This window comes from Pinus tabuliformis, chromosome X (assembly GCF_031772625.1).
Source record: "Pinus tabuliformis cultivar Carrire ecotype Pingquan chromosome X, CPIR1, whole genome shotgun sequence".
In the NCBI taxonomy this organism is placed as follows: Eukaryota; Viridiplantae; Streptophyta; class Pinopsida; order Pinales; family Pinaceae; genus Pinus; species Pinus tabuliformis.
The window spans coordinates 1,037,178,380-1,037,250,468 of record NC_142308.1 but is presented as its reverse complement, the minus strand read 5'-3'; the positions used below and the strand labels follow the sequence as shown (position 1 = coordinate 1,037,250,468).

At 39.0% G+C, this 72,089-nt stretch overlaps 1 protein-coding gene and 2 long non-coding RNA genes across 3 annotated transcripts; all 3 read left to right on the top strand.

Annotated features, from left to right (window-relative positions):
• Positions 1-42,880: 42,880 nt before the first annotated feature.
• LOC149143312 (uncharacterized) lies at positions 42,881-43,760 on the top strand. The gene is made up of 3 exons (XR_016265150.1): positions 42,881-43,109; positions 43,208-43,285; positions 43,370-43,760. It is a non-coding gene; the product is annotated as an uncharacterized LOC149143312 (long non-coding RNA).
• Positions 43,761-47,759: 3,999 nt separating this feature from the next.
• On the top strand, positions 47,760-55,324 carry LOC149143311 (uncharacterized). Its single transcript, XM_089451767.1, has 3 exons — positions 47,760-48,879; positions 53,564-53,659; positions 54,363-55,324. The coding sequence occupies exons 1-3, from the start codon at positions 47,760-47,762 to the stop codon at positions 55,322-55,324; spliced, it is 2,178 nt and encodes a 725-aa protein (XP_089307893.1).
• Positions 55,325-57,345: 2,021 nt separating this feature from the next.
• Positions 57,346-58,173, top strand: LOC149143310 (uncharacterized). Its single transcript, XR_016264605.1, has 3 exons — positions 57,346-57,488; positions 57,585-57,662; positions 57,747-58,173. It is a non-coding gene; the product is annotated as an uncharacterized LOC149143310 (long non-coding RNA).
• The last annotated feature ends 13,916 nt before the right edge of the window (positions 58,174-72,089 follow it).

Here is a 72,089-nt window from a genome sequence, read left to right as displayed (position 1 = left end):
GTCGTCATACCATATGGGACTCCTACACCAAACGGTGTGAGGTCTAGTTTGGACTTCATATCGAGAGATCCCCTGAATGTTGGCAGGTCCAACACCGTTAACACCTACCAATTTTGAATAAATCATTAGTACAATCACAAAATTGGTATCTAAAGAAGCCAATGAAGATTTAACTAAGACAATGGAAGAAGAAAAATTGCAGTGGGTGATTGGAGCCTAATCCAGACAAAGTGTCATTGCTGGATGGATTTACCATAGCTTTCTATCGTTCTTACTAGGATCTCATCAAAAAATATATCCTTAATATGATTCAATTGGCTCAGCAGAAGCACAAAATAGGAGGTAAAACCAACTCAACCTTCTTAGCTTTAATTTCCAAAGAAAGTAGGCCAACCACTTTCAATAGATTTCGACTCATTTCTTTTTGCAATTATTCATACAAAATTCTAACAAGATATATAGCAAATTGGCTCAAAATTCTGTTGCCTCATCTAATGTCTGAAAATCATGGTTTCATCCAGAAAATATAGATTGTTGACAATATTCTCCTAGTACGGGAAGCTATCTGTTCTAGCCTCTCCCAAGAAGAACAAGGATTCATTCTCAATCTGAACATGGTGAGTTCCTTCGATAGAGTAAGGCACTCATTCCTTTATGTTTTTTTAGAAAAAATTGGTTTCACTAATGATTTTTTTGATCTTATCAAAGGTTGCATCCATAAGCCTTAGATAACCCCCCTTGTAAACAGAAGGCCAAGGCAAATCTTTTAGAGCACTTGAGGATTAAGCCAAGGGTTCCCCCTATCACCCTTCCTTTACATCATTATGGCAGAAGCGCTCAACGAGAGACATTAGCATGATAGAAAAAATGGGTTGATTATAGGAATACACTATCGCAGAGGATTCAAAATCATAAATCATACCCAGTTCACTAATGATATGCTATTAATAGGTGGAGCTTATATCATTATGGATAGAAGGTTCAACTACACTCTGGATTAGTTCCTAGAATCATTGGGAGGCGTACTCAACAAGATAAAGAGAAATATATATCACTGGAATATATCTCCAATAATCCTTAGGTGCATCTCACAAATCTTCTAGATCCCCTAAAAATCGGAATGGACTCATTTCAAATATTTAGGAATGCTAAATTTTAAGAAAAATGTGAAGGTAAAGGTCTAGTCAGAGACCATAGATAAAATGAAGAGGAAACTCCAACAATGCGGAACACAATGGTTAAACTTGGATGGAAAGGTCATTTTAATCAAATCCATCTAGTCATCTCTCCCCATATATTAGTATGCAATTTTGCAAGCACCAGCTAGAACTCAAAAACAAAGTAATATTATCTTAAGAAAAAATTTTGTAGCAGGGAGGCAGGATAGATTCCAAAAAATTTCATCTCCTTAGTTGGAAAAAGGTATTAGCCCCATATGAAAAATGGGGTATAGCCATAAAGAAAATTGATCTCATGAACTTAGCTTTGGGAGAAAAAATAGTATGGAGATTCATCACCGAAAATCTTGCTTGGTGGAAGAAAGTCATTGAGGGGAAAATCTGAACAATTGTTGTCAGCAAATCCTCCAAACTCAAATCCCAATCAGGCCTTATTTTCCAATTTGAAAATTGTGTAAAAATCCCTTCCCTTCATCCAACTTCATACACCTAGAATTTATAGAGGTGAGCATGAAATCAACTTTTGGTAAGACAATATATTGATAAACCCAAATTATTCTCTATCCTGGAAATGCAGCACCTCAAGAGCTAGTGTGAAAGAAAAAACATTACCAGGTTGGCACAAATCTTAGCATGGGATGAAAACAATTAATACTGGAAGGAATGGAAACCCCCGCTTATTCCACTTGATCTCTTACATCAATGGAGTCTTCTTATCAAGCATTTAAAAGGTGTAACACCTCTTCAACTCAAGAAAAAAGACAAATTCAAATGGAACTTGGCTACAAAAGATTAATCAGTCAAAAGTGGTTATAATGCACTTCAAGGAGATCAAGAACAACAACCCATTTTTCCTTATTAAAAGGTTGTTTGTAGAGTAGAAATTCTGCCAAGGTCAAGCTTTTTATATGGACCCTCCTAAGGGGGTGAATTCTAACAACTTGAAATCTTAGAAAATGAAAAATATAGGGCCCTTCAAGATGCACCTTCTACATGAGCATTGAGGAAACAATCCATCACATGTTCCTCTCCTGTCCCCATTCTCAAAAGTGATGGACGACTTTGGTCCATCCCCTCGCTCTGAATCTAAATTTTGAAGTGAATATCACTGAATTATTTACACAGTGGAACTCAAGTTATCCTTACTCCCTTAACAAGGATATTCTTTTTGAAGAGATTATGGCTAAGCCTTCTAGCTTTTCCTTACTGATAGCTCTAGTTAGCAAGAGATAAAAGCACATTTCATTACAAAAATCCAAAGAAAACAAAGATCCTAGCCAAGGTGTTGGGTCTCACAATTGAAACCATTTTTTCAAAAGGCAACAACAAATTTGATCAACAGAGCTTGCAAGTGGAAGAATCAATATGGTTTCAATTTGTTCTATATAAAATTCTCCATATCGCAAATAATCCCTCTAGATGTATTCCCATTATCCTTAACTAGAAAATTAGATTGAACTTCATGGCTGTTAAGAATTGGTTAGAAGAACAAAATCGAGCCTATCTCTTCTTTGATGGCACATTGAAGAATAATCCAACTAAATTAGGGGCAGGGGGAGTCATAATTGATGTTTAAGGGAAATAAAAGGCACACTATGAATGGGGCGTTGACTATGAATCAAATAAAAAAGCATAAGTGTATAGTCTTATTTTGGGAATTAACTATGTGTGATATTCGCATTTAGAATCCAATTATGATATGGGAATTTGCACTGTTCATTCAACATTTTTTCAAAGACTCTCAGCCCAAAAAGGTAGTTATTTGTCAAATCCTAGCTCATGTTTGACAACACTTAGCACACATGGGCAATTTTTCTTTCTTCCATGTAGTAAGATAAAACAATGCAGCAGCAAACCACAATGCAAATCAAGCTTTCCATCGATCTCAAGGAGAGGCCCAAATAAATAATGACCTTAGGTATATTAAAATCCCCTGATCATGCATTTTGATCACATTTTCCTTGTGAAAACAATCTCGGCCTCCTCTGAACCCGAGACACACTCTCACATCAATGCTGACACCCATAAAAAATCTAATAATACAAGAGTCCTTCAGTGTCAAATCACATCCCTTTGTTGCAGATATGAGCCTCCTCACACAATGATTCACTTATAAGACAATCCCTTTTGTATCATCTTCCTTGATACGATGTAGAGATCTCAATCTCTTGGATATCATGTTTCCCAATGAAATTTTCCATTTAAACTCATCCGCACAATCATACCTCACATCCAATTTCCCAAGTGATCTCTCATTCTTCTTACTCCTCTACTACCTTACACTCCTTTATCCCCCCTGATAGTATCATCAAGGCATCCAATACCACTTGCCCCCATTGTGCCTCCCTCAAAGATGAGTTGGAAGAAGTTAAGGAGTTACAAAAAAAATGGAATGAAAAATTTCAAACAAAGATTACGTATTTTCGTGTTGGAGGAATCTCACTCAGAGAGGTGATAAAAAACAAACCAGCGATGCCTCCACATTGAGAAGGCTTTATATGCCCTGCTCGAAGTCATTTATGCACTTCACAGTCATATTTCATGGTTGGAACAATGCATCGTGATTAAGGAAAGGAGGGTGTAACAATCCTGGTCAAAATTCCATGTAAATAAAGTTAATAAACCAAAATTAATGACCAAGGTCATGGGAAACATATTCCACGCTGAATGTTCAGAAAAACATCCTAGTATGGGTGTTCATTTGGTTTATTATGGCTAAGGAAATTAGCAAAGGAAATGGGAAAGGATTTGGAAAGGAAAAGTGGCATTTATTGGCATTTTATTTATGAAAATAATGGAAACTAGGAGAAAAGGAAGGTGAAAGGTCACAGGTTGCATGTGAGCAGGAAAATGAAGGAAAATAATGGAAAATTAAGAAATTAGAGGCCTCATTGATAAAAAGGCTTCTAAGGATCAGTTGGTAGCTTTTGTTTGTGTAAGCTTTTGACAGTTTAGTTTTGGATCTCTCTCTCTATTCTCTCTCTCTCTCAAACTCTTGGACACTTAGATTTTTCTTGGACCACTTCAGCATTGGATCATGAAAAGAAAAGAAGGAAAAGAGAAAGAAAATATCAAGTAAGGAAGAGCATGATCAAGCAACTACAACGGGATTACTTGTAGGTATCAATTTGCATGTATGGTTTCCTTGCTAGTTTTGGCATGCATGGTTATTCATGTGTGTTCTTGGTTCTCTTTGTTAAGAAATTTACCATAGAGAGATAAATTATTACTGAGATTTCCTGAGAGGAATAATAAAATAACTAGAAACAATACAAATAAACACATAAACACACATTTTTATCCGGGAAAACCCCAAATCCGGGGAAAAACCCAAACCCAATGAAATTTCATTAGCATTGGCCAAAATTCTGGCCAATCCAGCCAAGTGAGCCTTCACTGCTCACCTCCAAGCCTTGCCTTACAATGAAGTATTCCCAGCCTTTTATGGGCTCCATTACATGTAATACCATGGGTACATTATACCATGTGCCCAAACCATTGTTGTTTAACCAGGTCAACCTTGACTTAAACCCCGAGACAATTTTACCTAACAATTCCCCCCTTAAACTTGGCTTGGGGTTCCTTGACTAACTCCAGCCACACATGCTAAGTGAGACAACCCCGCTCACTCTAGCCCTTACCCCCCTCAATGTTTCGACCTAGGGTATTGTTAACCTGACATCCCCCTATCACCTAGGTCTAACCCAGACTTTGTCGGTAATTACCCAGGGGTATGCATGCCTTACCAAGTCTTACAACAGTATGCCCATTTACATGCAATGAAATTTGACTCCATTATAATAATATTTTTTTGTTTACCCTTGTTGTTGTCTTTGTACATATGACATCAATGTCCATATAAAAATAACCCATCTACTGGATTACATGGGTCACCAGCAACTGTAACCGTCAGTTATGTAGGTGTTCTTTTTAGGTACATGGTTCATCAATTAATTAATCCTCCTCATCCACTGAATCTCTCATGATCCAATAGTGTATAGCTTTGCTTCATAATCTATGGATTTTGATCCATATCTGCAAGAAAAACTTAATTATCTCTCTATCTACCAGGCCAATACAAACCCTTGGCAACAAAAAATGTCCTTCTGAAGCCAACTTAGCTCTGATACCAATTGTTAAGAAATTTACTGTGAAGAGATAAATTATTACTGAGATTTTTCGAGAGGAATAATAAAATAACTAGCAACAATACACATAAACACATAAACACACATTTATATCCGAGAAAACCCCAAATCTGGGGAAAAACCCAACCCAATAAAATTTCATTAGCATTGGCCAAAATCCTGGCCAATCCAGCCAAGTGGGCCTTCACCGCTCACCTCCAGGCCTTTCCTTACAATGAAGTCTTCCCAACCTTTTATGGGTTCCATTACATGTAATACCATGGGCAATAATACCATGGGTACACTATACCATGTGCCCAAACCATTTTTGTTTAACCAGGTCAACCTTGACTCAAACCCCAAGACAATTTTACCTAACACTCTTGTTGTCATTAGCATGGGTTTTGTCAGGCATGACAATGTTTTTCAGCCTTGCCTTGCCATTTCTGGATAGCCATGGTGTCATAGGTGCTCTTGTATTTGGTTGAGATGGATTTCTACATGGACTTGAAGCTGAGTAAGGTGGTCTCAGGATTATTCACAAGGCCTAGGAATCATGGGATGGGATACCAAGTAAATATTGGATGTGAACACCTCGATTGAGCCTAGGAATCCCTTGATCAGTGAATGGCAGGATACACGGTAAATATTAGTGGTGAGTACCCTTTGATTGGGCCTAGGAATCCCAGGATGGGATACATGGTAAAGCTCAGTGGTGAGTACCCTTGATTCGGCCTAGGAATCCCAGGATGGGATACATGTTAAAGCCCAAAGGGTGGAGACCTCATAGGCCTAGGAATCCCTTAACCAGTAATGGAGGGATACATGATAAATCCAATAGGTTAAGACATACAAATTCCTCATGGTTTAGGTGGATATATTTGGAGGCATCCATGCTTTTTTAAGGCCTAGTGATCAGGTGTGGATTGCGGTAAAGCCTGGTTCTATTAATGAGGGTGAGGTGGTGTAGCCTCGGGAAGCCCTAGTTGATATTTTGGTTATGAGTCCCACATTCATGCTTGGAATATGTCATGGGGGTGATTGGTGGAAAGGAATATTTGGTTTAGCCAGTCCATGGTCAGGTAGTATGTGGAAGTCCCAAACCTGGTTAGCTTTTGCATTCCTTAATAAGAGTTTCTTCTCCTTGATATTTTATGTGCAAATGTATTGTTTTATATCTGAATTTTATGGTTGTCATATCCATGCTATTTTTGTTGTTTATATGTTGGTTAAGAGTATGTTTTATGACAATGATGATGTATTTCTCTCATCAATTTTTGATTCATAAATGAATGAATACTGAATATATGACCTAATATAAGATAATGCAACTAACGTGATTGATGTGGATGGTTACCAAAATTGATGTGGTAGTCTAGAATTAGACTAATGGTTCACTTAAAAACCAATCAGCTACGCGTTAATAAGATTATGTACGTGTATTTCCTCCCGAGGGTCCCGCTAAGATGACCAATTACCGTCAGTCCCACTTTGACTTCTTACTCCTTGAGTGCTTCAATTTCCACCATTGATCTGGCTTCTTCAGATCCAACAAATATCGCGTCATATCACGCGCCAACTAGCCTGGATGATCTCCACCGTCGATCTGTCCCATTCAATCCAATGGTTATCGCACAATCTTGCGTGAATTCTTGCACGACCGATATCAGGTTGAGAACGCAGAGAAAAGTGGTTTTCCTATGCTACGTGTCACCAACTTAGGTTAATCGCGCAAATTAGAGAAATACAATTTCCCACTTATTTTTCACACGATATACCACTTACTGCTTTTTAATCTCGCTCACGTGCTCAATGCATAACTTTAAGAACCATAGTTTAATAAAAGGTTTAGCTTAATCTTGAAATAGATCCTTAACGCTAATTGGCTGTAATTATAAATGAAACACAAAAATGGGAAATAATACCCGGTTAGGTTACAGAACGTCGATACACAAATTCAAGAGAATTTCACACCAGAAATAATACACAACGCCAAACTTAATCAATTTATTCAATAAAATAGAAATTACAGATTCTTGGCCCTCTCGGCTCGATTACAATAATTTGTCTGACCTCTGTTTCACTTGTAAACCCTATCTCTCTCTCTCAACCTCTCGCTTCCTCACTCTTCTATTCCATCCGATCTCTATCATTACATTCTTTTTCCTTTCTTTTATGGATCAAATCCTATCCTAACAACATTGACAACTCAATCTCTATTTTTATCAACTCAACTATTAAATCCCTATTCTCGAGCTCTGATACACACCTATCCTAACAACTTATCTCCTATTCTAAAAATAACACAATTGTTTAATTATTACAATAATTGAAATAAATATCAATTCAAGAGATCCAACCTTCTCTACTAGAACTGATTTTGACCACTCAGGTCAATGAAATTCATCTCATGTTAGCCACAACATGTGAACATACAATCGCATTGCTGGCTAATTCTGGATGCTCCTGCATCAAACTCCCCTGGAAGAAAAGAATCATTCATCAAACTTTCAGGGTTTACCCCATACTTCTGCAAATCTGCTGTTGTCAACCAACTGGCATCCTCTATTGGTTGTTGTTATAGACATTTTTGTGCCTTACAGCATGGAGCATGAAATGTCAATAATCTGAGAGATCCAAAGTCCCTAAACATGTTGTTCTTACCCTTAGAGGAACAAGGTCAGCAAACCACAGCACTGCAAATCAGTTCTCCACTGAAAAACACTCAAAAACAGGTCAATTTTGGATCAAAGCAGCTGCTCCAAAGGCTACCTGCGTTGCATAGCAAGTGCAACAAAGGCTACCTGCGTTGCATAGCAGGTACAACAAAGGCTACCTGCGCTGGGCGTACTTTGACATGTGGAGGAATCTTTTTCTCAATGTGCCAGTGCCCAGGAAGCTTCTAAAAAGGCACTTGATCATAAGATTCGCCTAATGATGAGTTAAGAGCTTCTAAAACTCCAAGTGGAAGACAGAAACTCCGAGTGAAGAACTGAAGAACAACTGGAGTTGAAGAGGACAACAAGTCACACATCAAGCTGACTTATCTTCACTCCAAAACTCTATATAAGGATCTCATCCCATGGGATCTAGGAGGGCGGAATTCAGTGCAAAGAATCGCTGTTGGTTTACAGTTGTGAAGTATTGGGTGATTGCTTGAGGGAGGTGAAGAAGAGATTTCTCTCCGTAGGGAAGTTGATGCTGGATTGGACCTCTCATGGTTGTATCACCGCCTGAACCTTACTTCCATATATTAATAAAGCATTTGAGGTTCTTCTATTCGCATGTGTTTCAATGGTGAATTGTCTTACTTGCGTTTTTGATTTATGCTAATCCTTGAATCATTTATGAATGCATGCTTCTTGTAGTTTCCTTTTCTTGTCTTATTTGCAGGATCTCGTGTAGCTGGGCCTGTGAAAAGACTTGGAGCTGGGAGCAAGCGGAAAACAAAGGAGATTGGATCGACCATTTGCGCAAGACATCGGTAAGTGGATCTCTCCCTTTTATCTCTTGCATGTCATAAAGAAGAAACTTTAGATAGCTTTGCTTTCAGCTGTTGCTAAGGAACTGTCACCCTTAGAGTGGGTTAGGGTCATTCCGAGTTGGATACATTCCCCTACAACAGACTGGTGACTCCGCTGGGGATCGTGTCTTATTGGTAGCTTGTGTTTCTTGCCATTCATTTCTTAAACAAAAGAGTACCGAATCGAACTGCATTCGAGTCCTTCGAATGCAAAGTAGAGGGCAGTTACTCTAGCCCAATGTTGGGCATGTTTATGATTTGAAGATCTGATCCACAAGGACTCTTTTTAGCTCTTTGTGATAGTGTTCATCTTCCTTTAATCATCCTCTAGAGTATACTTGACTGATAGCAACTGATTTGGCCAAAAACCGTTGATTTTTTAGCAAACTGTGAGCCGGAATCCGAGAGAGACGAGAGTTGTCTCATCAGTGTAGCTGCAACAAAGGCTACCTGCACTGCAACGCAGGTCCCGAAGGGGCTACCTGCACTGCATCTCAGATTGACAGTGCAGAACCTGCGCTGATCCAATTTTGCCTTGTGCAGCTGGGATTCCCCACTGTCTGTTGCCCAGTTTTCAGTATTGTTTTTGCAGCCTGTTGTCAACCTGTATACCCAGCTGAAACCACTTCTCTTTGCCCTCATTCCGCCTCAGTTGTGTGAAGAAACCGTGATTGTTCTTATTGTATTTCTTGCTGTCATTCACAGTTTCCCATAGCGAAAGTGAACTAGTCTTGCTATGACCTCTTGGATCTAGACCTGTGAGAAAGTGTCGTTGTGGTTCTAAGAGTTAGTTTATTGTTGTTCATAGCTACTTGAGCATTTGCTTTCGTTATATGGTTCGAATTTCAGTATTTCTTGTGTTGAAACGAGTGAATCTTAAGGTGTTCTTTTGATTATTGGACAACACTTGTTTGCTTTAGCTTGAAATTGAATTCGAAATCGTACAACAGCTTTCTTTTTGTCATACATCAACATTAAGGAAGAAGAAAAGAAATACTTGCATTGTGGATGTGCATTTTGACAGTTTGCATGTCGATTTAGGAAAGTGCATCAGTGTGTGCTCTATGATCTGTTTGAAAAGATGATGTCTTTCTTTTCCTTCATTAGTTAAGGTTTTCATAAGTTGAAAGAATTGAAAAAGCTTGCTTATCATTCTTAGACTGCATTTAGGAGTTGTATCATACATCACGTGGTGATCCATAAAGGAAAACTGCTAAGCAAGATCAACCTAAAAAGAACTGAATTTATCTAACAACGCTTTGAAACATAACGAAACACAGTAGAGGTCTAGGTAGAGACGTGAACCGGCGTCGTTAAACATAGTGACTGTTGATCTCTAAGAAGGTGGGTGATTGCTCCTGAGGGACGATAGCACTAATACGGACTTGTGCCCCCGCGTACCATCGTGTATATTGGGGGACCCCTATAGGAACAAAGCCTTTATCCATAGGAAGCCGTGTCGGCCGCCCTACTGATCGCGATGCAGTGAACACAGCATTCATGAAGATCGACCACTCGTACCGTAAAACGTATTCTGTGGTTTCGCGAAAGGTTTGGCACACCCTTGCCTAGAACTCCAGAGTAGTTTCTTTTGGCCTTTTTCAAACTCTATAACTGAAAAAGTCCATCTGAGCATTTGTCACTTCGTGCTCGTTAATACATCGAAGGAGACTAGAGTCATCTTTAGCTTTTTCTCGACTCTTAAAACATGAAAAAGCAAGTTGTGTCTTAAAAGTGTCTAAAATTAATTCAATTCGAAAACACATTTTACCCTGTGCATTGTTGGTTGATCAAGTAATCCACAATCGTGGAAGAAAGTCAATCGATGAACCGTCGTTCGCGGAGGAATACGAGACAAACGTCTTTGTCCCCGGAATCGAAAACAACCCGGGCAAAGCGACCTCGTTCAACTAGTTCCAAATCTCCTGTCAAAGTTAGAACGAGCGTTCCAACGACATCTGAGGTTCTGGTTACTCCAAAAATTTCTGGAAACCCTGCCCCTATTGAAGAAGTTCAACAGCCCCAGAAGGACAATAACACTGATCCTAGTCTGAGAGCAAGTACTTGTATTACTGAATCGGTTCCATCAGTGATCGTTTCAGAGAGTCTTGCTCCTCAAACAACTGTCGCTGTCGAAACAACCCCTTCTTCGGCACTAGAAATATTCTACGGACCTGACGGTCTTCCTCTTCCACCCGGTCTGATCGCAATAGAAGATATTGTAGAAGATCCGCAAGCAACTACTCCAACACATTTTGGAGCAGGGATCACTCTACTTCCTACTGCATCAGAAGCTAGCCTATCACCCAGAGAAGTTCCTGAAGAATCACTAGGCAATCTACTGGATAGACTAAAAATTTCTGAACAACCGTTGACATCCAGGACTGTGCCAAATGACACAGCGACCGCAGAACTCCCTGTGGTCATTCCGACAATGTTCGCCGGCATACCATCTGTCCCTAACTCTCAACAGCTTGAGGGGGTCCCTTCAGGGGCCATGACGACAGTATGGTCTATTCCTGTTTGTTCTCCCAGGATAATACCCGGTAACTCCTATGTTGGAACTCAACAGATTGATCCTTTCGGAAATCAGTTTGGGCAATCCGGTCCTCGAGGTGTAATAAATCCTCTCAGTTCCGGACCACCACCGTATGGGGGGCAATATGCTTTTTCATTACCCCCTCCTGGAGGGTACCCATACGGGAGTTCACAACCATACCCAAGTTATACTGGAATAACTACCAGTGGTTGGATACCTATGCTACCCCAGCAACCAAGAGTTGTGTATTCTATGCAACAACAGATGCCTGTGACGAACATCCCGACGACACCAGCAATTGTGACTGTGTCGCAAGTTCAAACAATACCTGTTGCATGTCAACCTCAGTTTTCTCAGGTTGTAATGCAACAACCCTTTGACCCTGCGACTCAACCACAATCGCCGAATGGCGGGGCGACACAAGCACAAACGGGTACCCTTGCCCCTCATCTTGGCCCAGTGGTAAGCATCGCACAACAACCAATGGTATCACAACCATGGTTGGTGCAGTATCAACAACCGCAGTTCCAGCAAGTGTACCAAGGTACCGAGCAGCAAATTTTTGCGAACAATGGACAACCGTACCTACAATACGGTCAAAACCAACCACTCTATGGTGGAGTAGTCCATCAACCATATCAATCATATCAGCATCAATTACATTATGCTGGTATGCAAAGACCAACTGCTCAGGCGATTCCATCGTATCCTGGGTACGCTTCACCTAACTTGAGTCAGCAGCTGCCATTCGTGGCAACTCTGGAGTTACCCGATCTACATCGGTTGACAAACGATCCTATCGCCTACGCCCATTGGTGGCCCATGATTCCTCACAAACTTCCATCGGACATTCCTAAATTCAATGGAAATCCAGGTGAAGACCCGTCGAATCACGTCATGACCTTTCATCTGTGGTGTTCATCGAACACTCTGAACGATGATTCGATAAGACTTTGCCTCTTCCAGAAGACATTGACAGGTCCGGCGGCTAAATGGTATATAGAATTGCCGAGAGCCTCTTTCGACAATTTCAGCTCCTTAGCCACGACTTTCTTAACCCATTTTCAATTACCTATCAGGTATGAAACAGGAACCAAGATACTGACCAACTTCAAACAGACGACAGCTACTCACATATCTGATCATATACATGAGTGGTGTCGTCGACGAAGGATGGTGAAAACATACGTTCCTGATCAGCTATTAGCCGAATGGTTTATAAAGTCATTACTTCCGGCTATAACGGAAGATGTGGCCAAGGGGGGAGTCGTAACGGAGGAGCAAGTCATTGCTCGTGCTCAATATTTAGACTTAGTATATACTCAGTCTGGCACGCTCTACGACAAGATACCTGACGCCCCTAGACCTGAATTTTCAATTCCTCCCCCTCCTAAATCGAATATTGACTCTCATGCCGGAGATGGCGTGATTGGCACTGCAAGCGCGAAGTCGAGAAAGGCTTCACCTCAGAAAGCCCGTAAGACTTCAGATCGAAATGCCCATGAAGAGATTCTTGCTTCGGAAGTAAATGCCATATCAGCAGATAAAGGCAAAGAAACCAATCAACCAGGAAGCAAGAAGAAGCAAAACAAAGGGAAGAAGAAGCAACAGGATGATCCGTCACCTGAAAAAACTTCTTCGAACTCTCCTGAGAAAGGGAAAAAGAAATGGACCTGTATGATATGTGACGAAGATCACAAGACAACAGATTGTCCATACAAAGCTGAGCTCAAGAGATTCTTTAAAAGTCCAAAGAACCCAGCTGTGTTGACTGACCCGTTTCCCAACCCAGGTCAAAATATGGTTGATAGTGGAAATGCTTCCCCGTCGCAAGTGCTGATGTTGTCGATCTCTAAGCAGCAAAATGATGCTTTGATTTCGACAAGGAACAAAGATTATGGGAATCCGCAACTGTCAAACGAAAAAGGTAAAGATCAACCTAGTAGTTCGACAACAACTTCGACAGAAGTTGTCCCACCCATAATGCCAGAATTAACGATAAAACCACCTAAGGGTGTAGTACACAAGTCGACTTTTAATCCTCGTGCCAGAGCGGCGCAGCATTATAACATAGTGGAAGATTTGGCTCAATCGCCATCCGCTATGTCGACTCTAGAAGTACTACAAAATTGTCCATCCCAAAGGCAGGCATTGTTATCGGCAATAGGGGGGGTTGATCCTAAGGATTCCAATCTTGTGTCCTTTGATCACAAAGGGTATGACCCTCAGTTACCAGCTCAACTAGCTTTCCTTATTCAAGTGAAGGCCCTCAACAAAACTGTTCACAGAACAATTATTGACGAGGGGGCATCGACATGTATTATGTCAATGAGCTGCTGGAAAACGCTAGGGTCACCAACCTTGTCGAGATCTTCGACAACACTAAAGGCTTTCGACGGTAGGACATATACCCCTTACGGTATCCTAAGTAACTTGAAAGTTGAACTAGGTGGAAAAACAGTAGAGATTGATGTTGAAGTCATAGATGGAAATCTAGATTACAACATCCTACTGGGAAGACCATGGATTTATGCCATGGCAGCTGTCGTGTCGACTTATTTTAGGAAGATCGCATTCCCATTTGAAGGAGGGATTACGGTCGTCGACCAACAGAACTTCCTCCTTAATGGTTCACAAGTTACGGGAAGCATTCCCATGATCCATGAAAGCGACCATTCAATTCAAGATATAGGAGTAGGACTGTTGAAAGACCCCACGATGATGGGGACTTTCTCGCTACCAAATCATATGTACATAGGAAATGTACCATTGGTGGCTACCTGCAACATGATATCTTCCACGAAGGTCGCAAAAGACAAAGTCGTCATGGATCGGGCAATGGTGTTGCACCCGAGCCCAATCGAAATATTGTAGCAATCAATGTTTCAGGCATGGGAGGCGAGCCCAAATCAACGCTCGTCAAGCATGTGGGTAGATAGGTCAGGAGAATGTGGAACCCCTTTGGATCCTTGGTCACGAGTGCATGCAAGTGACGAAGGAATCCTGCAATCAATGTGGATTGAGGGGGCACCATGGGATGATAACCACCATCGTTCCCTTCCTAAGGAAGATACTCAAGGCGACCTGTATCACCCTTCAGTATTTGAGTTCCTAACAAATACTGTAAATACGGTGGACTCCGAGAGAAACCTATCCAATATAGAAGAGACTATAGCCATAGATATCTCGACAAAAACAGACATTGTAGAGAATATTTATGTCGGCAAAGGTTGTTCCCCTTCAGAACAAGAAATATATAAAGCTCTTTTTCGCGAATTTAGAGATGTCTTTGCTTGGTCATATGATGAAATGCCAGGCATTGACTCGAGTATCATTGAACATGAAATTAAGATGTATCCTGATGTCAAACCAGTGAGACAATGGCTTCGGCAGGTGCACCCCAAGAAGGCCGCTGCTATTAAGGCAGAAGTTGAAAAACTCCTCCATGCTGGTTTCATCTACCCGGTTCCTCTAACCGATTGGGTATCGAATATTGTCCCTGTTATGAAAAAACAAGGAACAATACGAGTGTGCGTCGATTAGGGATGTAAATCAAGCCTGTCCAAAGGACAACTACCCTACACCCTTCATCGACCAGATAATTGATGAATGCGCCGGATGTGAAATCTTTTCGTTTATGGACGGATTTTCCGGGTATAATCAAATTAATATCCACCCACAGGACCAGTCAAAGACTGCATTTATTTGTCCGTGGGGCACATTCGCTTATCGAAAATTACCCTTTGGTTTAAAGAACGCAGGGGCGACGTTTCAGAGAGCAATGAATTATGCTTTCCATGACATCAAGAACATCGTTCAACCTTATCTCGACGATCTTCCGGCTCATTCGCAAAAGCGGACTGATCATCCGCATCATTTAAGAGCAATATTTCTACGTTGCCGACACTACAAGATAAGACTCAATCCACACAAATGTGTGTTTTGCGTCGGTTCTGGTCGTTTACTTGGCTTTATAGTCTCCAAGGATGGGATTCGTCTCGACCCTTGCAAGGTGCAGACAATCATTAATTTGCCTCCACCTTCGAACTTGCTTCAGATTCAGAAACTCCAAGGGAAAGCAAACTTTCTGAGGAGGTTCATTCCAAATTACGCAAAACTTGCTAAAGGTTATACCCGTCTCCTGAAAAAGGATGTACCTTTCGTTTGGGACCACGTTGCACAAGCTTCCTTTGATGCTTTGAAAGAAGCGCTAGTCAAAGCATCATTAATGTACGCCCCAAACTATCTAAGGGATTTTAACCTGTATCTGGCTACAGCAGATACGACCATAGCAATGGTTTTAGTTCACGAAGTCGATGGAATCGAACACCCTATATATTATTTAAGTAAAAACTTAAATGATACAGAAAGTAGATATTCTCATGTTGAAAAGCTGGCATTGGCAGCTGTTCAAGCGATTCAAAGATTTCGGCATTATGTCCTCTTTAGGAAGACCACCGTATTGTCAGATTGCAACCCCATGACTTATATACTGTCGCGACAGTTGCTTGGGGGCAAATATTCAAAGTGGATAGCTATCCTTCAAGAGTTTGATCTGGAATTTGTGAAATCCAAATCAAAGAAAGCTTTAGTTTTCGCAGAATTATTATGCGATCTCCCGTCATCGTACAACGATGAAACGTCCAAAGAATCGATCGTGGATGAAAGTTTGTTTCTGATATCAGCAAGTGATGAGTGGTATGGAGATATAATAGTTTATCTCCAAACCCAAAAGTTTCGGCGAGACGCCTCACACTCAGAACAAAAACGCATTCGATACCAAGCAAAAGACTACATGATCGTCGGTGATACGCTTTACCGTCGTGGTGTCGATACGGTCCTGAGAAGGTGTCTAACCCATGAGGAGGCCGAAAAAGCCCTGAATGAATGTCATTCAGGCACCTGTGGGGGGCATCAATCTGGATATGCTACAGCACAAAGAATCTTACGAGCAGGATACTTCTGGCCAACCATGTTCAAAGATTGCATAACCGCAGTTCGAAGTTGCCATGCATGTCAGATTTTTGATAGCAAAACCAGAAGACCCCCCGCTCCTTTACAGCCCATAATAGCTGTGGGGCCTTTCGCCAAGTGGGGCATCGATTTCATGCAATGTAACCCCACCTCGACCGGGGGGCATGGGTATATTATAGTCGCAGTTGACTATTTTACCAAATGGGCCGAGGCGATGCCTACATTGGATAACACTGGTGAAACAGTAGCCCTATTCTTTTTTAATCATGTAGTCGCCAGATTCGGCGTGCCACAGGCCATAGTAACAGATCATGGATCGCATTTTCGCAATCACATGATGGTTGAATTAACTGCCAAACTAGGATTGTCTCACGACATCTCTACTCCGTATTATCCGCAAGCTAACGGGCAAGTTGAAGCGATCAAAAAAGTCCTGAAGTGCATGCTGCAAAGGATGGTGGGGGTTCACAAAAGAAGATGGCATTTGATCCTGTACTCGGCCTTGTGGGCCTACCGAACATCGGTAAGGAATGCCACTGGGTTCACACCGTTTCAACTGGTGTATGGCCTGGAAGCAATCCTACCAATCCAGTGCGAAATTTCGTCCCTTAAACTCGCAATTGATCTCCTCCCCGGAACCTCAGAAGAAGAAGCTCGTTTCTTGGAGTTAATCCAGTTGGATGAAACCCGTCGTGATGTCGCCTTGGCCAACGAAACCCATAAGAAACAAGTCAAAGCGCAGTTCGACAAAAATGTCAAACCCCGTGTCTTCTCGCAAGGTGATTTGGTCTTGCTTTATGACCAAGAATCCGATAAATTGGGAGCTGGGAAATTCAAGTCCTTATGGATGGGCCCTTATATTGTTAAAAGTGTGTTAGCAAAAGGTGCCTACGAGTTGGTAGATTATGACGGAATTCCACTGGCGCATTACTATGCCTAATAGTAACCTGTATGCTTTTGTTACATTTTTGTTTTCGCTAAAGCGTTTGTTCCGGTTTAAGTAATCCACTTTTTACACTTATTGCAGATGTCAAATCCATTGGAACCATGGGTTGGATATGCTGACGGAGCGAGTCGTAGTTCGAGGAACCTATCCTCAGCAGCATGGGCCATTTTTAACCCAAGCGGCGAGTTAATGAGTTTCAGGGGGGTATGTATTGGTCAATCAACAAATAATATCGCTGAGTATAGCGCGTTGATAGAGCTCCTCTCTGATGCCATCACACGTGGCATACGCCGGCTAGTCGTCAGGCTAGACTCACAGCTCGTGGTACTAAAGCTCAATGGTACCTACTCTGTCCGAAATCTAGCTATTTATCGCAAGTTCCTAAGAGTTAAAATCTTGGAAAGACAGTTTGATTTTATCCAATATCAACACATTTCCAGAAACTTAAACACATTAACCGACTCATTAGCAAACTATGTGTTAGATAGACATTTGCAAAGTTGATAAAAAGAGAAGCATCATCGATGTTTCATACATGGATCACATAAAAAACTAGAATAAACCCCGAAAATCAAAATTATATATAACTGTTTACGGTTTACATATAATGTTCTGTAACCAAGACAAAATCGGTCATACGACCCCAAAACTCAAAAATGGTTGGGGGGCACCCTAGCCTAGTGATGCTCATGATAACATGCCACGGCCTGTGCAATCATGCGCAGAAGACGAGACCATCGTCTAGGAACACCAGCAGTATGTCGCTGCAATCGCAGAGGCAACTCGTCAATCCGTACATCTGGAATCCCGAAGGTAAGACCCTCGACCTGTTCCTGCACAGCTGCAAGAGTCTCGGCCAAGTCAAGGTCACGGAGAATAGCCCTCCCTGGAGCCTCCCCTGCTGGGGCAGCGGCCGGAACTCCCGGACGAACTGCTGGACGGACGGGGCCCACATCTGCATGCACACATGAGTTTGATTAGAGTCTTGATAGAGTAAAGCACAAGGACATTATAAATAAAAAACAGTAAACAGTGATAAGGTCAAAATATTTACCAAGATCACCCCACTGCTCGCCATCTGGTAGTACCAAATCCGGATCACCTCGGAAATCCATGCCAATATATGGATACTCGGAAAAAGCCATATCCTGTCGCTCGAACCACCTAAAGAAGGCATCAGTAAAAGTAATCTTAGATTGACCTGCATGTCTAGCCATGTGATCAACCCACCTCTGCATGCGTGGCTCAGTAGGAGATGGCAAGTCGAGGACAATGTACTGAGGTTGCATCAGGGGTATCTTCTCCAAAGCGAAGGCAGTCAAAACTGAACCGAAGCCAAAATTCTTCAGTCTCCTGTCCTTTACTTTGGTCAACTGGTTTTTCATCTGAACCAGTACTGCATCACACCAGTTAAAAACTTTCGGCTGAAGACACTCCAGGGCATGCTGCACATATGACCTGTTGGCAACATGAGGGGATGCACTACCGGCCATCCTACAAATCGTGTACAGAATAGACCTGAGAGACCTGTCAGTGACATCACAGATAGAAATCTTGTCGTCTCTGCTCGGCTGAGATCCCTCCCTGCAATACTGATGGATATAATCTTTCACGGAATCACTCCCTCGGGCCGAACCGGACAAGGAAATGGGGGCACCCCGCCTTGACAACCCAGTCAAGAAGTAAATGTCCACTATGGTCAAAGGGATGGACTTGCCCCTAATCTGGAACACTTGGTTAACAGGATCCCAAGCATCAAGCAGGTACTGCAGTAAACGTATATGTGCCCTCATGCTAGATATGCAGAAGAATTTTAGCAAGCCACAGTTCCGCAACGCGCTCACGGTAACAGGATCATGGAGGGCAATCATGTCCTCCTCTTCATGCTCTCTTTCTCGCCACGTAAGAGTCATTCTGCTCCAATAAACTCTGCAAAACAAACAAGAGGAGGAGTAAGATCCCTGACTCAGTAAAGAAAATGGCAAAATTCTCATGAAAAAATATGCAACCAAGAAGTTTTCTGCGCCCAACGCAGGTGGGGAAGGGTCTCACCTGTGTTGGGAGACAAACTGCCTTTGAAAAAGAGAACCCCCAACGCAGGTTTCGATATAGGGCACCTGCGCTGATGGCAGGGCGCCCTAGAGAAACCCCAGGGGCTCATGGGGGCAGGAAAACAAGCATAAAACTGAGAAATAAGACCATGAAAAGATAGAGCTAAGGTTTAGCTCCTACCTGGTGGAAACGGCGCTGAAAATCGTCCACAGAATCTCCCGAAATCAGTTGGTGAAAAATCGAGAGGAAGAGGCACCTCCAAAGCTCCAACAAACCAAATGCACATGAAATGGTAAAATGAGAGGTAAAAACATCTTTTAATTGCTTTTTACGTAGTTCAAAGTGAAATATTAGTATTTTTACTTCATGTTATCCATTTCTAACAAGTTTGTTGCAGCAATTGATGAAACAGTACTATCTCTGGAAAAGAAAAACTAGTCATGGTAAAATATGAATTTGACCTTATCAAACGAGCAGTTTTGGCAAAGTTCATGCTCGTTAAAAAATAAACGCAAGATCCGAGCAGTTTTAATGCGGAAATTCATGCTCGTTAAAAAATAAACATAAGCTTGTGAGCAAGCTTCCCCCAGTGTTCAAGCTCATTCAGAAAAAATGAACCGGTAAATAACCATTTGAGACCGTAAATTCATCAGCCATAAAAGCCTTGGTCGTGTTTGTGCACCGTCACCTCCACTTTTCATTTGGCCGATCATTCACATCCACTTGATTGTTTACCTATTTTGAGGAACATCTGCGAAGAGTGATCCCACCTAGCCATCCTTGTAATACTGCCGTGATTGGAAAATTCCAACCTGTACCTGGAATCTGCTGCTATCCCTGTTTATCACTCGTTCCTCAAAAGACGAGTCTTCTTTGAGCTCTTTTCACTGACTCGTAAAATATGAAAAGTTTTCCGAGTTTTGGCCTTCCAGCTCGTTAAAAGGACCGGAAGAGCTATCCCTCCTCTAGATTTTAATCTTTTTGGACCTGAGGGATTATTGCACAAAAAGATCGAGCGCTTGTCTAGTTCGGCTCGATAAAGATATCGAACATTCATCCCTTCTGTATTGTTTTATACTTTTTCGGACTTAAGGGATTAGATGACGAAAAAGGACCCCTGGAGTCTACTTTATGTACACTTTTCAGACTCTCTAAAAATGAAAAGGACCGAGTTGTCTTTGTCGCTGGACTCGTTAAAAATATTAGATAGCGACAAACTTGTCTTTAGACGAGAACGAGTTTCCCTATCGCTAGGCTTGTTAAAACATAGCGATGGGCTTGCCCGAAGGGCAGGTTATAGAACAAGCATATGTTATCCTCCTCAAGCTTGACAAAAATAAAGAGGTACTGGTCAGAAATGACTGGGGAAAAATTGGGAGAACCTCAAAGCTTAATGGTAGCAAGTCGCTCTTGAACATGACACTTTTGCCTCCGTAAATATCGGGTTGGGTTATTATCATTCACCGGTCCCTTCACCATGGTCTCGCCATACCATCCATACATGGGGTAATGCTACTGATCCATCACATCAGTGTCGTTATATGTTCAAGAGATGTCATTCAGAAAGTGTCAACCGGGTCCCATCCACTACCGTACATCATCTTTCATCCTTCCATGACCGCCACCCTAAATCATATTTCACAGATCATTTTCACCATCATCACTAGCTCCGTTCCGTGTCACTGATGTGGGATTCATTAAGGCCCTCCTTTGACGGATCGCTTCTTGTCGACATCAGCTCATTATCCAAGAAGTTGATCTAGGAACACCCCCTCAGTACTTTGAAGCTTGCATGCCTCAATTGCAAGTTTCTCACTCCCGGTGATAGGTATACATTAATGACATTCGACCAGGAGACTTTGCGTGGTGTTCAACGTCAGATCCTATATTCACACCACGTGAATTGTGCTGCAGTACCTTGAGGGTCATCATCATTATCGGTGATTCCTCTCGCGCTTGTTAACAGTTTACATTATTGACTGGTAATCAAGCGATGTATTTCCATGTTCGACTTCAAGAAATTCTCACATGGATCGACTTGTACTAGAGTGAAGATCGGACAAGTTTGAAGACCCCGGATCTAGTTTCATCCATCCGGGCTGCGATATATATTCAGGAAATAAAAACATAGACATGTGCAGCAGATGATCATCCTACTAAAAGGATGATAATTAAAAGCAGAGAATTATCAATCTATTATCAGACGATCGTATGTTTATGTACAACAAATGTATTTATAAAGCTGAGCATGGGAAATGCCCGCCTCAGCTAGATCATGAAAAGAAAGTGTGAAAAGATAATGTATTGTATTGTATTTTGTTACAGGTCACCTCCCGACGATTGAATGCACTTTGGATCCTCCTAATAAAGCATTTCACCCGATAAACGACCTCATACTTTAGGGGGCAACTGTTATAGACATTTTTGTGCCTTGCAGCATGGAGCATGAAATGTCAATAATCTGAGGGATCCAAAGTCCCTAAACATGTTGTTCTTACCCTTAGAGGAACAAGGTCAGCAAACCACAGCACTGCAAATCAGTTCTCCACTGAAAAACACTCAAAAATAGGTCAATTTTGGATCAAAGCAGCTGCTCCAAAGGCTACCTGCGTTGCATAGCAAGTGCAACAAAGGCTACCTGTGTTGCATAGCAGGTACAACAAAGGCTACTTGCGCTGGGCGTACTTTGACATGTGGAGGAATCTTTTTCTCATTGTGCCAGTGCCCAGGAAGCTTCTAAAAAGGCACTTGATCATAAGATTCGCCTAATGATGAGTTAAGAGCTTCTAAAACTCCAAGTGGAAGACAGAAACTCCGAGTGAAGAACTGAAGAACAACTGGAGTTGAAGAGGACAACAAGTCGCACATCAAGCTGACTTATCTTCACTCCAAAACTCTATATAAGGATCTCATCCCATGGGATCTAGGAGGGCGGAATTCAGTGCAAAGAATCGCTGTTGGTTTACAGTTGTGAAGTATTGGGTGATTGCTTGAGGGAGGTGAAGAAGAGATTTCTCTCCATCGGGAAGGTGATGCTAGATTGGACCTCTCATGGTTGTATCACCGCCTGAACCTTACTTCCATATATTAATAAAGCATTTGAGGTTCTTCTATTCGCATGTGTTTCAATGGTGAATTGTCTTACTTGCGTTTTTGATTTATGCTAATCCTTGAATCATTTATGAATGCATGCTTCTTGTAGTTTCCTTTTCTTGTCTTATTTGCAGGATCTCGTGTAGCTGGGCCCGTGAAAAGACTTGGAGCTGGGAGCAAGCGGAAAACAAAGGAGATTGGATCGACCATTTGCGCAAGACATCGGTAAGTGGATCTCTCCCTTTTATCTCTTGCGTGTCATAAAGAAGAAACTTTAGATAGCTTTGCTTTCAGCTGTTGCTAAGGAACTGTCACCCTTAGAGTGGGTTAGGGTCATTCCGAGTTGGATACTTTCCCCCACAATAGTTGTCTCTTCCATTTGACTAAATACTTAAAATAAACTTGTCCTCTGGTTCTTTTAGTTACTCTTTTCTCCAGAACAACTTCCAGCTCTTTCTAGATTGTTTTAGGCATTTGTTCTTCCCAATGTATAGTCCGTTCTTCATCTTCTGCAGGCTCCTTCTGTAACTCTTCCTCTATCTCCTTGTATGGATATAAATCTGCAACATTGAAGATATGTGATATTCCAATCCCTTCTGGAAACTCAATTTCATAAGCATTGGTTGAAAACTTCCTCACAATTATGCATGGCCCTATCTTTTTCATCTTTAATTTATTATAAGTCCCAACAGGAAACCTTTCTTTCCTCAAGTGTACCATCACTAGATCACCCACTTGGAATTATTTTTCCTTTCGCTTCATATCAGCTCTCTGTTTGTATTTGTCACTGCTTTCCTGCAATCTGTCTTTGACATCTTCTTGTAGTCTCTGCATCTGCTCTGCAAACTCTTTAGCCTTTGCACTTCTTGTCTCCTGTTTGCTCAAATTTTTGAGCTCATACACACCTCTTGGATTCATCCCAAAAACAATCTGAAATGGACTCATCCCAATACTTCGGTTTGGGGTGTCATTATAAGAAAACTCAGCTTGAGCAAGTGCTAAATCCCACTGCTTAGGATTTTGGTACACTAAACTTCTCAATATGTTTCTCAAGCTTATGTTTACCACTTCGGTCTGTCCATCTGTTTGAGGGTGATATGCTGAACTAAAACTAAGGTTGGTACCTAGTTTCTTCCAAAGAGTTCTCCAGAAGTGCCCAACAAACTTTGTATCCCTATCAGACACAATACTTATAGGTAATCCATGTAACCTTACAACTTCTAAAAAAAACAGATTAGCAATATGTGTTGCATCACTAGTCTTTTTACATGTAATGAAATGTGCCATTTTAGAAAATCTATCTACCACAACATAAATGGAATCATTTCCTCTTTGAGTTCTAGGTAATCCCAAAACAAAATCCATACTAACTGCATCCCATGGTCGGTCTGGTATTGGTAATGGCTGGTACAATCCTGTATTTTGGCTTCTCCCCTTAGCATGCTGACATATCCTGCACTTTTCAACAAATCTCTTAACATCGGTTTGCATCTTTGGCCAGTAGTAAAAATCATTTACCTAAACAAAGGTTTTGTCTTGTCCAAAGTGCCCAGATAACCCTCCATTGTGTTTCTCCTTAATTATGTTTTCCCTCATAGAACATTTGGGAATGCACAGTTTGTTACCTTTAAACAATAAACCTCCTTGGATAAGATAATCTAACCACTGGCTTCTATTATGAGCTATCGGATTTTGTACAACTGCATAAATATCCTTAAATTCTGCATCATCTTTATACATATCAACCATTTGTTCAATCCTACAACACCAACTTTTAATTCTTGCACAATGATATTCACCCTGCTTAGAGCATCAACAACTTTGTTCAACTTACCACTTGTATGTTTTATCACAAAAGTGAAACTCTGTAAAAATTCTACCCATTTGACATGCTTCTGGTTCAATTTTGGTTGGTTGTTTATAAACTGTAATGCATGATTGTCATAGTACAATACAAACTCTTTTGGTAGTAAATAATGTCTCCATTTTTTTAAAGCTTGCACAATAGCATAAAATTCTTTGTCATAAGAATAATATTTCTTATTAGCTTCATTTAGTTTCTCACTAAAGTATGCTATTGATCTCTTTTCCTGACTTAAAGCTGATCCAATTGCAAATTCACTAGCATCAGTTTCAACTTGAAAAACTTTTCTAAAATCAAGCAAAGCTAAAACTGGTTTTTCTGTAATTTTCTTCTTCATTAATTTAAAATTTTTGTCTGATGCTTCTATCCATTTGAATGGATGATTGGTCTCTTTGATTGTTTCAATAATTGGTGCACAAATCTGACTAAAAATTCTGATAAATTTTCTATAAAAACTTGCAAGACCATGAAAGATTCTTACCTCAAATATATTTCTTGGGATAGGCCAGTTCCAAATTACTTCGACTTTTTTAGGATCCATTTTTAGACCTTCTTTAGAAACTACAAATCCCAAATAGATTAACTCTTCTTTCATGAAACTACATTTCTTTAGATTTATCAGCAGTTTCTCTTTCTGTAGAGTTCTTAGAACCAACTTAAGAGGCTCCAGATGTTCCTTTTTGCTTCGACTAAAAACTAAAATATCATCAAGGTAAACAATGACAAACTTGCCTGCACATTCCTTCAAGACTTTTTTCATTAACCTCATGAATGTGCTGGGTGCATTAGTGAGTCCAAAAGGCATCACTAACCACTCATACAACCCACTATTTGTTTTAAATGCAGTTTTCCATTCATCTCCTTCTCTAATCCTTATTTTATGGTATCCACTCTTCAGATCTATTTTAGTAAAATACTTTGACCCACTTAAACAATCCATTAAATCATCCATTCGTGGTAAAGGAAAATGATACCTAATTGTGATTTTGTTGATGGCTCTAGAGTCTGTGCACATGCGCCACTCACCACCTTTTTTTGGGCTCAGCACTGTTGGCACAACACATGGACTAAGACTCTCTCTGATTAATCCCTTATCCATCAGTTCTTGCACTTGTCTCCCAACTTCTACATTCTCCTGAGGAGTCAATTTGTATGCTGCTTTGTTTGGCAAACTTGCTCCAGGTATCAGGTCAATGTGATGACTAATACTCCTGATTGGTGGCAATGCATTTGGCAACTCATCCACAATAATATCAACAAAATCATTCAACAGAGTTTTGATTTCTTCAGGTAAATCATCCAATTTTGTAGAAGTCAAAATTACCTTAGGTCTCCCTATGACAACAAAATTCATTTCTTCACCTTTTCCAAATTCTTGCAATAGCTCCTTTCCACTCATCAGCATAACACTATTTCCAGCTATTCCTTTGTCTACTTCATCTTTTAATGGTAGAAATGTATGCTTCACTCCATCCTTCTCCAAGGTATAGGTGTTTCTTCTACCATCATGAATGGCTTTTCTATCAAACTACCAAGGTCTTCCCAGCAATACATGGCATACATCCATTGGCATTACATCACATAATACCACATCCTTATAAGTACCAATCTGGATTTCTACTTTGCATTGTTCTGTCACAATAAGTTGATGTCCTTTTTGCAACCATGATACTTTGTAAGGAGTAGGGTGTACTGTTTTTACTAACCCTAACTTGTCCACCATTTCTGTAGAAACCAGGTTATCACTGCTTCCACTATCAATTATCAATTTACAGCATTTTCCTTTGGACTTTCATGTAGTTCTGAATAAACTCTTTCTTTGAGTTGGTTCTCATGTCTCTTCCTCTACTTTAAGCAATACCCTTTTTAATAACAAAGATTCTCCTACTTCTGGTGATTCTTCCTTATTTGTAATTTGAGGTTTTTCTTCCTTTGCCTCAACCACATTTACATTCCGCTAACTTGTTTCTTTACTATGAGGACAGTCCCATGATCCATGTCCCCATTCTCCACATGTGGAACACCGAATTTCTCTTCCTCAGCCTCTTCCTCTAGGTGCAAATCTCCCTCTACTAAAGTCTCCTCTCTATGGTGATCTACTACTTGAACCTCCTACTTCACCCTGAGGACGCTGAAATCTTGATCTAGTAGTTCCTCTACCTCTTGCTAAACTTTTCCCTCTGTTCCTCTTATTTTGTTTCCTCAACATATTCTCCTCTGCTTTCAAAGCTACTTGACAAGCATCTTCAATTGTCTTTAGACTCAACAAGCTGATTTCATCCTAGATGTCATATCTCAAGCCATTGATGTATCTGTCTACCTTTTCTACATCGTCCTCTACATGTCCTTCTCTAATGCCCAGCTTATAAAACTCTTTTGTATATTCTTTGACAGTCATTCCTTTTTGTCTCAAATTTTGCAATTGTCTGAAAATATTTAACTGATAATATTTTGGCATAAATTTAGCTTTCAACCTACTCACCATTTTATCCCATTGTTCCCATTGTTCGATCTTGGACGTCACCTTTCTTGCTCTGGATGTTTGTAGTTCATCCCACCAGATAGCTGCATGACCCTTCAATCTGGTAATTGAAAATTTCACCTTCTTTTTATCATTGATCTCCTCATAGTCAAAATATTTGTCGAATGAACTGATCCATTCCATCAACTCTTCTACATTGAGATTCCCATCATACAAAGGTATTTCCACCTTTGGTATTCCACTTGCTTTGGCCAACATTTTGAGTGCTTTGGTAGCTTCTCTTTCATCCTCTTCTTCTTCCTCAGAATATTCTTCTACAGCACTGGCATCTCCTTCATCAAGTGCTCTCCTTTGGGTAGTTTCCATTATCTCCATTCTTGTACGCAAACTTCGAATCTCTTCCAGCAGAACTGCATTCGCTATAGGTCTCCCTTGACCTATGCCAGCTCCTCTCCTAGGTGGCATGTTTACTGTAGTAGACTTAATCTTTGGGCTCTGATACCAAATGATGTGGATTCCTATGAAAATTGATGTGGTAGTCTAGAACTAGACTAATGGTTCACTTAAAAACCAATCAGCTGCGCGTTAATAAGATTATGTACGTGTATTTCCTCCCAAGGGTCCCGTTAAGCTAACCAATTATCATCGGTCCCACTTTGACTTCTTACTCCCTGAGCACTTCAATTTCCACCATTAATTTGGCTTCTTCAGATCCAATGAATATCGCATCGTATCACGCGCCAACTAGCCTGGACGATCTCCACCGTCGATCTGTCCCGTTCGATCCAATGGTTATCACACAATCTCGTGTGAATTCTTGCACGATCGATATCAGGTTGAGAACGCGTGAGAAAAGTGGTTTTCCCGTGCTACATGTCACCAACTTAGGTTAATCACGCAAATTAGAGAAATACCATTTCCCACTTATTTTCCACGCGATATATCACTTACTGCTTTTTAATCCCACTCACGTGCTCAATGCATAACTTTAAGAACCATGGTTTAATAAAAGGTTTAGCTTGATCTTGAAATAGAGCCTTAACACTAATTGGCTGTATCCGTGATAAGAAAGGAATTAATTACAACTATTCCTTTGAATCGAAAGGGATAGCACAAGGGGCTTCTCTCTCCCCTGTGCTACTCAATATATACCTACATTCCTTTGATGTGGCACTATCCACCATTTTCCGTACCTACCCGCTTGTCCATTATGTAAGATATGCCGACGATATTCTTATCGGCGTATCTGTAACTGGGCCAACAGATAACCCTATGGATGATAAACAAGTTCTAAAATTCCTTCTTGACAACATTCAAGAGCGAAAATTAGAACTTAAGATCCAACGCTATAATATTGGAAACCCTTTTCTTTTTCTCGGAATCCGTGTCATGATAAATGAGGGGGGTAAACTAAATATAACAGCCCCCCTGGGAAGAATCCATCACAAAATCCGAAGAATGGTGCCTCCTGGCCCCTATAGTCCAGACAGGGAGGAACTATCCAAACTTACTCCGGCTGCTCTGCGGCAAAGAAAGGAAGACCATATCATTTCTTTCTTTAATTGAAAGATGGTTGCCTACCTGTCTTTCTATTTTTGGTGCTCCAATTCTCGCAATCTTATAGATTCGCTGAAGCACCAAATACTTGAAAGATGCGTTGAGAATTTGGAACTTTTCCACAAAACAACCATCGGCAACATAAAATAAATGAAACACATAAATGGGAAATAAAACCCGGTTAGGGTACAAAATGCCGATACACAAATTCAAGTGAATTTCACACCAGAAATAATACCCAATGCCACACTTATTCAATTTATTCAATAAAATAGAAATTACAGAGTCTTGGCCCTCTCGGTTCGATTACAACAATTTGTCTAACCTCTGTTTCACTCGCAAACCCTATCTCTCTCTCAACCTCTTGCTTCCTCACTCTTCTATTCCATCCATTCTCTATCATTACATTATTTTTCCTTTCTTTTATGGATCAAATCCTATCCTAACAACATTGACAACTCAATCTCTATTTTTATCAACTCAACTATTAAATCCCTATTCTCGAGCTCTAATACACACCTATCCTAACAACTTATCTCCTATTCTAAAAATAATACAATGGTTTAATTATTACAATAATTGAAATAATGATCAATTCGAGAGATCCAACCCTCTCTACTAGAACTGATTTTGACCACTCAGGTCAATGAAATTCATCTCATGTTAGCCACAACATGTGAACATACAATCACATTGCTGGCTAAGTCAGGATGCTCCTGCATTAGTGATAAGGCATCAATGCTTCTTAGCGAATCTCAGATAAGTATGAGACCCCTATAGTCAGATCTGTTGTTATAACCTGTAGGATGCATATTTGTGACTTGTTTGAATAAATTTCTATCAGGGCTAGTAGGGGTCTAGTCAAGTCCTTGATAAACTTTATTATCAAAATCATTTCCTGCATGTCCTTTATGAATTCTGGAACTTTCATAAGTTTCTGGGCAGCGACTGGATCCTAGCCCTGGAAAATAGACTTAAATCTCACAGTCATTGGTATAGAACTAGCACAAAAAGGCTACAGTCACACTCAGGTAGGCTCATGGGAGCGACTAGGGCTCTAACTCACTTATAGGGCTTTGCAAGGGAGTGATTGGGGCTCTAGATCAATAAAAATGTTGAGTTCCCTCAAATGTTGGTCACCTGGAAGGGTGGGTTGGATCCTAAACATTCCATATCAGTTGTAGAGGGTCAGTTTGGTTTAGTTATGTCGTTTCAACTTCCTTAACTATACATGTGGAGTCAAATCACATCATAGTATCCTCTCGTCACATGTTTACCCAAGTGGATCAGCTAGCTTGGGTAAATGTGGGAGGAGGGTGTTACAGGGTGGTATCAGAGCATGGTTCCATTCTCCTTGGGTGATGTCTGGTTTTTGTTCTCCTTGGAATGTGTTGTCATATGTATATGTCAGTTGCATATGTGTTCTTTATGTTTGATGACTATGTGCTTGTTGTGTATGCATGGGGGTGGCCATTGTTGCAGTTGTTTCGCCATGTGAAAGTTGATGATGTTGTTGTTGGGATGAATTTTCCATGAATGCATGTCAGTTGTATATGCATTTGTTATGCATGCATTTTCATGGTTAAGGTTGTTGTCCATGAGGTCATTGTATGCATTTTAGGTCATCATGATGTCGTTGGTATGTTATGATGTTGATGTGTTGGTTGAGATAGAGAAATAGATGTAGATCATCAAAGTGAAGTTGCAGCACTAGACTTCAGGGTAAGAACAAATCGTCATACAGGTTTGTATGGTGGGCGTGCATGTATGTTGGCTAATGGTTTTTATAAGAATTAGTGTTATGTGTATGCCTTTCATTCTATTGATGTTATGGTTACATACATGATAGATGCTAGTTAATTATTGTGACCATATGTACATGCATGGTATTAACTTGATGACCATGTTATATGTTGTTGATGATTATGTTATATGATTAACTTGTTGTTTTTATATGTTAGTTAACTTGATTATTAGGGTTATTTCATTTAAGATCTTCATGTTATACGTATCGTGCTAATTTGGGTTGGCATATGCAGATGGTTAGGGTTATGAGATTCAAGTATGAGTCGACCTATTTGTGATATTGTGTTGTACTAATCTAGATTGACTATGCATATGTGATTGTTATGCCGGAATGACAATTGTTTATGAGTTTATGATGTGAACATGTTAGCTAGTTATTGTTATGGATATCATGAACTTATTTATGTTTAAGTTGATATGTTGTGAATTTATATCATGCTAATGTAGATTGATTGTGTAGAAAATATAGCCTCCCCTAAGATACATTAAGGTATGAGTTTGCTTATGTCTTGGTGCTTAAATGTTTGATTATGTCGTCTATCTGGTGTTTGAGTGTTTGGTGTTTATTATGTCGTTTATCTATTGTTTGAATGTTTGATTAATTGCATGATATGAGTATGTGTCTATAAGTTTGCATGAAGTAATGATCTTGTTTTAAGATGGTTGAGCTGAGAGGCTCATTCTACAACCCAGTATGATGTGTAACTTTGTCTGTCCATCATTAAAGTTGAAATTTTGCTCATGTCGGCCAAAATAAAAAATTTAAAAATATATAATAATAAAATAAAAATTTAATAACTATACAAAACATTTAAATAATGCTGGCTCATAAAAAATTCTGCACATGAAGAAATCAGATCCCTCTCGGCTCATGTTAGATTTGTATTTAAGATGGATATATGTTGGTTATACTATAACATATGTGTTGAGACAACTGATATGTACTTAAGTGTAAGTAGGTGATAGTTGTAGAATTATGTATTATTACTGATGAATGTGAGTTTATTGTTGATTACGATATGGTTGTTAGACTTGGTAAAAGTTGATTTCAAATTGACAGATATGTTCTCTTGATCATCGGAACATGTGGTTGACATGTGTATTCAGTTACAAGTCAGCGTGTTTGGCACAATAAGGTAAGATAACTGGTATATTATATTTATTTATGCACTGATGGTTATGTGTTTATGGCAGTATGATGTAGGGGATTGCATGGCAAGAGGCTTCCATGAAACCTTGAAGAAGGCTTAGGTTGAGCTTTCCTTGGGAACCATGGGATTGAGTCATGGTGTTTGTTTCTAGTCTTGTGCTTTTGGTCTTTTTTATTTGTTGCACTTGATTTGTGGCTATATTTATGTCTGGTGCAAGGCCTTGCCACTTTGTTTGTGGTGTAATATTGCTATTGGTTTTCTTCTAGTTTGTTTTTTGTTTTTTCATTTTATGTTTTGAGGGTCTTGGGAATTGGTTGGGAAGGAGGAAGTTAATGGAGCTCGGGAAGAGCTGAATGAAACCCAATAGGTGATGTAAGACCTGGATGAAACTTTGTGCATGTATAAGGCCAGTTGAAGGCAAGAATGTGGTAGTCGGTTGGGTTAGTTGGGTCCATTGGGTGAATGGACAATGGCAAGACAATCAAGAGAAAAGTAACAAGAAAAGTAGAGCAAATGGATTTGAGGCATCAGATGCCTTGGTTATGTTGGGAACTATTGTTCTCAATATTATTCCAGTTGTGCATGGATAAAGGAAGTTCTCTTAACCTAGACCTTATGATATCTGGTAATTATGTTGATGTTTATATATGCATATATGTATGTAAGTATGTCATTGACTGACAAGGTCGTTAGGATTGTTTTGTGTTAGTGTTCACATGTATATCTATATATATATGCAGTTGTTTGATAGGGTAATCAAGGATCATTCTTGTGGAGGAATGATTTCTAGGGAAAATTTTAAGAACCACCCTAAATTTATATGTATAATAAATGTGTGAATCCCCATGATACATAGGAAAAATGGGAGGAAATTTTATCAATAATATAATATGTATATATAATTTTTTTGGCGAATATCTCACCGGATTATATTATCTTGTAAAGTCATGGTGAATCTATCACTACGTTATAAAATCTTGTAAGATCTTGACAAATCTTTCAATGAATAATAAAAAGTGAAGTCTTGGTGAATGTTTTGTTAAAGTATGAAACCATATATGATAATAGGAAAACATATTCATGAAATTGTAATATACTAACATACATGTTTGGAAAAAAGAAACATAATTTTCTCTTCCCAAACAATGTTGCAAGTTGCAGTGGCCATGTTTGTCAAGGTTCTCACTATACACTTTTTCATATCCTTCTATTAGCTTTGATAATATTCCACAACAAAGTTCTTGTAGGCGTTGATCTTGACCACCAGTTCTATCAAGGTAGGAGAGATTAATCTTTTCTCTACCACTTTTGTCAAGCTACCAAATTTCTTTCTTATTCAATAGAGTCCAACTACGAGATATAAAAAAAAAAAAAGAAAAAAAAAATAAACATATTTTGTACCACTTTTGTCAAGCTATCAAATTTCTTTCTTATTCCATAGACTCCAACTGTGAGATTAAAAAAAACACATTTTGTTTACCCCAACACGCCAACAAGTAGCAAGCCCCAACTATATAATATAAGAAAGTAGTAGGTATCCCAAAGGCCTGAAGGGGATCTAATGGAAAGAAGTGACCGTTGTCAGAAGCCTTCCAATCAATATATTAATATATACATATATATTTATTATTATTTTAATTGGAAATCTTCAATTAAATAATAAAATTTAATTACGTCTCTCCCAATCTAAATTGCTTATTAGCATAATTCACTACCTTCATACATCTTGCATTTTTTAACAACGTTGTAACATGTGGATTAATTTCCTTTTTGGTGCACAATCTCTACCTTTTAGGACAATATGGTGCACTGGCCCAACCCCTACAGATCATTATGACAAATTAAGAAAAACAGAGAAGATGAAAGGTTGTACAAACCAGCATATTTTTCAAGCACTGACCCAACCCCTACAGATCATTACGACAAATTAAGAATAACAGAGAAGATGAAAGGTTGTACAAACCAGCATATTTTTCAAACAACTAATACCTTAACTTTTTCATGAAGATATCAAATTGAGAATGTTTGAAAAATGGTGGGAAATCTGGGCACTGACTATCTCTCTTCTGCGAGGGTGATGCGGAAAGAGCGATAAGATTTCATTGTTTTGAATTGTTTTTTTGTTAAATCAGAAAAACCAATATTAATGGAGATATTGGTATTTTTTAATAAATTTTGTGAAGTGACTAAATGTATCTTTAACCATTCACCTTAAGATGTTTTCTGTAATATAATTTCCTAAGTCTTTTTAATATCTTCATTATCATAAAAACCAACCTATATCCATCTTAACTCCACTTCTACCACTCTTGGAGGGATGAAATCTATTTATCCCTCTCAGCACTTGGTAGACCCAAAATTAAGATGGATCTAAGCTGATAGAATTTCCCCTTTAAATAGTCTATGCTCACATGAATACCATGATATTACCATGGGTCAATACCATGGGTTATCATAAACCTGGAGCTTAAAAACTACTATTAGTAATTTATAAAAATTAATAAAATTAATAATTGATTTTTATTTTATTTTTTTATTTTAACCAAATTAAAATGTTTAAGTGACATTAAATTACAAGATCCATTTTTACCCTTGATCTACCAAGCCGAGATCAAATATTTTTTCACTCTATGCTAGTTTGCATATCACGATATTTGATCCCTCTCGGGGCTTAGTAGATCTAGAGTAAAGATGGAGTTTAATTCCCCATTAAGTAGCCTACATTCCACGTGAATACCATGGGTCAATACCATGTGCCATCTTTTTTTTTATTAATACTAATATTAGGGTTAATAATGGGTTAATAATGTTTTTTTGCATGGTATTAATAATAATTTGGCCCATGGTATTTGGCCCATAGGCTTCACCTAAATATAACACATTTTTTGAGTGTTCTTAAATATAATGTGACTTTGGAGTAAATAAAAAAAAAATGTTTTATTTATTTACCATATCTCTTGTTTATTTATATTTTTATTAATTTACCATACCTCTTTTATAAATATGCTATTTGGCCCATAGGATTCACTTAAATAAAACATATTTTTTGAGCCTTCTTAAATAGAAAGAGGGTTATGGACTAAATATAAAAAGAGGTTTTATTTATTTACCATACCTCTAGTTTATTTATATTTATATTTATTTACCATACCTTTGGAGTAAGTATAAAAAGAGGTTTTATTTATTTACCATACTCCACTTTATTTATATTTTTATTTATTTACACGTAAATATGAGGTGAATTATGGAGTAAATATAAAAAAATGTTTTCCATTATTCTTTATATTATTATGACTAAACAGATGCAAACCTGGAATATGGAAAGAACATTATTCAATCTTTAAATAAACATGAAAATAAGAGACTTGTATTTTTAAATAAAATGAATTATTCTTTTGTGACCATTTGTTCCAAAAAATAAGGTCATTTTCTTGAAATTAGCCCCAATACCATGAAATACGGCAAAATGAAAGAAAAAAACCTTTTTTACATTGAATGTGGAGGGTGAAATAACTATAATAGATACCTAAATTAGGGCCAATGGAAGGTTGTAACTCCTAATTTCAAGGGCTAAATCTACTTTTTTTACTCTCTCCCTTAAAATAAGGTGGGCTAACCTCCATACCTAATTTTTATATAAAATAAATTTAAGGCGATTTGTAACAATGTACTGTGATACAAAATATTCATCTAATAAAAATATAAAACCCCTTAATTTCTCCCAAGGGGGGAATTCGCCCCTAAAATTTTCCATGATGATTTCTTATGCAGGTGAATGGCATGAAGAGGTTCTTGGTCTTATGAGGAATCAAGTGGGAAGAGTAGCCCTGACAGATGTATGAGGTCAATATCATGTGGATATGAACTTATATTATATGCTTTTACTATGCCTATGTTTATGCTATGGCAGGTAATTTTGAGGGGTACATCAGCGGAATGAAAGCAGTGTGATCTGTGACATGTTGGGGTAAGCATGGATGGTGGAAAGACACTGGAAGCAATGTTTCTTGGTAGAGTCAATGTGTGGTCTATGGATGTGCAATACTACTGTTGTATATATGTTGAACATGTTTCACCTGTGATGTTGTGTGCATGCAATGTTGTGTATATAAGGTATTGTGTAAATGTTGTTTATGCAATGTTGCATACAGATGATGTTATGTGCATGTTGTTTATGAAGTGTTGCATATAGATGATGTTATGTGCATGTTGTTTATGCGGTGCTATGTACATATAGTGTTGTGCGCATGTTGTTTATATAGTTTTATGTACAAACGGTGTTGTGCACATGCTGGATATGTGGTGTTGTGTACATATAGTGTTTTCCACATGTTGCATATGCGATGTTGTGTACATATGACGTGGTGTGCATGTTGTACATATGGTGCTATGTACATGTGGTGTTGTCTGTATGATTGTACATATGGTGATGTGTGCATTTGGTGTCGTGTACATGTTGTACATGGGGTGTTGTGTGCAGGTGGTGCTATGTACATGCCGTGCACGTGGTGATATGTACATGTCGTGCAAGTGGTGGTGTGTACATGTGGCGTTGTGTACATGTCGTGCATATGGTGTTGTCTACATGTTGTGTTGTGTACACATTGTGCACGTGGTGTTGTGCACATGTGGTGTTATGTAGATGTTGTGTAGGTGGTGTCATGTACATTTATGTGCATGTTGTTTATGCTATGCTATGTACATATACTGTTGTGCACATGTTGTTTATATAGTGTTATGTACAAACAATGTTTTTCACATGCTGGATATGTGGTGTTGTGTACATATAGTGTTTTGCACATGTTTCATATGCGATGTTGTGTACATATGACGTGGTGTGCATGTTGTACATATGGTGAGCACTATGTACATGTGGTGTTGTCTGTATGATTGGACATATGGTGATGTGTGCATTTGGTGTCGTGTACATGTTGTACATGAGGTATTGTGTGCAGGTGGTGCTATGTACATGTCGTGCACATGGTGGTGTGTACATGTGGTGTTGTGTACATGTTGTGCATATGGTGTTGTCTACATGTGGTGTTGTGTACACATTGTGCAGGTGGTGTTGTGTACATGTGGTGCTATGTAGACGTTGTGTAGGTGGTGTCATGTACATTTGGAGTTGTATACACATTCTGTAGGTGGTGTTGTGTACAAATGGTACTGTGTATATGTTGTACATGTGGTATTATGTGCATGTTTTACATGTTATTTTGTGTATGTGTGGTACTTTGTATGTGCATTGTGTAGTCATGGTATCATAAGATGTGTATCTGTTGTGTTGTACTTTGTGTATGTATATGTATTTTGTTGTACACCGAGTGTAGGTGTATGTATTGTGTTGTGTCGTACACTGGATGCAGGTGTATGTGTTGTGTTGTACGCCGAATGTAGGTGTATGTGTTGTATGGCAGGTGTAGGTGCATGTATTGTATGGTGTTGTATGTTATGTGTTGTATATGTGTGATGCATACTATGTGTACACATGATGACTTGGTCAAGATACTAGTTTGACTTGTTGTGACAGGAAGTAAATAGGATTACAGGTATACCTTGTTGATGAGCTACCAATGAGGTATGATGTGAATTTATTTCAATTTATTTTGAATCTAATGGTAGTTATGTGCTTGGTACATGAGAGCATGAAAATTCTCGATTGGGTGGTTGAAATTGGCTACAAGCATTAGCAGCAACAACAAAAGGAATTGGAACAAGGAGCAGTATGTTGGTAAAGCACTTCAGGAGCAGGGCGATTGTGGGACAGTGGTACCCAATAATGTCCATTGATTTCCATGAGCATGCTTGACCGATATGATGGTTTTGAGGTAGGGATATGCCTTGGTTTTAGTATCTTCATACATGAGGAAACCTTGCCAAGGGATGGATCGACTGGGATAGGGGATGTCGGGGAACTTGGAAGGTGAGTGATGGAATGAAAGGGGGTTATCGGATTGGTCGAGGGGCTGTGTAGCAGAGAAGGGAAGGTCAGGGATTGGATTTGTTTTGGTCATTAGCATTTCCAAATGGAATTAGATGCACATTGGGAGTGTGCCCTGAAACAATGAGCCTGTAATTGTTCACTGAGAGGACAAGTAATGTTGGATTGTAGCGCTCGACCTTGGATGCAGTTTTGACTTTGGTAGTGGATTTTGGACTTCCTAGGAAGGAGGTGAATCCTGGTACTACTTTTAGGGTGGAGGTGCGAGCCTATGGATTCCCTTGTTTCAGATACAGGCATTGTATCCTTTTATTTGTTGGTTGAGAAAATGTGCATATGCGTATATGTGTATATTATTGTAAATATTATATCAAGTTGGACTTAAAAAGCTCCATAGATAGTATGGTTATTTTTTGGTTGAGAAAATGTGCATATGAGTAAATGTGGTTGTTATTGTAAATACCATAATGAGTTGTGTTATAGAGCTCCAGTAAATAGTATGTTTGTCATGTTTTCAGTAGTGGTCATTGTAAATATTGAAACGAGCTATGTTATAAAGCTCCATGGGAATTATGTTTATCTTTTCAGAGACCTTGTTGGTTGTAGGTGCCATTGAACACCGAGGACAGTTCGCCCAAGGGGGAGGGTTCTGTAACAACCCTGGTCAAAATTCCATGTAAATAAAGTTAATAAAGGAAAAATAATGACCAAGGTCATGGGACATGTATTCCAAGCTAAATGTTGGGAAAAACATCCTAGTGCGGGTGTTCATTTGATTTATTATGGATGAGGAAATTGGCAAAGGCAATGGAAAAGGCTTTGGAAAGGCAAAGTGGCATTTATTGACATTTTATTTATGAAAATAATGGAAATTAGGAGAAAAGGAAGGTAAAAGGTCACAGGTTGCATGTAAGGAGGAAAATGAAGGAAAATAATGGAAAATGAAGAAATTAAAGGCCTCATTGATAAAAAGGCTTCTGAGGATCAGTTGGTAGCTTTTGTCAGTGTAAGATTTTGACAGTTCAGTTTTGGAGCCCTCTCTCTATTCTCTCTCTCTCACACTCTTGGACACTTAAATATTTCTTGGAGAACTTAAGAATTGGATCGATAAAAGAAAAGAAGGAAAAGAGGAAGCAAAGATCAAGCAAGGAAGAGAAAGATCAAGAAGCTACATCGAGATTACTTGCAGGTATCGCTTTGCATGTATGATTTCCTTGCTATTTTTGGCATGCATGGTTATTCATGTGTGTTCTTGGTTCTCTTGTTGTTATTGGCATGGGTTTTTCCAGGTGTGACAATGTTTTTCAGCCTTGCCTTGCGATTTTCGGATAGCCATGGTGTGGTGGGTTCTCTTGTATTTGTTTGAGATGGATTTCCAGATGTACTCAAAACTTAGTGGGGTGGTCTTAGGATTATTCACAAGGCCTAAGAATCCTAGGATGGGATACATGGTAAAGCCTAGATGTCAACACCTCGATTGAGCCTAGGAATCCCTTGATAGGTGAATGATAGGATACACGGTAAACCTCATGGTGAGTACCCTTGATTCGGCCTGGGAATCCTGAGATAGGATACACGGTAAAGCCTAGAGGGTGGAGACCTTGTAGCCCTAGGAATTCCTTTACCTGTAATGGTGGGATACACGGTAAAGCCGTGAGATTGAGACAAACAAATTCCTCACGGTTTAGGTGGAGAGATCTGGATGCATCCATGCTTGTTTAGGGACTACTGATCCGTTGTGGATTGTGGTAAAGACTAGTTCTATTGATGATGGTGAGGTGGTGTAGCCTCGGGAAGCCCTGGTTGATTTTTTGGTTATGAGTCCCACATTCATGCTTGGAATATGGCACGGGGGTGATTGGCTGAAAGAAAGATTTGGTTCAGCTAATTTATGGTCGAGTGGTACGTGGAAGTCGCAAACGTAGTTGGATTTTGCATTCCTTAATAAGAGCTTATTCTCCTTGATATTTTATGTGCAAATGTACTAGTTTATATGTGAATTTTATGGCTCTCATATCCATGCTATTTCTGTTGTTTATATGTTGATTAAGAGTATGTTTTATGACAGTGATGATGTATGGCTCTCATCATGTTTTGATTCATAAATGAATGAACACTGAATATATGACCTAATAAATGATAATGCAACTAATGTGATAAGGCATCAATGCTTCTTAGCGAATCTCAAATAAGTATGAGACCCCTATACTCAAATATGTTTTTATAACATGTAGGATGCACATTTGTGACATGTTTGACGATATGTCTATCATGGCTAGTAGGGGTCCAGTCAATTCCCTGATCAAGTTTGTTATCAAAAGCATTGTCTTCATGTCCTTTATGAATTATGGAAGTTTCATAAGTTTCTGGGCAGTGACTGGGCCCTAGCCCTGGAAAATAGCCTTAAATCTCGTTGTCGTTGGCATAGCACTAGCATAAAAAAGCTACAATCACACTCAGGCAATCTCATGGGAGTGACTGGGGCTCTCAGTCGCTTGGAGGACTTGGCAAGGGAGTGACTGGGGCTCTAGGTCAGTAAAAATGTTGTGTTCCCTCAAGGGTTGGTCACCTGGAAGGGCGAGTTGACTCCTGAAGGTTCTTTAACAGGTGTAGAGGGTGAGTTTAGTTCAGTTTTGTCAATTCCACTTCCTTAACTGTACATGGGGAGTCGAATCACATCATAGTAGCGCTCGTCACATGTTTACCCTAGTGGACCGGGTAGCTTTGGTGAATGTGGGAGGAGGGTGTTACAGAGGGCTACCAAAAATTCAGGATCAAACAATCGAATCTATAATCAACCCCCAGCAGAGGAGCGCTCCATCAACCAGGCTTAGCAAGGCTACGTAGAGTGTCATTTTCAAGGTGCACAAACAATTCAACAATTTTGATGTAATGACCAATGAAATACATATATATCCTACTCCTTTATCAGTTTGTAAGAATTTACATAGTTAGTGTAATAGGAATAGATGGATATAGTCTTCTTTCTATAGCTATTGAGAAGTATGTACATGAAGCTCTTGTAATAGAGATGCCCTTCTCTCTACAATTTTGTATCAAGTCATTTTAGCCACACTTTTTTGGAATTAATACAAAGATGCCTAGAATGTCAAATCAGGCAATGAGAGAGAGACTAATACTAGTTATGTTAGATTTGGGATAATGAAGAGAGTGTATTGTTAATTTACATGGAATTTGATTATTTTTTTAATGATATTTTCATTTCTATTTGTTTATCTTTATTTTCACAATTTTGATATATTATGTTTTAATTTATATAGTACCATATGCCCACTCAATTTATATAAATTTATATCTTTTTAAAGAGTTATAATGCAATTGTAATATTTCAATAAAATATATAAAATAATTCTATGTAAATTTAAAAAAATTCTTTAAATTTTGTTTATATATATATATATATAAACAAATGTAATAGAAATGTAATATTTCAATAAAATGTAAATGTTAAATATATTACAAAAACTTATGTTTGTTAAAAATATTTTAATATTTAAATTTTGTGGGATATATATATATATATTGAAAATTAAAGAGATATGGAATTTTTTTATAGTTAATTCAAGGAGTTGACACATGGTGTGCATTCTCTTTCTTACACACATATATAAAATCAACAATTATCTATTTTAAGCCTGGATCTATCAAGTTCTAAAAGGAATTAAGACTCTCTGGATGCAAACATTTTTTCCAAATTTTGCACTTTAAAAGAAATTTGCACCTAAGAAATTTGATAGATTTATACTAGTTTTCTAATAATTAATACTACTTAATCCTTCAAACAACACTCTACTCTAAAAAGATTTACATTTCTATAAATTTAAACTATAAATTAATATTTTTTTTTGAAATTGGTTATTGAAAACTTACTTATTGCACTTAATAAAAAAAATGAAAATTAAATAAGAATGTTTCTCAAAATCTTAAAAAGTTAGGGAAGTATTTTTTATCTCAAAGTGCTTAGGATCTCACTATAATTTCTCTAATCTCGATTAGATAATTGATATTAAGTTTTTTTTTCACTATTTTGATAATCATGTTTCAGTGTTGTAGATGGTTTTCTTGTTTCTTTGGGTTTAAAGTGATTTTTTTTTTTCCTTTCCCCCAAAATTTTGAATTTCATCTATCCTCGTGTCTTCCCGTTGGTGATGTATGCCCAAATTTGTTTGGCGCATATATGTTACAACAACACTTTGTTTTATGCCTGCGTTTTCTTCGTAGTTTGTATCCTGGGCTAGCTTTCAATTTGGCCTTGGAGTATTATAATAAATATGTTGTTTTATGCCTGCGTTTTCTTTGTAGTTTGTATCCTGGGCTAGCTTTCAATTTGGCCTTGGAGTATTATAATAAGTATGTTTAAGAAAATGATGCTATATGTGCACATGTTGTATATGGACTGACTAAGTTGTTCATGGTTGGCTCCAGTTCAGTCTACCTCTCTGTGTTATATCTCCAATGTAATCAAATTTATGGCTTTAAAGTCTTGCCAAACATGATATTTTGGTTTGCCTATTTTGTACTATTTTTATATGTTGAATGGTATGTGGAGAGTAATGAATGCAATGTTGTATTGGAGATGTTTCGGGTTCTTGGTTTAGAGGAATATGGTCTCAACTATCCTGTTCATTTTAGGATTGTGGAAAATTGATTTGTTTTGTTTCTATATTTGCTGCTATCATAACTATTTTGTTAATAAATATCAAATACCACAACATAAAAAAATCTAATATGAGGAAAAAAATTCAAATATATCTTTTAACCCAGAGTTAAGTGACAAATGGAAAACGGGTGGAGCGATTGTTTGAGATGGTTGACTTTTAAAGTATATATATATATATATATATTACTTTAAATGACTTTTACCAATTTGCCGTGATTTAAAAAGAAAAACATACCCAATTAAGAAGCAAAATGACTGGGTTCACATCACATCTCTATGCGCACCATGGCAAACAATCACTCCACCCGTTTTCCAAAATTGACTCCTTACTGAACGCTCATTTGAATCGATGCATTAATTGTCACACCTACTTTACATACATATACAAATTTTTTTTCAAATATATGCATATACATAACAAACCTTAAATCTTAAGGCTCATCATAATAATAATTCCACTTCACATACGCATCTTACACCTTATCATTATAGTTTTACATATCAACTTCATGTACATCGTGCATCGAATTATTTTGGCATGCAATAAAGGAATATATATATAAAACATTATACGTTTGGCGGGCCCTAACATGAAATATATATAAACCATGTCCACTTATGTCGTTGACAGTGTGTTAGCTTTGGGTCTCGGTTGAACTTCCACGCGGCATTACACCTGACAGTATTGAGGTTTGATTTGTGCGCTGGTTATGTGTTCAGCTACCATAAATACTTTAACGTCTCTGTATTAATGGGCGTGACCTTTCATGGTCCCGCCGCAGTGTACATCTGGTGACAGGTCATTCCAGTTATTACTACGATCCGTCCTTCCGGGGCAGGTGGCATGGCCTGGTTATTCCAGCCATGTGACACCTTGGGGAAGCCATCGTTGATCTCCCCGCCAACAACTCCCGCCATAGCTCGACGGTGACACCTTGGGGAAGCCATCGTTGATCTCCCCGCCAACAACTCCCGCCATAGCTCGACGGTTCAGATCTCTTCTGGAGATCGGAGGACTGGAATGCATTCAGGGTTTTTCGTTGATATTTAATCGACCATACACTATACTGTTTCATTTGATGTCCGCGGCCTTTGCGGACTGGCTCGTTGCTCCTCCTCGAGCTCGCTACCAGCAACTCTATACTGCAATCCTGCCATACCCGGAACTGGATCCTATTCGCATCAAACCTCACCGGTAATGAGAGAATGTTCTTGTTCAGTTTTCTGTGTTTCGTTTCATGGCTGGATTATCACAGTTTATCACTTATGGCATTCTCGTTTTTCCCTGTCAAGTTCTTGTGCAGCTGCCCTGGCTATGCTCTGGTCGACTTTCACAGTGGTTTGCTCTGCAACGACCTCTAACAACACCAGGTAAGCTTCTCAGTATTTGAGGGTTGGTTCATTCGAATATGGTTCAGGGTTTACAGTTATGTATACCCTACATGGTCTATGCAGGTCTCTGTTTTCAATATGGTTGTCTCGTTCACTTCCGAGTGCTCTCGGTGAAGAACCCTTCCGTCTGCTCGCTGCTTAGCTAAGGTTGATTGTGCTAAACATTTACGAATTAATGCTTTGCAGAGGTTCTGGGTTTTGTTATAACCATCGAGTTTTCCTCTTTTTGTGCACTGCCGAGCCACTAGTGGCAGACTTAGGTTATTGTTGTGTTTACGAGGTTTCATATCGGGCCTCCACGCGCAGATATGGTTATGAAAGTGTATAATGGAACTGTTTCTATTCACATATGTATTGATATGTTCAGGATGTAAATTGCCTTTTAATGCTGTAATTACTCTCCTCAACCCACAGACATTTCGCTAATGTATTGGGCATTTTCATTTTGAATGTTCTTACTCAGGAACAGAGTCTTAGCGTTAATATGCTATACGGATTTGGATCTTTTCTTTCGAACAATACTGTCTTGACATTACCATATTATAATGATAATCTTTGTTATAGATTCTGTATTTGAAATGTTAATGTTTGTCTGTGGTTATGGTTTATACGCACAGACTCGCTTTTAACAAGGTTTCTTTCCTTTTTACTCGCATGCATAGATCTGAATGGTTATGATTTGCGTACATACACTTACTGCTTAATGGAGTCTCAAGCATGCACAGTTCTTTTGTTCGGATCGACTAAGACTAAATTTTATTGCCAGACACATGCTCCCGTCTCGGGTTTACAGCTAAATGTCCTTCATTTTATTTGCATGCACTGAAACTAAGTATGTACTTTCATAGTTATCAGTTTTGGCTATAATACACAGGACCTTGTTCTCTTTTCGGTTAATGTCTTCCGGCACTGTATTGCACAGAAGGTGGAAATGCATTCGTTCTGTACACAGAACTGGTTCTTATCACAGATCCATCTTTTGGGTTTTGTACCCAAGCCCTGAGGCGCGACGGCAATCCCTTAATACAATATAAGGTACATTGACCCATCGTCTTCTGCACAGAGCTTTTCTATTACACACACACGGTTTAGGAGAAACCTAGGTTATCTACCAGGTTAAGTTTCTCTGTCACGAGATTTCTTCTGTTACAGTCAATGCCTTTTCTTTCTCTCAAGGGTGTAAACCCTCATTCATTCACTGATTTACGATACTCACCAGTCGGCAGGTTATAAAAATACTATTATTTAACTGTTCAAAGTTTAACAATGTGAATAATAACTCTTTTACTAATAATTATGGAGTCGAGGCTGCTACACAGTAGCCAGTCCTGGAGTAGGGTTCTGTATACCCGTGCACATCTTTGGTTCTGTATTTCCGCACTGTTATTACTGTCTGGGTACTAACTCAGTTAGCCCATTAACGAACAGTTTTCTTTTTAGCTTTTCCAGATGCACATTATGCTATGTTCACAACAGTATCTAGGAATTCAAACAGTCTTTCCTAAATAAATCACTGTAAATTTCATACACAATATTTTTCATATCAGGGACTACTAGTTTGGAACCGTACCTGATCACCTCTGTCAGGAATGGTTTTGTTCAAACAAAAAGTCACCTGAGCTTAATTTCTGCTCTCCTCCCAGCCATGAGATCCATCCTTCAGACGGAGTCTTCCCCCCGAGCCATCCTGCAGGCCTCCAGCCCTCAACAGGATTAGTGCACTCCTAGTGCCAGGTTATCTGGTCCTCACCAGACTTAACCTTCCTTTTTCCTTTACTCTTGGAGCAAGATTAGTTTTTTCCTCTGCCTGTCCTCACCGCACAGAATCCCCTCAGTCAGAACTTTTCCTCTTCTGGAGGGTAGTTCTTCTGGAGGGTAGTTCCATCAGTTATCTCAACTGATCATTTTCTTTAAGATTCACCTCACCTCTAAGAGGCTACCAACAATTCCAAGAAAAATATTTAAATTTAATTATTAACTCAGAATTAGTTTGCCACAGTTTTGTTTAAAACATAACAACAACTGTATTAGTCTTTTACCACAGTAACTCTCAATTTTACATAAATCTGGGGTGATTACATTAATATAGTTGGATGGCATCTCAAGCTCTTATCCTCCTTCCGACTTCGAGCTCACAAGCGCTGATTCCGAAAAGGTTTACTTTTCCTTTTTGTCTTCGAGTTGTAAATATCAGATGAGATTTATATATATACCAAAGATCAGGAAAAAAAACAATAAAAATTAAAAATTAATAATACAAAGAAAAATGGGAGTAGTATCAATTTTAGTTGGACAGTGTTGATATAGAAGTTATAAATTATTTATTTTGTTTTCAGTGTTTTGATAGTGCTTTATTTATCTTCATAAAAAAATTGGAATTTATTGTCTAGGTGTATATTTGTTCACCATAGTTGATTTCATTTTATGTATCACCTCTCTCTTAAGAACCTTCACCCAGTTAAATTTTTATTCATGAAATTAATTATTGTTATGTCTTATTCATGAATTTAATTATTATTATGCTTCTGAGGTAAATATTTTGCTTAATAATTGTATAGGGTTTATGTTTATAAATTTTTTGAGGAATCAATTCTATCTAATTTATGGGACTTAGTGGTATGTCCAAAGCAATTGAGAATCTGATTTATGAGATTTAGCTAACTGTCTAAAATAACTAAGATAATTTTCTATGATTATAAATTAGATAAGGGTATGTGCGTTTCTCTTGAAAAGTTTATTTCATTTGTAGGATACTATTGCCTAAAAGATGCTTTAAATAATTTAAGGCATGAACAATTTGAAAAGACATTTTCAAAGTCCATCATCAAGTGAAAAAATTGTATTCGTATTGATTTTTACATTGTCAATTATCTGAATGAGTGAATTATAACATAATTTTGAGTAATTTTATTTCTATATATGATTAAAAAAGATATTGTTGATGCTAGAATGCATTCTTATAGGTTTAGAAAGGGAATTTTTTTTGTTATGTAAAATAAATAATTATAAATAACCAACTATAGAATAAATATCATGCAAGGTGTAAAAAATAAGCTTTATAATTACACATTATTTTAAAATATTGATTAATAAATAGTTGATTGTTTTTATAATTAAATAATTTTTTAATAGTATATTGTGGTTAACCAATATGCCATATTATTCAATAGTTTTTCATTGCCAATGAAGTCTTGAAATAAAATATGATTTCATTTCCATATTTTTAATTTTAGGTGTTATTTTTTTCCCTTATTTAGAAAATGCTTTATTTTGAGTTTGACTTCTAGGGAGTTTCAAAAACTCACTTGAACCTCAATATATTTTTTTGGTGCTAGAGCACTAGACTAGTGAGTTCTTATGCTTTCTTTTTTAAAGATGGCTACTTTCAAGCTTGCTCGACAATTTTTATAAAAAAATTGCATATAAAAACACAACAAAAAAATTTAAACTCACAGATCTAAAGAAAACATAAAATGACAGGGATGAAAAACAAATAACCATCATGAAATTTCTACTTGACATGCAAGATAAATATAAATTTTAAATTCAAGGCGTCTGCCCGCCTTATATAAAATAATTTATACTTGACATGCAAGATAAATATAAATTTTAAATTCAAGGCTTGTGCCCTCCTTATATAAAATAATTTATATCTTGTAAAGAGACAAAATAAATAATTGAAGATAAAAAATTCTAATTACTGTTTATGCATATTTTAATATTTATATCAAGTAAAATATTTCAATAAGTAAAGAGAGTTTTAATTGTATTGATACTAATTATTTTATTTAGGATATGAAAGAGACATGTAATCCCTTCAATACTGAATAAAACTGACATATAACATCTTAAAAATATATTAATAATAAAAATACACTTAAAAAGATCCTATTACATGAATATATATTTTTTATTTCTCAATAAAAAATATATCTATTTATTAATAATATTAATAATAATAATAATAATATGATGGAAAGTAAATAAAATATTTAACTGTTCAAATTAAATAAAATTTTTAAAATCGATTACATATATTATATAAATCAATTAACAAATAAAATAATCTTCATAATTAAAACATTTTATTTAGTATACTAGTAAAATGAAGGACCTGTAGAATTCTCTTTTTATCCTGGCAAGTTGACAGATAGTGTTCACATATATCCCATGATTTGGCAAAAAAAAAATTACGAATGAGTGGGTCAAGATCTCTGTCCGCACCATGTCAAACACTCACTGCACCCGTTTTCCAACTCTTTTCTGGACGCTCATTTGAGTCGATAAATTAATATTTAGTTTCACTGGCATCTCAAGCTCCTATCCCACTTACCATTTTGAGCTCACACGAGCTGCTTCTGAAAAAGTTTTGCTTTTGTCCTCCAATTGTTCTATCAAACCCAAAGATCTGAATCCGTTTGGAGTGCAAATGTGGTTTGGACTTAGAAAAAACATGGGAACGTATGCCCCAGCTATGTTTGGGATATGGGTATTGGCTGTGATTTCTTTCTTCTGTATTTACTGCCCCGCCAGTTCTCACTCTCTGATGATAAAACCGAATGATCCATCAACCTACAGTCGCTTTAATGAGATAAAGGAGGAGTGTAGCTCTGTTTTAGCAGAGGCTTCAGTGCTGCATCCAGATAGGAACCGAAGGTATAGGATTAAGAAGGAGCTCTCTTTTGTAAATGGGGGCTGGAATCAGCACAATGGCTCTGCTTCTCTTCTGCCATTCACCACAAATGAGTCTAATCACAGGGGACCATTTACGAGAAGAAACTCCAATTACATGGTCCCTGGAAACAATTCGCCTATCAATCTGGTTTCATTCTTGATTACAGATGTGGATCTAAAGAAGGTCTCTGGAAAAATGGTGAATGTGAGTGGGATTTTACAGTTGGCCACATCCAGAACACAAGGCCTCTCCTTCAGGGATATGGGACGCCAAGGCTTTAATATTCGTCCTGGTTTTACTTCTCTTACGATTCATCTTGAAGGAGTGTACTTAGAAGAATTGAAAAACTCAAAAGAAGAGCGGTTGTTGTGTATGCTGGGCAGTACCAATTTCCCTCCCCGTGGGAAGAATGCTGCAGATCCTTGGGATTGGTTGGATAACTCAAATTTACAGCCCCCTACTCTGCTAAAAGACGATAGAATTTTGCTGCGATTGCGCTATCCGAGCAAGGTTTCTCTGACTAACCGGGAGATTCGAGGAACACTACCAAGCCTCAATCCGCACTCCAATTCAAGTTGTTTTGATGAAATTGACATCTCTTCACTATTATTGGCTACTGAGAGGAATTATGAATTTGACTCTGAGAACTTGGTGGCAAATGCTTGTGCTCCTCACCAAGATCCAGATAATTTCCAGTCAAAATGCATCAAAGCATATCGAGGGAAGCAATTCTGTTCAGCTATAAAGCATCTGATGTATGTTTCGGTTTTGGACGTGGTTCCCACTGGGCAGTGCAATGGCACAGATGCCCATTGTAGCAAGTTCGGCCCATTCATTATGGATAATAAAAATAATGGCAGTGTTGATAACAAAACGCTTTGTAGGCAATATTTGAAGTGTACGGGGTTATTGTTGGAAGAGATTAATTTCAACTTTCGGTGGACGTCTTGAGAGATGGATAGCTTCCTGGAGAAGCCACCGACTCCAGAAAGTTCTCTGCTATGTATAAAAACCAGTTCAGCGATAAAAACCAGTAAACCAGTTCAGCGATAAAAACCAGTTCAGCGATCGAATGAAGACATGTTGTGTGTGTTCTCTGATTTGGTATCAGAGCGCAGGTGAGCTGTGTGAGGAGACGCGTGAAGGTGTCTGAGCTTAGAAAAGAGACTATTGTTGAGAGCGTGAGGCTATGTGAGGTGAGAGACCAGTGTTAAGTGTTCAAAGTTTATCGCTGCAAGTGGTGCGTCTGCCGGGAGTTTTTTCTGCAAGTGGAGTAGAGTGCGATTGAAGTTTGGGTGCAAAAGAGTCGTTGGTAAAGGCGCTGTGAGAAGAAGCAAAGTCAGATTTAGAACATTGTTGGTCGAAGGTGCTGGCGGAGCCTCTTGCTGTCAAGAAAATAGAGTTGAGGACTTCAAAGGAGCTCCACGGAAAAATTTGCTTGTGTGCTGGACAGAGGGCGAAGCTTGTGTTCGGTTGAAGGAGGTTTGTGTTTCTGCTAAGTATAAAACTGTGTGTCGTATATTTCCTTTGAGGAATGTTGTATATGGTTGTAACAAAAAAATTGCAGCATATGTTTTTCTGAGAAAATGATAGCTTGCAGTTTATGCGATTGAAGTTTTTTGTGACTCTTTTGTGAAGTTATGGGATCCTTGTACAAATTCACGCATGGAGACTCTATTGTAGTAATGCTACTGCGGACGTTTGGTTGTCCTTGCTACTGCTATGTTTAAGATTTAAGACGAATGCTTTTGCTGCAACATTTGGATTGCATTTGTTACTAGTTGATCTTGTGCCCAAATTAGTCCAGTAGTTTGCATTTACACAAACGGGACTCTTGGTTGAGTACTTATGCAGTCTCTGAACTTATCTAGAAGGTTGTTTTTTACGTCTGCTAAATATTAAGGTGTTTTGTGTTTAAAAAAAAAAACAGAGGGTTGTTATTATTAGTGATTGATTAAGGAAATTAATTATTGAAGGTATGAAAAATTTGTGTCTTGGTAGTTGGTACTTAAAGATTCAAAAGCTAATATATTGGCAGAATCTTATTTATCTGAATCTAACAAGTTAGATGGTGAAAATTATGCAAATTAGAAGTTTAAGTTGTAGACTTTGATGGAAGGCAAAAATACATGGGCAATTGTGTCTGGAGCTGAAGTTAAGCCAGTGTCCCCTCAAGCCACAGATGCTGCAATTCAAGATTGGGAGCGACGGGAAAACAAAGCAAAGGTGCTTTTGCGGATGACGGTTAAGGACAACATTATTCCACACATTAGAGAGTGCAAAACATCCAAGAAGACATAGGACACTCAAAAATTTGTATGAGATGAAGACTACAAATCGAATATTGTATTTAAAGAGTAAGCTTCTTTCAATTAAAATGGAAGAAAATGAAAGTGTTAGTGATTTTATTTCTAGAATTAAAGATCTAAAGGATAAATTAGGTGACATTGGTGAATCAATATCTAGTACAGACTTGGTTACTGTGACATTAAATGGAATGCTTGATGAATATCAAATGTTTATCACTGGTCTTTCAGCTAGAGAGAAGGCTCCTACTTTTGATGAGTCGGCAGGTATACTTGTGCAGGAAGAAGAGTGGAGAAGAAGCTTTAAACAAAAATCTCCCAATTCAGATTTGGCATTGATGGCCAAAGGGAAGCAGTCCTTCAAAGGCAAACAGTGGGAGAAAAATAAAGGTAAAAAGCCACAGGTAAAATCATTTCAAGGTACCCCTTTACCAAGGACAAACGCCAAATCAAGTAGAGATGATGTGTGTTATTACTGTGGAAAACCTGGTCATTTTGCTAAGAATTGCATGAAAAGGAGGTCTGATCAATTTAAACAAAGAAGGCATTCAGGAAATTATGTTGATAAAGATGAAGCAATTAGTCAAGATGTTAGCAATCTTAAATTGTTTGTGTCCAATGCTACTTTATCAACAAAAACTGATGATGATAATGCTTGGTTTATAGATTTTGGTGCATCAATCCATATGTCATGCAAAAGAAATTGGTTTGATACTTATCCTGAGATTAATAATGGTGGACACGTCTATTTAGGAGATAATAGATCACATGAAATTAAAGGATATGGTAATATAAGTGTTATGATGCCTAATGGACAACAAAAACAAATTCAAAATGTGGTGTATGTTCTAGGATTAAAGAAGAACTTAATTTCAGTCTCTACTATCACAGATCAACATTTAAAAGTTGAATTTGTGAAATCACATTGTTTGGTAAAGGATGTGTAGGACAACTACAAGGTTGTTGCAAAAGGAATGAGAATTGGAGGCTTATACAAGTTGGATGTAATGAAGAATGGGCATCAAGCCTTGGCATCATCAAGGATGTCAACTATAGAGCTTTGCATCAAAGGTATGGACACTTAAATCATAATGACCTAATGTTACTACAAAAGAAACTGATGGTAGAAGGTCTTCCAATTATTAAGGGTGAACACTTTGAATGTGAAGGTTGTGCACTAGGAAAACAACATAGAGAAGAATTTCCTGTGCATGAAAATAGAAGAAAACGTGAAATACTTGAACTAGTGCATACTGATGTATGTGGTCCAATGCAAACTAAGTCACTTGGTGGAGCATATTACTTTCTTATATTTATTGATGATAGCACTAGATACACCTGGGTGTACTTTATAAGAAACAAAAGTGATGTGTTTGAATACTTTAAAGAATTCAAGAGTATGGTTGAAAAACAAACAGGAAAGAGCATTAAAATTCTTCGATCAGATAAAGGTGGTGAGTACACTTTAGGAGCTTTTATCAAATATTGCAAAAAAAAAGGAATTATGCAACAATTTACAGTACCACATACACCTCAACAAAATGGAGTAGCTGAAAGAAAGAATAGAACATTAGTTGAATGTGCTCGAAGTATGTTAAAAATTAAAGGACTTTCTAATGGTTTTTGGGCCGAAGCTATTGACACAGTTGTATATCTTAAAAATAGAAGCCCTACTAAGTATTTTGAGCACAAAACACCATTTTAAGCATTGTATGGTTTTAAACCTAAACTTAGTCATTTAAGGATATTTGGATGCAAGGTCTTTGCTCATATTCCTAAAGAGAATAGGAGAAAGTTAGATGCCAAAGCCATCAAATGTATTTTTTTTGGATATTGCACTGATCAAAAAGCATATAAAATGTATGATCCAAGTACTCACAAGGTCTTTGCAAGTAGAGATGTTATATTTCATGAGCATGTAGATAAACAAATAAAAGAAGATGAACATAATACATGGCAGTCTTCTTATGAAAGCTTTAAGGAAGAAGAAGTTGTGGAATCAACCCAAGAACTAGAACGCATGGACATTCTAAAAGACACATCAAGGAATCAAAGTCCACAAAGAAGTGATGAAGGCACTCCACAGAGAAGAAAAGGAGAAGGTACTCTACAAAGTAATGAACCTCTAAGAAGGTCAACACGATAGATTCAAGCCCCCATCAGGTATAAAGATTATGCCTTAATGTCTCAAGTAATGACTGTTTTTGAACCCATAAATTATGAACAAGCCAAAAATCATAAAGAATGGATGGAAGCTATGAAAGAAGAATATGACTCTATAATAAAAAAATGAAACTTTGGAATTAACAGAATTACCTGAAAATAAAGTCCCTATAGGATCAAAATGGTTGTACAAGACAAAATTTAATGCAGATGGTAGCATAGATAAGTATAAGGCAAGATTGGTTGCAAAAGGTTATTCACAAAAAGAAGGTATAGATTATGAAGATACCTTTTCTCTGGTTGCAAAAATGAATACAATTAGAATAATGATAGCATTGGCAACTAAATATGATTGGAAGCTACATCAATTAGATGTAAAGTCAGCTTTTCTAAATGGTGACTTAAAAGAAGAGATTTATCTTGTTCAACCAGAAGGATTTGTAAAGAAAGGTCAAGAACATCTTGTATGCAAGTTAAAAAAGGCCTTATATGGACTAAAACAGGCCCCCAGATATTGGTATGAGAAAATCGACAAATTCTTCTTTCAGCAAGGATTTAAAAAGAGTAAAAATGATCCTAATTTGTATGTCAAGACAGACAAAAATGGGGATATAGTATTACTTTCTATATATGTTGATGATCTAATAATAACAGGGAGTGCTGATAAATTAATTACAGATATAAAAATGAAGTTATCACAGGAATTTGAGATGAAGGATCTTGGTGAGATGCACTATTGTCTAGGTCTTGAAGTATGGAGAAATGATGGAAGAACCTTAATCACACAAAGCAAATATACAAATGAAGTACTAAAGAGATTTCATATGAATGGATGTAAAGCAGTGAGTACTCCATTGGAACAAAATATCAAATTAAGAAGTGATGATGGAACAAAAGAGGTGAATGGAACATTGTATCGACAATTAGTGGGAAGTCTGAATTATCTCACTACCACTAGACCAGACATTTCTTATGCAGTGAGCATACTTAGTCAATTCATGGCTAAGCCTCATGAAAGCCATTGGATAGCTGCAAAAAGGGTCCTTCGAAACTTAAAGGGAACTATCAATTTTGGTATTGAATATACTAATTCCTGTAATGTTGAATTGACAGGTCATTCTAATTCTGACTGGGCTAGAAATCCATATGACAGGAGATCCACCATTAGATACGTCTTCAATATAGGATCGGGAGCTATATCATGGAGCAGTAAGAAACAGGCAACAGTTTCCTTATCATCAACTAAAGCAGAATATAAAGCATTATGTAGTGGCACCTGTGAAGCTATATGGCTCAGAAGAATACTTGAAGATGTTGGTGAAGGTCAACAAGAACCTACAGTGATCAAATGTGACAATCAAAGCACCATCAAACTAGGGAACAATCCTGTATGTCATGCAAGGTCAAAACATATAGACACACAATATCATTTTGTAAGAGAAAGGTCCAATCAAAAGAAATTTCTCTAATATACTGTAATAAAAAGGGAAATGTAGCTAACATATTCACTAAGCCTCTTGGGAAGGAAAAATTTGAGTTTTGTAGAAGTAAGTTATGTGTTGTAGAAAATCAAGATTATATTGTAAGCCTAGCTGAGACTTAGACCAGAAGGCATGACAAATTAAGAGTATGTTTACAGTATCTTATATATCGTGTTGTAGTATATTTTTCATATGGTTGGAATTAAGGGGGAGTGTTGGAAGACATTAATTCCAACCACCCGCCATTAATGCAGTTGCTAGACTATTCTGGAGGATTTGGCGGACGTCTTGAGAGATGGATAGCTTCCTGGAGAAGCCACCGACTCCAGAAAGTTCTCTGATGTGTATAAAAACCAGTTCAGCCATCAAATGAAGACATGTTGTGTGTGTTTTGTGTTTAGTGTGTGTTCTCTGATTGATATTTGATTCAGGTATTGCAAATGTTAGTGCGGTTTTTCGAGCCGTGCCTCCTTCACAGGATCGGTATTTGGAATGTAAAAGATCAGGCGTTAATGACTTAACGTTGACTGTAGAAGGTAAATGGGACTCATCTTCTGGTCAGTTGTGTATGGTGGGATGCCTTGGATCCATTAAGAATCACAGTGCTTGTAATTCACGAATCTCTATTTACATCCCCCTTTCACTCTCAATCAAGCAAAGAAGTGTAATTGTTGGCAGCATTGTCAGCATTGAGAACAATAAAAAATCCTTCCCCCCACTCTCATTTGAGCTGATACATCCTCGATTCGTGCCACATGATGTGTTCAACAATATATCATATGAATACAACAAGACCAAATTGGCCCAAATGGAGAAAGACGAAACTGGTGGTTTTGGCAAATTGTCCTTGAAGTATCCCCATAAGGATTTGGGCAAGACACGACACAGTTTTTCTATTCTAAGCCGGGATCTCTCAGTGCATTCATTGGGCGCAATTGACCAGTTTTCCAGAGGGAATTTTGTCAAGAGCTTCATACATTTGGATGTTACGGCCATCGAGGAATTTGTGGGAGTTCATTGGGACACTTATTACATATCCAAGGAGGTTCCGGAATCACCTCATTCAAAAGGACCTGAGGAGGAGAAGTACTTGAATGTTGCTGCACAGTTGTATTTGGAAGGAAAATTTTCAAAGTTTTTTCTTGAGGGTTTCTATTATCCAAGGGTGGGTAAAATGCACCTTATAGGATGCAGGGATGTTCGAAGGGATTTCCAAGCTCCATGGTGGAGAATTTTGCATGAAACAGGGGATCTGCAGGATGGTTTTGATTGTCTCATTGAAGTGGAAGTGGAATATCCACCTACAAATGCCTCGTGGTTCAGAAATCCAATCGTGAAGCTTTCCATGAAAAGTCAACGAACTGTTGACGACCCACTTTTTTCAAGCCAATGAAAATCGAGACTCTTCCCATTCTATATCAGAGGCAGAGGGAAGAGATCATTTCTCACAGAAGTGTAGAACTCGTGTTACGTATATTGACACTATTCATGATGATTGGGTGCATTGTGAGCCAATTATTCTCTGCATACATCTCTCCTATCATGCTGGGCGTTCAGGCCATTGGATACAGTATTCCTCTCATAACAGGTGCAGAGGCCTTGTTCAAAAGTATGGATTCTAAGCCGGGGTATAATCATTTCATTGTTCCGATTCAGAGCGGAGGGTCTGAGAAGATTGAGTACATGATTAAACCGCTAGTGTTGATTGCATGTCTATTGATACTAAGACTCTGCCAAAAGGTTTGGAAATCTCGTATTCGATTGCTGAAAAGGAGTCCTTCAGAGCCACGGAGAGTCCCGAGCGATAAACGAGTGCTTTCTATTTCCTCTGCTATACATGATATGGGTTTTTTAATTGTGTTGATTATTCATAACTTGAAAGCCAGTAGCCGCGCAATTCAGTCTTCATCCTATCTGTATTCAACATGCCATGCGTACAACCAAGTTGACTGGGAGACTGAGCTCCAGGAGTATGTGGGTCTGGTACAGGATTTCTTCCTGCTTCCTCAAATTATCGGTAATACTCTTTGGCATTTTGAACGTAAACCACTTAGGAAACTATATTACATTGGTATCACTGTTCTGCGGCTCCTTCCTCACATCTATGATTACTTTATACCTCCAGTTTTTAATCCTTACTTGGAAGATGTATATGAATTTGCAAACCCTGGCTCAGATTTTTATTCTAAGTTTGGAGATATTGCTATCCCTGTGACTGTTGTGGTGCTTGCAATTGTGATTTTCATCCAGCAAAGATGGAATAAGCATGCGCTGAGTCAGGCATTGAGATTGATATCAACTAAGATGACATTGCCTGCAACACGGACGTATGGGAGGCTGCCATCAGAGATATCTGAAACTGAACTTATTTCTGGTTGCACAGAGAAGCTAGGTGTATTGGATGAATGAGGAGAATCAACTTAAGGTTTATAATAAATGGAGCTTAGATCCATAATGTAAGAAAATAAAATTAAGAAGAAAGGGGCAACCACCATTATGTGTTTAAAATAAATGGAAAATTTAGTAGACTTGATAAATGGAAAATTTAGCTCAACTAGAAAATTTAGTTCTTGTTATGGATAGAAAAGAGAGCTAACAGCCATTTCTCATCTCCTCGTCTCTTTCCTTCTAGCATGTATTCAGGGAACTTAACGGCAACGTTGGCCATTTATTAAAAGAAGCATCAAGGGTCTGGGAAGTATAGTGGAGGTGTCTCAGATCAGATGGAAATAAATCTTCTCTCTCCATATATTTCTCATTATGTTGAATACAACTATTAAGCAGACAAATGTTCCTCTTTTGTGTGTGTGGTTTAAACCTAGCCTGTCACACCTACTTTAACACATACATAAAAAAAATTTGTAAATATACATTACATGCATGTTAACCTTTTACTTTGAGCTTACCATATGGTTACCAGCTTTATGTGCGCATTACACTTTACAATTATAAAGATATATGTCTATGGCTTGCTTTGCATGGAACATAGGTTACACGGTACAGTTGGCATACGATACTACATTACACAATCTATACCATGTATATTTTGTTTGGTTGTCACCTATGCTATGGTCTCGACTGAGTCTCCCACGCAGCATCATGTCTGGTACCATGTCCTAAGTTATGTATTGTTTGATTTACTTCAACCACCACAGATATTTAGCTGCTTGTATTAATGGCGTGGGCTCCTTGGATCCCGCCACAGTACTTGACCATTGACAGATCACAGTCGCTTTTATGTTCGTCCGTCCTTCTGGGGGCAGGTGGCATGGCCTGGTTTCCCCAGCCATGTGACCTCTCGGTAACGCCAACCTTGATTTCTCCGCCAGCTACTCCCGCCATGCTCCGACGGTCCAGATCTCTTCCGGAGATCGGAGGGCTGGAACTTACTCAGGGTTTTTCGTTGATATTTAATCGACCATACACTGCATTGTTTCATTTGATGTCCGCGGTCTTTGCGGACGGGCTCTTTGCTGCTCCACGAGCTCGCTACCAACAGCTCTATACTGCAACCCTGTCATGACCGGAGCTGGATCCTATTCGCATCGACCTCACAGGTAATGAAGAATGTTTTTGTTCAGTTCTGTGTTTCGTTTCATGGCTGGAATATCACGACTTATCACTTATTGCGTTCTCGTTTTTTCCCTGTCAAGTTCTTGTGCAGCTGCCCTGGCTATGCTTTGGTCGACTTTCACAGTGGTTTGCTCGACAGCGGTCTCGAACCACACCAGGTAAGCTTCTCGGCATTTGAGGGTTGGTTCGTTTGAATATGGTTCAGGGTTTACAGTTGTGCATACCCTCTATGGTCTATGCAGGTCTCTGTTTCCCTTATGGTTGTCTCGTTTACTTCCGAGTGATCTCGGTGAAGAACCTTACAGTCAGCTCGCTGCTTAGCTAAGGTTGACTGTGTTAACCGATTACAAATTATTTCTTACAGAGGTTCTGGGTTTTGTTGTAACCATCGAGTTTGCCTCTTTTTGAGAACTGCCGAGCCTCTATTGGCAGGCTTAAACTATTACTGTGTTTACAAGGGTTTATATCTGGCCTCCACGCGCAGATATGATTATGAATGTATATAATGGAACTGTTTTCTATTCGCATATGTATGGATATGCTCAGGATATAAATTTGTCTTTTAATTCTGTAAAGACTTTCCTCGACCCACAGACATTTCGCTAATGTATTGGGTATTTTCGTTTGAATGTTCATTCCTCAGGACAGAGTCTTAGAGATTATATACTATACGGGTTTTGGTCTTTTCCTTCCGCACAGTACTGTCTTGATATTACCATATTATGATGATAATCTTGCTATAGATTTCTGTATTAAAATATTAAGGTTCCACCAGCTGGTTTATCATAGTTTGGCGCATAAATAATGTTTGAATAATAATTCCTTATCCTGTGGAAAGGATTACTTTGCATGCATGACCTCTGTTCCATTATACAGTCCCGCAGGCTATTATATATGTGTCTATGGTTATGGTTTTTATACACAGACTTGCGGTTTCACAAGGTTACCTTCTTTTTTTGCTCGCATGCATGAGTCCGAAAGGGTTATGGTTTGCATACATATACTTACTGTTCAATGGAGTCACATTTCTTTACTCGCATGCACAGTTCTTTTGCTCGGATTGAACAAGGTTATATGTTATTACCAGATGCATGTTCTCGTCTCAGGTTTACAGATGAATGTTCCTCTTTTGTTTACATGCACTACAATGAATATATGCTTTCATAGTTATCGGTTTTAGCTCTAATACACAGAATCTTGTTCCTCGTTTCAGTTAATGTTTTCCGTCACTGTATTTCACAGCATGTGGAAATGTATTCGTTCTATTCGCAGAACTGGTTGTTATTACAGATTTCCCTTTGGGTTTTGTACCAAAGCATTGAGGCTTGGTGGTAATCCCTTAATATAACATAAGGGCATTGACCCATCGTCCATTGCTCTTCTGCGCAGAGTTTCTCTATTGAACACACACGATTTAGGAAACCTAGGCTATCTACCAGGGTACATTCTCTGTCCCGAGATTTCTTTTATTACAGGCATTGCCTATTCTTTCTCTCAAGGGTATAAACCCTCGTTCATTCACTGTTCCACGACACTCACAGTCTGCTGGATATAAAGATATTATTACTTAACTGTTCAAAGTTTAACAATGTGAATAATAACTCTTTTACTAATGGCTATGGAATCGAGACTGCTATTTCGGTAGCCAGTCCTGGTGTAGGGTTCTGTATACCCGTACAGCTCTTCGATTCTACATTTCTGCACTATGATTACTGTCTGGGTATTATCACAGTTGACCCATTAACAACAGTTTCCTCTTTTAGCTTTTCCAGATGCACATTATACTATTTTCGCAACAGTATCTAGGAATTAAACAGTCTCACCTAAGTAAATCACTGTAAATTCCCTACACAATATTTTCATAACAGGGACTACTAGTTTGGAACCGTACCTGATCACCTCGGTCAGGAATGGTTTTGCTCAAACAAAAAGTCACCTGAGCTTAAATTTCTGCTCTCCTCCCAGCCATGAGAATCCATCCTTCAGACGGTGTTCTCCCCCCGAGCAATCCTGCAGGCCTCCAGCCCTCAACAGGAACAGTGCACTTCTTGTGCCAGGTTATCTGGTCCTCACCAGACTTAACCTCCCTCTTCTCCTTTACTCTTGGAGCAAGATTTGTTTTTCCTCTGTCTGTCCCAACAGCACAGAATCCCTCAGTCAGGGCTTTTCCCCCTTTTGGAGGGTAGTTCCATCAGTTATCCCAACTGATCATTTTCTTTAAGATTCACCTCTTAGAGGCTGCCAGCAATTCCAAGAAAATATTTAAATTTAAATTATTCAATCAGAATTAGTTTGCCACAGTTTTGTTTAAAACATAACAACAACTGTATTAGTCTTTTACCACAGTAACTTTCAAATTTACATAAATCTGGGGTCATTACATCTCCCCCTCCTGAGATTGGACATCGTCCCGATGTCTATCTCCTGTAAACAGGTTTGGATAAGCCTCTCTAAGGAGTTCCTCATCTTCCCAAGTGGCCTCCTCTGGTCCATAGTGCTGCCACTGCACTTTAGCTTGGGAAATAACTCGTTTCCGCAGCTGCACTTCTCTCCGGTCGAGAATGGTCAGTGGTTCGACCAGAACCTCGCCTTCCGGCTCGACCTGCAAACAGCAACGGATTTAGTTATTTTTCAGTTTATAAACAATGCTCATCCATAATAACCAGATTACTTCTTACCCGCACATTCTGCCATTGAATCACATGTTTAGGATCGTAAACGTATTGCTTTAATACGGATACGTGAAACACATTGTGAATCCTAATATGGCTTGGTAGGGCAAGTTGATAAGCGACCGGTCCTACTTTGGCCAAGATCTGGAAAGGTCCAAAGTAACGAGGTGCTAGTTTGGCACATCCGCTCCACTGCAAGGTACTCCTTCTTGGTTGGATCCTCACAAATACATGATCCCCAACCTGGAATTCCTTAAATCTTCTCTTTCGATCAGCGAAACTTTTCTGCCTGTCCTGAGCGGCTTTCAAGTTAGTACGCACCCTTTTTACTGTATTCTCCATTTCCTGTAACATATCAGGACCTATTCGCAACCTGTCCTCCGGTCCACCCCAGCTTGCGGGTGTGCGGCACTTCCGCCCATACATAACCTCAAAAGGACTCATCTGAGTTGAGGAATGGTATCCATTGTTGTATGCGAATTCGACTAAGTGGAGATAGTCCTCCCATTGAGTTGGCTTCATCATAACGCATGCTCTCAGCATGTCCTCCACAACTTGATTTACTCGTTCTGTTTGGCCATCTGTTTGGGGATGATAAGCTGTACTAAAGTTCAGCTGTGTTCCCAGTTCAGCAAACAATGTCCTCCAAAAGGTTGATGTAAACTTGACATCCCGATCGGAGATAATCACTTTCGGCAGTCCATGCAATTTGAACACATGCTGCATGAAAATATGGGCAATTTGTACAGCCTTATATGTCGATTGCACAGGTATGAAGTGTGCTGCCTTACTCAGCTTATCCACTACCACCATAATGGAATCATTATTCTTCTTGGTTTTGGGCAGTCCCGTTATAAAATCCATGGAGATAGTCTCCCACTTCCATTCCGGAATGGGTAGAGGTTGTAACAGCCCTGCTGGGTGCATGTGTTCCGCCTTAATTTGCTGACATTCTAGACAGCGTGCTAAATACTCAGCTATCTCTTTCTTCATTTTTGGCCAGTAGTACTCTTTGCGGAGTGCGGTAACCATTTTCTGGTAGCCCGGATGTCCCGTATAATGGCTGGTATGAAATTCATCCAAGATCAGCTTCTTAATGCTGTCTTCATTGGGCACATACAGCTTATTATTAAAGCACAACATATCAGCATCATCTAGTTTGTACCCTTGCTGTAATTCCTTATCAGATTGCTGCTGTAATTGCTGTTTGATGTGCTGATAAACAACATCTTGTTCAGCCGCTATTTTTATCTTTTCCACTAAGGTACTTTGCCACTTACTAACTGAAATTTTGCACACGCATTGCACCTTCCGACTTAATGCATCCGCTACTCGGTTCTCCTTACCCTTTAGATGCTTAATTTCAAAGTCGAACCCACTTAGGAAGTCAGCCCAGCGAGCTTGTCTCGTATTCAAGGTGGGTTGACTGAAGTAGTTCGTTAAACTGTGGTGGTCTGTTAATAACAGAAATCTTCTGCCCAAAAGGTAATGTCGCCACATTTTCAGGGCATGAATGACAGCAGCCAACTCCATGTCATAAGCAGAGTACTTCTGCTCATGCTCTTTCAGTTTTCTGGACTCATAAGCAATGACTCTTCCTTCCTGCATCAGCACTCCTCCCACACCTTCTTTACTTGCGTCCGTGCAGACCACGTAATCCTTGTTAGGATCAGCTATACTTAATATAGGTGCAGTAGTGAGTAAGTGCTTGAGCTGTTCAAAGCTCTTCTGGCACTCTGAGGTCCACTTAAATACTTTTCCTTTCTTCTGCAAAGAGGTGATTGGGTATGCTACTCTCGAAAAGCCTTCGACAAATCTTCTATAATACCCTGCTAACCCCATAAAGGACCTAATATCTGCCACGTCCTTTGGTATAGGCCACTCCATTATAGTTCTAATCTTCTCAGGGTCCACTGCAATGCCTTCTTTAGTGATCACGTGGCCCAAATATTGTATCTCCTCCTTGTAAAAATCGCATTTACTGAACTTTGCATATAATTGATGTTCCCGCAAAGTTTGCAACACCAATCTAAGGTGCTCCTCATGTTCCTTCCTTGATTTGCTGTAAATCAGGATGTCATCTATGAATATCAGCACAAATTTATCTAAAAACCGATGAAACACACTGTTCATCAAACACATGAAAGTGGCAGGTGCATTTGTCAGCCCAAAAGGTAACACCACGAACTCATAATGCCCATACCGCGTTCTGAAGGCGGTCTTAGCGATATCTTCCTCTTTTATTCTGATCTGATGGTAACCAGATCGCAGATCAATTTTTGAAAATACCGTTGCTCCCTTCACCTGATCAAAGAGCTCGTCGATTCTAGGCAAAGGATATTTGTTTTTGATTGTAAGCTTATTTAACTGGCGATAATCAATGCACATCCGAAAGGTTCCATCTTTCTTTTTGACAAACAGCACTGGGGCTCCCCAAGGCGACACGCTGGGTCTGATATAGTTTTTATCTAACAGTTCTTGTAGCTGCATCTTTAATTCTGTTAGTTCTGGCACACTCATACGGTAGGGTGCCCGTGATACAGGTGCTGCCCCCGGAATTAGCTCAATAGTGAAATCCACATCCCGTTTTGGTGGTAATCCCGGCACTTCCTCGGGAAAAACATCTGCAAACTCTTGCACTATCGGAATGTTACCCAGCATGGCAGTTTTGTCCTTTTGATTTGCATACCCCACCTGGATAGCGTAGATTTGACATTTCTTCTTGATGCACTTAGCTAGCTGGGTAGCTGTAATGGGTCGGATCTGCACAGGGTGTCTGATTCCTTGTAATTCTTGCTGATCTCCCTGGTCATCTTTATAATATATGGTCTTGGTCTTGCAGTTCACCAAGGACCAGTGTTTCTCCAGCCAGTCCATCCCAATCAAAATATCGTAGGAGCCCAACGGTAACACATTCAAATCTGCCACTATTGGCTGCCCTGCTAAGGCTAAGGCACAATTATTTACCTTGGCCAAGACTCGTCTCTTGGCTCCTGTAGCTAGTTGGACCAGCCACGGATTCTTGAATTTTTCAGCTTGCAGTTTACACTGTTCTACAATTTTTGGACTAATATAACTTAAGGTAGCCCCTGGGTCTATAAGAACAGCTATGGATAGGTTTGCGATTTTACCTTCAAACTCGATCATAGATGGCTGGTACTCCGCTTGACGGTCCTCCAGCGCTGCATTGATTCTGGGTACGCTACGTGCCACGTCCCCAACCGTTGATGCCTCATGTATCTGAGATATCTGGTCTGTTCCTTTCCTCTGTGGACAATTTTTAACATAGTGGGGTCCTCCACAACCCCAGCATTGCACTGGTGGTCTGGTCATCCCCTCACCATCTGGTCTAACAGACTGATCATTCGCCTTAGATTCGCTCATTGGTCTGGACCGGGGCACGTTCCTTGCAACAGGTCTACTACTTAGTCCTTTACCAGCACCCTTATTCCCACTGCTGCGACCTCCTTTGCTGCTTCCAACCACCCGACCACTTTTTTTCTCATTCCATCTCTTACTTGAAGTGTCCCCCTTCTGTTTACTCTGCTGGTAACAGATTCTCGCCTTACGGATGGCTTCATCCATGGTTCTAGGATTATCGAATTCAATCCTTTCCCTTATATATGAAGGTAGGCTGCTCACAAACCTCTGAACCTTGGCCTTCTCCTCCTTAATGTAAGGTACATAACGTAGCAGTGAGGTAAACCGGTTAATGAACTCGTCCATGGTTTGCTGTCCCAGTCTTAAGTCGTGGAATTCTCTGGCCTTCTCATCATAGAAGCGCTCTGTCAGGTACCTCTCCTTGAAATACTTCTGGAACTTTTCCCATGTAATAGTTCGTTCGCTGACCCCCTTGACAATCTTGATTTCCTCCCACCACAAGGTTGCCTTGCCCTGTAACTGGAAGATTGCCAATCTTGCTTTCAGGTTGTGGTCGTACTCATACAACTGAAAATACTTGTTCATATTGATCAACCAGGCTTCAGCAGCTTCCTCCTGCTCACCATCAAAATGTGGAGGTTTAATCTTTCGAAATTCTCCCTGCAATTCCACTTTCTGACGTTTTGATGTTTGTTGTTGAGGTGCATTATCAGAGTGATCCTCCTTATCTTCAGAATTTTCAGGTTCCATTTGATAATCTTGATCTTCTGTTATCCTTTGCTGTTCTGCACTGGGGTTGGACAGGGGTGGGTTTTGCCTGTCTGACAGGCTCTTCAGAATCTTTTCCTGTTCAACTGTTAGACGTGCGTTGTCCTCTCGCAACCGTGCCATTTCATTTTTCAATTCCTGGACAGTTTCCAGGATTGCAAGATTAGTACTCCGTGATTCTGCATCCAATTGCACCCACAGTCCTGCATTCTCTTGAGGGTTACTGTCGGGTCCTTGCATTTTGTCCCCACTTTGATTAACTGCCAGCTATTGCAATTCTGTATTTCATTCCAGATAAACAGAACACAGTTAAGTACGTTTGTTAGTTTGCATCAGTTTACTTGGTGTACCCTTCTGCATACTGTACATGCTTTACTTTGAGGCCACAGTGTTGAAACTGGGCTCTGATACCAATTTGTCACACCTACTTTAACACATACATAAAAAAAATTTGTAAATATACATTACATGCATGTTAACCTTTTACTTTGAGCTTACCATATGGTTACCAGCTTTATGTGCGCATTACACTTTACAATTATAAAGATATATGTCTATGGCTTGCTTTGCATGGAACATAGGTTACACGGTACAGTTGGCATACGATACTACATTACACAATCTATACCATGTATATTTTGTTTGGTTGACACCTATGCTATGGTCTCGGCTGAGTCTCCCACGCGGCATCATGTCTGGTACCATGTCCTAAGTTATGTATTGTTTGATTTACTTCAACCACCACAGATATTTAGCTGCTTGTATTAATGGCGTGGGCTCCTTGGATCCCGCCACAGTACTTGACCATTGACAGATCACAGTCGCTTTTATGTTCGTCCGTCCTTCTGGGGGCAGGTGGCATGGCCTGGTTTCCCCAGCCATGTGACCTCTCGGTAACGCCAACCTTGATTTCTCCGCCAGCTACTCCCGCCATGCTCCGACGGTCCAGATCTCTTCCGGAGATCGGAGGGCTGGAGCTCACTCAGGGTTTTTCGTTGATATTTAATCGACCATACACTGCATTGTTTCATTTGATGTCCACGGTCTTTGCGGATGGGCTCTTTGCTGCTCCACGAGCTCGCTACCAACAGCTCTATACTGCAACCCTGTCATGACTGGAGCTGGATCCTATTCACATCGACCTCACAGGTAATGAAGAATGTTTTTGTTCAGTTCTGTGTTTCGTTTCATGGCTGGAATATCACGACTTATCACTTATTGCGTTCTCGTTTTTTCCCTGTCAAGTTCTTGTGCAGCTGCCCTGGCTATGCTTTGGTCGACTTTCACAGTGGTTTGCTCGACAGCGGTCTCGAACCACACCAGGTAAGCTTCTCGGCATTTGAGGGTTGGTTCGTTTGAATATGTTTCAGGGTTTACAGTTGTGCATACCCTCTATGGTCTATGCAGGTCTCTGTTTCCCTTATGGTTGTCTCGTTTACTTCTGAGTGATCTCGGTGAAGAACCTTACAGTCAGCTCGCTGCTTAGCTAAGGTTGACTGTGTTAACTGATTACAAATTATTTCTTACAGAGGTTCTGGGTTTGGTTGTAACCATTGAGTTTGCCTCTTTTTGAGAACTGCCGAGCCTCTATTGGCAGGCTTAAATTATTACTGTGTTTACAAGGGTTTATATCTGGCCTCCACGCGCAGATATGATTATGAATGTATATAATGGAACTGTTTTCTATTCGCATATGTATAGATATGCTCAGGATATAAATTTGTCTTTTAATTCTGTAAAGACTTTCCTCGACCCACAGACATTTCGCTAATGTATTGGGTATTTTCATTTGAATGTTCATTCCTCAGGATAGAGTCTTAGAGATTATATACTATACGGGTTTTGGTCTTTTCCTTCCACACAGTACTATCTTGATATTACCATATTATGATGATAATCTTGCTATAGATTTCTGTATTAAAATATTAAGGTTCCACCAGCTGGTTTATCATAGTTTGGCGCATAAATAATGTTTGAATAATAATTCCTTATCCTGTGGAAAGGATTACTTTGCATGCATGACCTCTGTTCCATTATACAGTCCCGCAGGCTATTATATATGTGTCTATGGTTATGGTTTTTATACACAGACTTGCGGTTTCACAAGGTTACCTTCTTTTTTTGCTCGCATGCATGAGTCCGAAAGGGTTATGGTTTGCATACATATACTTACTGTTCAATGGAGTCACATTTCTTTACTCGCATGCACAGTTCTTTTGCTCGGATTGAACAAGGTTATATGTTATTACCAGATGCATGTTCTCGTCTCAGGTTTACAGATGAATGTTCCTCTTTTGTTTACATGCACTACAATGAATATATGCTTTCATAGTTATCGGTTTTAGCTCTAATACACAGAATCTTGTTCCTCGTTTCAGTTAATGTTTTCCGTCACTGTATTTCACAGCATGTGGAAATGTATTCGTTCTATTCGCAGAACTGGTTGTTATTACAGATTTCCCTTTGGGTTTTGTACCAAAGCATTGAGGCTTGGTGGTAATCCCTTAATATAACATAAGGGCATTGACCCATCGTCCATCGCTCTTCTGCGCAGAGTTTCTCTATTGAACACACACGATTTAGGAAACCTAGGCTATCTACCAGGGTACATTCTCTGTCCCGAGATTTCTTTTATTACAGGCATTGCCTATTCTTTCTCTCAAGGGTATAAACCCTCGTTCATTCACTGTTCCACGACACTCACAGTCTGCTGGATATAAAGATATTATTACTTAACTGTTCAAAGTTTAACAATGTGAATAATAACTCTTTTACTAATGGCTATGGAATCGAGACTGCTATTTCAGTAGCCGGTCCTGGTGTAGGGTTCTGTATACCCGTACAGCTCTTCGATTCTACATTTCTGCACTATGATTACTGTCTGGGTATTATCACAGTTGACCCATTAACAACAGTTTCCTCTTTTAGCTTTTCCAGATGCACATTATACTATTTTCGCAACAGTATCTAGGAATTAAACAGTCTCACCTAAGTAAATCACTGTAAATTCCCTACACAATATTTTCATAACAGGGACGTTTGGAACCGTACCTGATCACCTCGGTCAGGAATGGTTTTTCTCAAACAAAAAGTCACCTGAGCTTAAATTTCTGCTCTCCTCCCAGTCATGAGAATCCATCCTTCAGACGGTGTTCTCCCCCCGAGCAGTCCTGCAGGCCTCCAGCCCTCAACAGGAACAGTGCACTTCTTGTGCCAGGTTATCTGGTCCTCACCAGACTTAACCTCCCTCTTCTCCTTTACTCTTGGAGCAAGATTTGTTTTTCCTCTGTTTGTCCCAACAGCACAGAATCCCTCAGTCAGGGCTTTTCCCCCTTTTGGAGGGTAGTTCCATCAGTTATCCCAACCGATCATTTTCTTTAAGATTCACCTCTTAGAGGCTGCCAGCAATTCCAAGAAAATATTTAAATTTAAATTATTCAATCAGAATTAGTTTGCCACAGTTTTTTTTAAAACATAACAACAACTGTATTAGTCTTTTACCACAGTAACTTTCAAATTTACATAAATCTGGGGTCATTACATAGCCTTTTGTGTTTGTGGTTTGAACCCAGCATTCTATGAAGAGTGCGATATGTTGGAAATAATAATCCTAACCACCGCAATAAACACTCTGACAGTAGCCATACCTGTCAGATTTACTTTTTGTAGGTTGCGTCTCTGCTTGAAGACATTTTTTGCAGGTTGCATCTTAGCGTGAAGATAGAAGGACCGAAGCCAGACGCGAACCACTCAGAAACGAAAAAAAAGGCATTTAAAGAACTTCTGTACTTAGATAAACAAATATGGGCAAGCATTAATTCAACAACCTTGCCCACACTCCAGGAACACCTGCGCGACTCTGATCACACTCAACAACAACATCAAAATTAATTTCGCTCTGTCATGAATTAAATGTAAAAATTGTCTGTTGAGTTAAATATGAATGTAAAATTCATTTTGAAACAAGAGCGTAGAAGAGTAAGATGGTGTGGAGAGGTTAGAGAGCAAGTAGAAAAAGAGCGCAAGTCTCTGTGGAGAAAATTGTGGAGCAATTTTTGGTGGGCGCGTAAAACAGCAGTTACTGTGTTTCACTGTGTAGTGTTGCGCATAAGTTTAAATCACTGTAATTTTTATTTTACTTGATGAATGAGTGGCAGTCTCATGTAAATGTATTTCATGTTTTAGAATTCAATACTAAGTTTATTGTATTGCTCCAAAACCTACTTCCTCATTTTGTCGTGAGAAAATATTATTCATAAGTCTCTGAAATCGCTGCGCAGTTGTGCGATATTCAACCTTGGAAAATAGTCTCGCGATGCATGAAGGTAGCTCCTCGAAATCGGCCTCGCGGTGCACGAACCTAGTTTCGCGAAAATAGCTTCACGAAAGTCACAACTCTCTGCCTCTCCCCTCCGCGAAAACGAAAATCAAATTCACGAAATATATTTTTAACATGGTACCAGAGCGGGTTAAACTCTGTTAGTGTAAAAAAAAGTGTTTTTACTAACAGTGAAAATTGTTTTGAGCGTGGATTGTGTTTAACATATTTACGAGCAGGTAGAAAGTTTGTTTTTACGCTCAGAAATGGCAACATCAAGCACAAGCTTGAATAATCCTCAAATACCTCCATTTAATGGAAAAAATTATGATTATTGGGCTATTACAATGAAGGCCCTGTTTTCTTCTCAAGATATTTGGGATTTGGTGGAAAATGGTTTTCAAGAACCAGCAGATGCAGCAGCATACAATGCCTTATCTCAACAAGAAAGAGATGTGTTAAGGGACAATAGGAAGAAGGATTCAAAAGCCCTGTTTTATATCTTTCAAGCAGTTCATGAAAGTATTTTCCCAAGGGTTGCAGCAGCAACGAAGTCCAAGCAAGCATGGGACATCCTCCAGACAGCGTACCAAGGCATGGCAAAAGTCAAGACAATGAAGCTGCAAATGTTGAGGAGAGATTTTGAAACACTTTGTATGAAAGAGTTTGATAATATAGACTCGTTTTTTAAACATGTAAGTGGGTTGGTTACTCAAATCAAGTCTTATGGTGAGACAATTGAGGAAAGAAGAATAGTTGAGAAAATTTTGAGAAGTCTTCCAGCAAGGTTTGAGGCCATTGTTGTGGCCATAGAAGAGACAAAGGATCTCTCATAGTTTTCAGTGGATGAGCTTAATGCATCACTAATTTCTAATGAACATAGACTAAATAGAGCAACAAGCTTCAATTTGGAGCATGCCTTCAAGACACAAGTATCATTTGGTCAAGGTCGAGGTAGAGGAAGATCATATGCTAAAGGAAGAGGAAGAATCCCACACAGAGGTGGAAGAAGCAGCCCTTCAAGCTCAAATGGAAGAGGCAGCAATCAAAATCCAAGTCAAGGCCCAAGCCAAAATCAAGCACAAGGTCAGAGGTATGATAAATCTCAAGTTCAATTTCATTATTGTAAGAAGTATGGTCATTATGCAAATGAATGTAGAAAGAAGCAATATGATATTAGTAACAAACCAAGTGTAAATTTCACAAGAGAAAATCAGAACCATGATAGCATGTTTCTAGCTTGTAATGTAGCACAAGAAAAACAGAGTGATATATGGTATCTAGATTCAGGGTGTAGCAACCACATGTCAGGAAACATAGAAATGTTTTCTGATCTAGATGAAAGTGTGAAATCTGAAGTGACATTAGGGATTGATAGAAAAGTCTCTGTCATGGGAAAAGGAAGAGTAAATATCCTAAAAAAGAAGGGGGAGAAGAAATACATCTCAAATGTTTACTTTTTCCCCGGTCTGAAACATAATCTCATGAGCGTTGGACAGCTCATGCAAAAAGGCTACAATGTCTTCTTCAAAAATGATGTGTGCACAATTTTGGATAGGCCTCCAAGCAGACAGTTGATTGCAAAGGTTCAGATGACAAACAATAGAATGTTTCCCCTGAAGATAAGATCAGATTTGAAAGAAGGTGCACAAGCACAACTATCAATGAACTCACAAGAGGATGGAAGAAAAGGGGCAGTTGTCACCCAAGTGAATTTTCAAGCAGAGGTAAAAGATGAAAATTGGTTATGGCATTTGAGATTTGGACATCTCAACTTTGGAGGTTTGAATTTGCTGCATAGGAAAGGCATGGTGAAGGGTTTACCACTCATAGAAAAACCAGACAACATATGTGAAGGATGTATCTTGGGCAAGCAACATAGAGAGACATTTCCAGCATGAAAGTCAATGAGGGCGAAGGCACCTTTGGAGATTGTCCACTCATATTTATGTGGACCAATGTAGACACCATCAATTGATGGCATTCACTATGTATTGACCTTCATAGATGACTACACAAGGAAGACATGGGTCTTTCTCCTAAAACAGAAAAGTGAAGTGTTTGAGCGCTTTCACCAATACAAGGCTCTTGTTGAAAATCAAAGCGGGCATTTCATCAAAGTCCTTAGGACAGACAGAGGTGGAGAATACATCTCAAATAACTTCCTTCAATTTTGCAGGGAGCATGGAATTCACAAGCAGTTTACAACAAGATATACACCACAGCAAAATGGTGTGGCAGAAAGGAAGAATAGGACCATTATGGAGATGGTAAGGAGTATGTTGAAGGCAAAGCATTTGCCAAATGACTATTGGGCTAAAGCTGTTGCTTGTGCAACATATATCTTGAATAGATGTCCAACCAAAAGTGTCCAGAACATTGTTCCTAAAGAGGCATGGAGTGGAAGAAAACAAAATGTCACTCACATGAGAGTTTTTGGATGTGTGGCTTATGCACATGTCCCGGATGAGTTGAGAAAGAAGTTGGACAGCAAGGGGGAGAAATGCATATTTGTTGGATACAGTGATGAATCCAAGGCATACAAACTCTACAATCCATCAACCAAGAAAGTCATAATCAACATAGATGTGCAGTTCATAGAAGAGGAAGCATGGGATGGAAGTTTAGAAAAGACAGTCAATGTCAAAGCAAGCATACCAAATGAGGACAGAGAGGAATTAACAGCAGCAAGTAATTCCTCAACAGTGACTCCCTCTACTCCTATTCAAGCACAACAAAGCAAGCAACAAGCAACACCATCAACAAATAATAGGACAATTTCGCGCAACCAAGTAAGTGCTTCTCCAAGCACACCGCGAAGCGTGACACCAAGTGACATGTCAAGCCCATCTTCAACATGCACAAGAAGGCCAAAATTCAAAAATTTAAATGAAATTTATGAACAAGATGAAGCTGATAGTACCGCAGGTCTGAATTCCTTATTTGCATTATTTTGTCATGTAGATGACCCAATCCACTTTGAAGATGCAGTCAAAGAAAAAAAATGGGTTGCGGCAATGGAGGAAGAAATAGAAGCAATAGAAAGGAATGACACATGGGAGTTAGTGAGCCTTCCGAAAGGAAAACATGTCATTGGAGTGAAGTGGGTCTATAAGACCAAAAGTAACATTGAGGGAAAGATTGAAAGGCATAAAGCAAGGTTAGTTGTCAAAGGATACAAGCAGCAGCATGGAAGAAATTACGCAGAGACGTTCGTGCCAGTCGCGCGAATGGAGACAGTGCACGCTGTTGTGGTGATTGCTGCGCAGCATAAATGGACAGTATATCAGATGGACATAAAGTCAGCATTCTTGAATGGAGTGTTGAAAGAGGAAGTGTATGTCGCGCAACCGCCTGGTTATGAGATTGAAGGACAAGAAGACAAAGTATATCGGTTGAAGAAAGCTCTTTATGGATTGAAGCAAGCATCGCGCAAATGGTACAGC

Bases quoted from the DNA above. Each gene is read 5' to 3' on its own strand.
- LOC149143311 (XM_089451767.1), top strand. From the start codon at position 47,760: ATGGGAACGTATGCCCCAGCTATGTTTGGGATATGGGTATTGGCTGTG. The intron at 48,880-53,563 runs GTACGGGGTTAT...TTGAATTGACAG, and splicing joins TTGTAGGCAATATTTGAAGT to GTCATTCTAATTCTGACTGG. The intron at 53,660-54,362 runs GTAAGAAACAGG...TATTTGATTCAG, and splicing joins GGGAGCTATATCATGGAGCA to GTATTGCAAATGTTAGTGCG.